Source organism: Miniopterus schreibersii (genome assembly GCF_964146895.1).
Source record: "Miniopterus schreibersii genome assembly, chromosome: 9".
NCBI classification, from domain to species: Eukaryota; Metazoa; Chordata; class Mammalia; order Chiroptera; family Miniopteridae; genus Miniopterus; species Miniopterus schreibersii.
In genome coordinates this window covers 65,632,040-65,692,987 of record NC_138118.1, presented here as the reverse complement: position 1 = coordinate 65,692,987, position 60,948 = coordinate 65,632,040, and the positions used below count along the sequence as shown (strand labels likewise).

Here is a 60,948-nt window from a genome sequence, read left to right as displayed (position 1 = left end):
GTATTATACCACAGATCTACAATATAATAAAGTATCCTAATAGTATTTTTGAAGATAGTTGCTCCTTGAACACAGGTTTGAACTGCAGAGACCAATTTAAACCCAAATTGAACTGCGCAATTTAAACCCGTACTGTTCAAGGGTCAACTCTGTGGTTAGAAATCCCCAGACGCAGATGACTACATTTAATACGATGATTATCGACGGTGTGGGAGGTCTGTATCCCTAACTTCCCCTCATTGTTCAAGGCTGAACTATACTATCAAACATCTCAAAGTTTTATATTAGGTGCAACCACCAATATATTTTTACAAATAAAACTTTCAAAGACTGGAGAGAAAATATGCCAATTGTAAAGAACAATAATGCTTGAGTCACACAGACGTGTTACGAATCTTGAATCTGCCAACTTACCATCTTCACCATATTTTTTTACTTCCCTAAAACTCAGTTTTCTCAGATATAAAATGGGAGGTAACAACAGTATTCACCTTAGAGGGATATTCTGAGGAATAACACAGTGCACACAAAAGATTAATACAGTATGTGACACAGTTAAGTAACCAATAAATATTAGCTATACCGAGCAGTGGCTTAACTTTGGGGTCAAGTACCTAACAAATTACTTTCCTACATAAGATGTAATCATTATATCAAGAATTGCTTAAAACCTTTAAATAAAAAAAGAGTGTGGCAGAGAGCTGGGGAATATGCTCTCCAAAGAAATATCCAGAATTATATTGCAATACAGTAAGGCTAAGAACAAAGGATTCATTAGACTAACATTTGAAGTCTCCTAGGTTACTTTTAGTGTGTTTTGGCAGTCATTTCCTATATATTTTAACACTGCACTGTGTCATTTCCAAACTACAATTCAGAATATCTGAAGTGAATTTTATTTTCTTGTCATGAATTTTTGGAGAAAAGAATTACCTCATTGGCCTAAACACAAAAGAGGCATAGAAAAACTGTACACAAAAACAGTCTTTTACATGTTATGTACTATACAGTAACCATTTTACCAATTTCAAGTAATTTGTCTGGTATCTAATATTTTCATACTGTTCATATTTCAAATCTCAAAAAATATTATAGTCTACTCTGATGACATATCAGTCATATCTTCATTGGAATGATCAAGGAGTACTAAATTTTACAGGAATAGTAAGCTATAGATTATGCTCCAAAATATTTTACTGGTGTTCAGTTCCCATCTAAAATATTCCAGGTACTTAGTTACCCAAATCATGGTCGATCAATATTATTTTGATTGTCACTATTAAGTATGTGAACGGTTTCTCTAATTTTTTATCATGCTAACCTGAGTCAACAGAGCTTTCCAATGGGTATTTTAAGTGATAGAGCACAGATATGGGAGACAGAAAAAGTAGGTCTGACCCAGTCAAACTATTTACTAAATATCTAAACTTCTGCAAGTCCCTCAGCTTCTCCATGCCCCTCCTTCCTGTTCTAAAAGACAAGGATCCTACTGTCCTCTTTTGTCTAACTCACAGGGCTACGGGAAATCACACAAGAAAAACATGAAAGTGCTCTGAAAAGGACAATGCTATATACATGCGGTATCGGCACAGAGGCTTGATGTAGTATTATATTTTGTTAGAATGGCCTATTTATTAAAGGTGTAATTTAAGAGACAGTTATCCTTATAAACATCAGAAAAAAATCTGGAACATCTTTACCATGTCCTTGGATAAAGGTCTGAGAGCAGTTTGTAAAAATGCATTTATATCTATCCTATTGCCATGTAAGAAACTACACTGGAAAATGACCTAAGAAAAGATAAGCCTCATTCATTCTTTCCAGATTTTTTTAAATGGCTACAATTTGGCTTTACCTGAATGTGTTTCTGTAGTTTTATTAATTTACAGCCTGCTCTGTTTTAGGCTTATTCTGATAATTACTTAACCCTCTCTGAAATTAGTCATAGGCACCCTTTCCTCTACTACTGGGTTTTTTTTTACTTATTTTAAATTCTAGTTTTCTTTTGACTTAAGCTCATAGGAAGTAGGTATAATAAGTTTTTAATTTAGAGAATGAAGAAAAAAATATTCAAAACTAAGTCACTAAAAGCAAATGTTCCCTCACTTTCCTGCCTCTTCAGTTGATACCATGAATCCACTCTAAATGAATATTAGAATCACAAATCAACAGAAAAATCTGTTTAATTTACACTGTATAATTTTCCAAGGTTAAGAGATACAACGCAAGAAAACAAGTCAGGACTGATTTTTGTACAAGACATATCTGATGGAGGATTCTGAAGAAATGAATGTGATTTTGAAGGAAATAGGACACGAAGACAAGGTGAGAACAAAAAATGGTAAGATTTTGTAAAACATTTTTTTAGTTTTACACATAGTCACTGAAACACTATTATCACTAGGTAACTACCTACATGAGAAACTAGTTGGGGGATGGTCAGGTATGTAGAAACAGATTTGGAAGCCTTAATATAGATGATTGTTGAAGTCACAGGAATAGAAATTATGGGGCAAAAGAGGGTCTAGATAATACTTGTTAAAAGATGTCAAAAGAACCTGGCCAGTGTGGTTCAATGGTCGAGCACCAACCTAAGAACCAACAGGTCAGGGTTTGATTCCCAGTCAGGGCACATTCCCAGGTTGTAGGCTTGATCCCCAGTCGGGGGCGTGCAGGAGGCAGCCGATCGATGATGATTCTAATCAATGTTTCTATCTCTCTACCCCTCCTCTTATTCTCTCTCTAAAAATCAATAAAAACATTTTTTAAAAGATGTCAAAAGATAGATAATGAGGGAAAATGAAATGACAATGATTTGAAAAACACAAATAGAATCAATACAGTAGAGAAGTGTGCGGTTTTAAGAATGGGAGTAGTCAAAAAAAGAAGGAAAAAAATTAAAAGATTGGGTTTGACCAGAAGTCCATAATAAATGTCAAGGGCTGATTTTAGTTTAGCAGTAACAATGGATAAGTTAGCAATAAATTAAAGGAAGACAAGTCAGTGCATTCCACTTATATAAAATGTTCACTCAGGAAAACTTGGAGAAAATGATATGGAAACAGAGCGGAGACCTGAGTGTGTTTAAAGGCAGAAAGGAGGGCTTCATAATTATTAAATAATTACTAATAATTAATTAATATAAATAATTATTCATCTAAATCATTAAATACAGGATATGTTTTAGAGTTGAGTGTCAGGCTGATAATTAGGTATGTTCAGACCTAAGTTAGGCACTTGGGGGAGGGGGCGGGGGAACCTGATTCTTGTTACTAGGGAACAGAAAGAAACTAATCTCAAGACGCCCCACTTTTTTGGTATCATATCAGCCTCTACTCAGTGGTATGTATTTAAAAGGTACTTAGACCTTGGTGAGGAGGCAAAAAGCCCAACGCTGGTAAATGGTATTGAAAGTATAAAACAACAAAGTCAATAATTTACACTAGAAAACAATTTGAAATAAAATTCAAACCAAAAGTAGAAAACTTTAAAAATGTAACTGCTAGAGGCATGACATCCATGTGATATGCAAAGTGATTACATTTTTAATAGCATAATATAGATTTTATTTTTATACAGCCACCATCATTTAATGACAGGATTTCTTCGATAATTTCAACCAGGGAAATAATTTTCACCCCTAAAGCATTCATAAAATTGAGAAGTTTGGTAGCTAAGAGTTGTGAAGTGTCATCACATCTGGTATGAAAAGCAGTATTAAAAAGAAGTGGAGCATGAAACATCTTATTTCAAATCTACTTTATGCCTGATCTAGTACGTAAATGAAACATATTCACATTCTATAGGTTTCTGAATTTCACTTCCTGTTTTATTTTTATAAGCAACTTACTTTATTTTGACTCTGTATCATTTTATTTGACATTTATTAAAGCTGTATAAAAGCCATGCACAGTTTATTTACAATAATGTACATTATTATGTTTGAAGATTACACGGAAATTTCACAAAACTGTAACTAAAATGGAAAGACATGTGAAACACATTTAGAGACTTTAAAAATTTTAGGTACAGAATTTTGCAAAATATTATTTTGGTTTATTTATAAGTGTTATTCAAGCACTGGCTTGAAATAAGATGGATAAAAAATGCAAATGAGTAGAATTTCAACAAATGGAAAACTAAAATTGTTTAGCTAAAATACCATATAGTTGAAATACTTCCTTGTAGCAATGGGAATTTATAAAACAGGAAAAAAAGGTTATTCCTTAAAAGTCTTTCATAAAGAATAGGCTATTGGTAGTAAGTCTATAAAAACTTCCAGAAATAAAGTTTCTTGAATTACGTTCATCATCAAACTTATGTTTTTAGCAGTGACTGGAGCTTTGAATTTTAAATATTTATTGTCCTGTAGGGAAAGTCTCAGTTTAGGGGTTGGGGGAAGAAGAAAACCAATCAGTAAATTTAGATTCAAGTAAAGATCCTGGTACAAATATCATGAACTCAGAGTGGAGAGCTGCAGAAACTTGCAAGTCCACATACTTTTAGCTGTATTCTTAAAATAGGTGTGTAAACGTTAGGTTTGTTCAATTTAAGATCTCCTATCAGAAAGCAAGTACCTCATCCTTCAGAGTTTAAAAAATACCAACAGGTGTTTCTTCTCCTCCAGATGCATCTCTGTTTTTACTGTTGTGGCTGAAGCACATTCAGATATTCAGACTGCCCCAGCTGGTAAGTTGTGTTCCTCCCACAGTCGACGTACTGGTACCTCTCCTGGGATATCTGTTCAGGGTGTCCAAAGTATGTTGTTGTCACAGTGACTCTAAAAATAAAATAAATGAGGAGAAACACTGAGTAGTTACATGTAAAATCATACAATTCTCTCATCACAGAAAAGGTGTTAATCAAATGTTAGCTCATGGCCCAAATTCCAAACCTATAACCTACAATGTGTTAACAGCTTAGGATAACACACTATCTACAAACCAATAACATTACTTCTCCTCACTAATGCTACTGATCATTTACCACAGGCAGCGAGGAACTGGACGCTGAGTTCAGTCCTCTCTATCCCAATCCCTGAAATTTTCCCACGTTCTTGCAAGGTCCAGATTCACTATTCAGCAGCATGTGATCTTCTACTACTTCTTGATCTCCTATTTCCTCATTTGTGAAGTGGGATAATATTTATTCAACATCAGAACACTCTTTAAGCCTTAAAACCCAAGCAGATGGCATTGTAAAAATGTTGTGTATGCTCTAAGCCAGCGATTTTCAACCTTTTCATCTCATTGGCACACATAACCTAATCACTGAAATTCTTCAGCACACCAAAAATATAGTTTTTGCTGATCAGACAAAAAACAGGTATAATTTTGATTGATTTACAAATAATAATTACCTAGCCTTTCTGCTTTAAAGCACTTTTTAAAAAGTCAGGAGCTTATATTTGTATACAAATGTTTCTGGTACGAAGAATTAACCAATCAGACACAAACTTATTATGCAACATGACCAATAAGATGCAATTTATGTGACCTATATATTTATGATTCAAGACAGGGCATTCACACTGGACGGCTATTACCTTGTTGGCTGTTGTCATTTTTGTATCTGACAACCTAAGGGAAAAGAGGTCAGTGTCCCTGACTAAAAAGTCAAGTATTGCATGTTTTAAAAATTCTTGGGGCACACCAGTTGAAAATCACTGCTCTAAGCCAATGTTATAAATCTGAAATTTAAACAAAGAAATATCTTTTTCAAAAAACTCATACTCACTGCATCATGAGTACTATGTTATGCACTTTGATGGATACCAGTGTACAGAAATCACTGTTAAAGAGAAAACAATGTGAATAAATGACACCTGTGACATTATAAATTTAAAGTTTAATTACAATTCTTCTTCCTGTGTTAAAGCTAATACAAACTACTGAGATATAATAAGCAGTATTGGTTGAACATTTTCTAGATCTCAAATAATGATTAATATATTCATGATTTCTTATTCTAAAAACAAATATGCTTTCCTACTATAGCAGTTGTAGAGTTGTGTTAACATGGGCCATGATTTACTTTTACTTTTCTCATAAATGTTTCAATTGATTTTAGAGGGAGGAAGAGAGAGGGAGAGAGAAAGAGAAAGAGTAGATGTGAGAGAGAAACAGCAATTGACAGCATGCCTCCCATAAGCACCCCGATGAGGGGCGGAGTGGTGGGGTGGGATCAAACCGGTGACCTTTTGGCACTTGGGACAACGTTCAACCAACAAAGCCACACTGGTGAAGGCAATTTACTTTTAGTTTTTTTCACCTTTTGAAATTTCACTAACTAGTTTGTTACTCACAATTCTGTATCAGGCTGATGTCAAAAGATGATGAAAATTTATCACTATTTTACTTAAGAGAGTTAATCATTTAGAACGAATTTAAAAGCTTTAGAACTTCAAACCAATACATTATTCATTTTCCTACAATAAAACATCAACAAATAAGACAATATATGAGAATATGGCTTTCTTAACATAATAAACAGAAAGTGACATGGTATATATGATTCTAATGCTGAAAAATAAAAGAATTCTTTTATGTGTATAGACGTACATAAATGTCATGCATGTTGCAAAGGGAGAAAAACAGAGATGAGAAGCCAGAAGGAAGATTCCAAAATGCGGTCTTGTGACTGCTATGATTACGGGAGATTAAACATACACATATTCAATCCTTCATTCTTTATAATTTAATGAGAGAAAATTAATAAAAATGAGAACTTACTACATATAACTCATTTCCTCTGCTATGATAGTAGGTACTGTGTAATCAATCTGAAAGGCAAAAAATAAAATAAATAGACAGGATCACAAGTATTTCAGATATATTTCGTAACTTCAAAGAGTTCAGAAATCTCTCTAAGAGTCCGACAGATGCTAAGACTTTCTCTTATACATTCATGGAATACATCTCAAGGTCAAGTTTTTGAGGAAACCCCCACCTCCCTCAAGTTAGTACGATAAATAATCGAGACTCATTTAACCTCTCCAAAGTATTTCATGGCTGAAGCGTACCTGTTTCATATCCAGGGGACCAATATTTGTTATGTTGTTTAAGCGTGACTTTCCAATAACTGTTTTTGAAAACTGAACTTGTGCAGTGATGTTTTCAACTTCAACAGAATAATAGTTATTGTTCGTTATATTTAGTGTGTTCTGCAAAAGAAAGGAGGCAGAAAATGTACAAGTTATCTGAAAATAAGCAGAACAAACATGTGTTCAAACTAATTAAAAAAATGACATCAGTTGTGGCCATGTTTCATTATTAGAAGAAAAAAAAGTTTTAACAAAAATGTCAAAGAATAGTAAATGAACCATTATTTGGTTTTATGCATGAGCGCTATGTATACAATATGCTACAATAAGCAGAAAATTAAAAAAAAAAAAAGGCCCAGAAATGGTATAGGAATATAGAAAAATAAATGTTAGAAAATGTATTTGTGACCTTAGCAAGAATTCAATAAAAATAATTTTTAAATTTCATCTAAATTTTTACTAAATATTAATATAGTAAGTGAATTCTTATTCTAATAAATACAAAGGTGAGCATATAAAATGTTAAAGAGTACTTTACTTAGGTAACAGCTAGTCCCAACCTCTCCCATTCTAATTCACAACCGTCTCAAATTTGGAAACAAATGTTGAAAAGTAAAGAGATTGCAAATAGATTTTTTGCTAGTAATTGTTTAATTCATTTACCCTCCTAAAGGCATCTTCAAATGCTAAATGATTCTATATCACGACTGCCACTATTTCTTATTCGCCACTTTCAGCAGAACCAGAAATGATGGAGAAAGTCAATACAGCAGACATACAGAAAGCAAACCAACCAGTGTCGCATTTAATATTCTCTCAGCAGGGACAAAGGTGCTGCTTAACACCATAAAGAAAAGAAGGTAAGTACTTTTAATATAAATTTTTACTTACTGTGATATTTAAATATATTGTACGCTTTTCAAAGTCATAACTGACGTATGCTGACTTCACTCCAATGTATTTCACGTCGATAGAGCGAGGGAAAAGGAAAAACACAGCCAACCCGGAAATCAGCAGGCACACAAACACAGAAGCCATCACATACAGTTTTCTGCAAAGGAAAATGGAGTAGTTAAGTATATGTGCATCAAATACCGCATAAAGAAACATTTAGAGAGGATATTTTCAACTTGAAATTTCCCGCTATTATACTACCAGTATAAGATGTATTTTATCAACTTTTTACATTATAAAAGTATTGAGAGTAGGGTTGGGTTTAAAGTAGCCAAAAAAAAATGCCACTTTCTTATAATCACGTTCTTCTTGGCGTTAAAATGTTGTCCTTAGAAGATGTATTTACCTTGTTGGAGACTGGGATTTCAGGCTTATTACAGATGTAACATTACTGCAGTGATCCCCAAACTGGGCTGCACATTAAAATCACAAGGGAGGACACCCTCCTGAATTCACCAAAGCAGAATTTCCACCTGTGAATTCTGCCACTGTGATTCCCTGGAGCGACTCCTCATCAGAACCACCTCTGAAAAGCTCTTTAAAAAATGTTGACGTATCTACATGCTCATCAATTTCACCCCATTCGGAGCTATCCTGCTGCTATATGAGGTATCAAAAAGGATGGCCACGATGTGCAGCACATCCACTTCTACAGTTCTGAGGTGGTTTCTCTAGTTTCTGAGCCTTTTCTTCTCTCTGTCCATATCCTTGCCCTATGCAAACTGGATTCTACCCCAGCAGGTTCTTCCTGAGGATGTGCCTGTCCTTTTCTAAGAATTTTTACCGAGTTCCCCTCAGGTCTTTGAGGGCATAGGATGGACTGGTTCCTTCTGCTCTCACGGACCCTTTGTGGATCTCTCCGGCCGCTTCTGCACTCTCTCCAGGCTTGAGCATGAGTTCTCCCATTTTACCAGGTTATTCTCAGAGGTATTTGCTGGAAGTTCCCTGAGTGGGTTCCTCTTCTTTAGAGGTAAGGTGTTTGCTTTGGGAATCAGGGGTCTTCGGACTCTTAGGAACTCTTTATTTGCTTCCCTTCACAATTTCCACACAACTGCTCAGCATGTTAGGTCCTTGCTGTCATCATGGTTTTACTCTGTGGCTAGTAGGAATACCTAACATCCTTTTTTTGTTTGTCTAATAAACACATTTTTCTCCATGCGTGTTTCCTACTACTATTCTAGGTTTGTGTTTTAATAAATGGATTTGTGAAGGTTCAGATACTATGTTGCTTTCAAGACCTTACTTACCCTAACCAGGACTTTTTTATTTTTATGAAACAAAGCATATGAGAGCATTACTTAATAACCTGATAGTATTTTTTCCTTTTAATAGTGTTAACCAGAGTAATTATTATACATAATTTGAAAAGAAAAAAAAATACAAAAATAAAACACCCACCAAAAAAATTGCCACTTTCTTATAATCACTTACGTTCTTCTTGGCCTTAATCTCTGATCACTATATGGAATCAATGCCACCAGCTGGTTTTCTTGCCCTAAAAGTTAAAGTTTAAAATTTTATGAACATGATTAATTAAAAATATAACGGCTGCTCAACAAAGTCTGCTTTGGAGAGACCAAAATACCATGTAGCTCCCATCACATTCTTTTAGTAAACTGCTCTCAAAATCTTTAGAGAGCCCAGCGAGCGTGGCTCAGCAGTTGAGCATTGACCTATGAACCAGGAGATCACAGTTCGATTCCCGGTCGGGGCACACAGCCTGGTTGCCAGCTCAACCCCCAGCAGGGGGCATGCAGGAGGCAGCAGATCAATGACTCTCTCTCGTCACTGATGTTTCTCTCTCCTCCTCTCTCTGAAATCAATAAAGATATATTTTTTTAAAAACCTTCAGAGATTACCCAGTAGAAGTTGAGTGACAGAGCCAATAATTGTTTTTTTCATACTTAGATGTTTTGCTAATTGGAATAGTACAAAGAATGAGAAACAGTAATTCTTCACTAGGAAAAAAAAATCTGGAAAGTTCCAGCTTTTTAAAGACCTGAATTTACCAGGCTTTCCTTCAACCTCATAGTTTTCCATTAAGACTGATTTGGTTACCTGGATGAAAACAAAAGAAACATATTGCTTCCTCTGTATCCTGAAACCCCTGCAACAACAAGGATGCCTACACCATCTCCGCTGAAAACCAAAATTCACCCACACCACATCTCATGCTCCAGGAGCCCCCATGGAATGAGCCTTCCAGGACTCTTTAAGGCCACATCATTCTGTATTAAGTTACTTCAAAGTCCATCATTTATTTCTTGGGTTGAGCTAAATCTATATACTTCAATGGCTAAATGGATCATTAAATGCCAATTTTCCAATCTATCAGAATTGGCTCTTCCTATTAACTATTAAAGCACCATAGTCAAATTCTCTTTAAAAGGCTTCCATAATACTTCCAATATTCCTCAGACCCCTCCATAACTCTCCCCTCATTTATACTACCCCAACACACCCACATATAAATAAATATATATATTATGTATATATGTTTCTTTGTGTATATATACATATCACATCTTGTTAGAATTCATTTGGCTAAACTACAATCCTGGTTAAAACCAACCCATTAGCTACTATGCCTATCCACACAGTTAAATGCAGATAGCAAAAAAACATTTAATTATGCTCACTGGTCTCATTTTAGATCACTAATCAAGGGGCCCTTAATGATGCCCACAATCACACTATATTTCCTTAGTTCACACTCTCAACCTGACACTCTGAGACACAATTTCATAACTTCAGCTCTCTTTTGAAACGTCCAATACCTTCTTCCCCAGAATCTCAGAGCTCATGTGACAAACTGAAGAGAACTTCCACAAGTTCCTACCACCATATTGACCACCTATCTACTTCTGCGTCCACACACTCTACCTTCTCTCCTGTTACTTGTGCACTAGATCTAATAATTCTCCTGTCTCCTGCAACATAAATGCTTTCTCTGTGGATCATTCTCATTAGCGTACAAACAGTTTTCACTCCATCTTAAAAATCTCTCTGATCTCTCACAGCTATACTACTACTCTCCTTTTCTACATAGTAACCCCCACCCAAAACTCTCTTCCCACTATGTAACTTCGCTCCTATGCGCTCTTGATCCCACTCTATACACACTTACACAGGCTACCAAAACTGCTCTTTAAAGGTATGCAGTGGTCTCTACATCACTAAATCCAATGGTCAACTCTCAGTCCTCACGTTAATTGATCTATCAGTAATATCTAACATAGTCAACCACTCTTTGCCCCTTGGTATATGCTCTACATTTACCTTCTAGGACACTGCAATGCAGATTTCCTCCTCCTACTCTAGCCGCTCTTTTCCAGTGTCTTTGCAAATTCTTTCTCATGTAACTGACCTCAAAATGTAACGCCCCAGGGTTCAGTGTTAGGGGTTCTTCCATTTTCTATTCACACCATTGAACTTGGTGTTCAAGTCACCTGTGAGAGGACGATACCTCGGTCCTTGTCTTCTTGAGGAAAGATTGCAATCGAGAGACAAAGTGTAGAAAAGCAAGCAAGAATTTATTAACCTTAGCAAAAACACTTAGGAAAAGGAAGGGCCTAGCATAAAAGTAACAGGAGAGGCTAGGCTGGGCTGCTTGGCTCACTGGGAATTCAGAGAAAACGGGGCCTTGGAGACAGGTTCAGGGGGTTAGATCAGGACAAGCTGCTACTGCACATTGCTCCCTGGTTGCAAATCTCGAGAGGGTCCCTTAGGGTTTAGGAGATGCACACTTGTGGGGTGAGGGACGGAGAGGGGAAAGGGAATGGCATGAGTATGCTCCCTGGAGGGAGAGCACACTGGGACCTTCGTTTTCAGGGGTTTTAAAGGCTGGGCGTTTAGGGGAGGTCTTACAGGAGAATCAATAGAACATTCATCAGCTTTATGCTGGTGTACCAAAATGAGATCTCTCTTAATTTGTCTGTCCTTGGGTGTGGCTGGCAAATGGAACTAATTGGATTTCAGTTATCTGTCTCCCTGAATAGGGTGATTTAAGCCATCGAATCTCAGGCTGGGGAGAAGTGCAAACTATTTACTTTTAAGTTTCCTTCGTTTAGGGAAGACAGTATTTAATCGAAGGCTGCAAACTGCTGTTTAACTATCCGTCTTAGTTTCTCTAATTCCACTTGTCCTGAAATTTTCCTAGCTTCTTACTATCCTATACCACTCTACTCTTATTCATCTCAGCTACATACATAACTAAAATTGAGCTCCTGAGCTCTCCCCTGACATACACACTCAAACCTTTCCTCTATCCTAAAACTACTTCATCCTTCCAGTTGTTCAGATGAAAAAATACTTTTGGAGTCATCCTTGATTTCCTACTATCCACTTCCAGGCTGCTAAAAAAGCCCACTGACCATACCTCAAAAATATATCCAGGTAATTCCCCCCCCCCCCCCCACATTAATCCCTTCAACTAAAAGAATCCTTTTATCCTCAAACAGTTACTATCACTGCAAAGACAAAATCATCACAATCAAAGGCCAACTCAAATATAAACTTCCCCTACCCTAGGCATTTATCAGAGACTCTGTGAGAACTTGCATTGCCCCTGTGTCCCTCCCTTGGGGCTTCTCCAGAGTCACATTGTCAACTTTGACTAAGCAGAAAACAAAAGAGCAGAAAGATACTTTTACTATTTCCACTGTTGCCACTGCTCCCAAGGTAGCCTGCAAACAGCACTTGGGGATTATTCCCTTCTGACTTCCCCTACGATATGCCACAAACTGATTTTCCCCCCTATTTGACTTCATCATCATGTACCACCCCTCTTCGTGTAGTTCCTCTTGAGCAAATGCCTGGAATCTTTCTTTAAAGGGAAAACAATGCACATACCCCTAGGAATTCTTCCTGTTCCTTGACAAGTGGGGCAAGTGACACTGTCTCTTCCTGTAAATTCCACATATGGAAACTGAGAGACATCTCCACTTCTTCCATCTTCATTATGGACTTCACTATGAACCAATCCATTCCTCATGTTGTCAGTTGATGCAACTCCACCATAAGCATCTTCTTTATTTGAATGCAAAGGCAAATGGGAAAAAGACTTCCCCATGTCTAAAGAAAAAGAGTAATTTTACAGTAAACGTCACACACAAAAATGCAGACTCAAGAACATTATGGGGGGGGGGGGGAAGGACATTATGGGATACTTTTACCAATCTAATTAATTTAGAAAACTTCAGGGAATGTTCAAACAGACTACTTCGGGGATTCGAATTACATTCAATCAAAGTAATGTCTGAAACAAGGGAGCCATTTACTAGAGTCCAAAAGTTGTTTTCTAAGGAAATTAGTATCATATCAGACTTGTAATGAGAATGGGCTTTCAAACATTACAATTTAACAAGTCTACACTTTGGGTTCTCTGAAAAGTAACATGTGGGCTTCACAGTTTCTTAGAATAAAACACACATTCTACCTTTAAACCAATTAGCACTGAAGGTAAAAGTTGCTTTGGGCAGATAGCTAGGTGTTATATGTACTGCTAAGTAAATTCAAAGTGGTATTTTTCATCCTTTTAAAATTCATGCTCCTGCCCCAGCCAGTTTGGCTCGGTTTGGTTAGAGCATTCACCCGAGGACTGAAAGGTCCTGGGTTTGATTCCAGCCAAGGGCATGTACCTCGGTTGCAGGTTTGTCCCCAGCCCTGGTCTGGGTGCGTGCAAGAGGCAATAGATCGATGTGTGTCTCTCACACCGGTATTTCTCTCTCTCTTCCACTCTCTCTGAAAAGCAACGGAAAAAAAATCCTCAGGTGAAGATTAAAAACAAAAAAAATAAAATTCATGCTCCTTTGTGATAAATAAAATTTACAATCCCTCTCACCCACACATTTCTTGCTTTAAATATTTAAACAATTTCAGCAAAAACAACTAAAAAAATGAATTGTACAGGTTTTTCTCTCAGTAGTTAGCAGAATTAAAATTATGAAATTAACATTCCAAAATATTGAATATAGCTTACCCACATAAAAGAGCAAATTAGAATATTAATTTCAAAATTTCAGGATGACTATCAAAAATAACATGGGGAAAATTAAATATAAATTTAAAGCCACTTCTATATGTAATTAGCAGGAGTAACTATACAAAAGTAACCTCTGCACGTAGGTAATGCAATAACATTGCAGAAAGGTCACTTTTAATGAAAAGAACTTAAGTGATATAATTCGATCTGCTGATACTGAAGGAAAACTAATAAAGAGAAAAAGCAAAATTTTAAAATAAAATTATTTCTTTCTAAATTTTATCATATGCCTTTTATCAGTTCCAAAAAACAGATTACAGACATTCATACAAAGAGATAAATGATATTTTTAAAAAAAATTCTCATTGATTTGAATAAGGAAAATTGACCCTCAAAATAAGTCAATCACTTTTTGAAACTGACATGCCACCCTGGCCGGTATTGCTCAGTGGTTAGAGCCTCAGCCAGCAGACCCAAGGGTCACGGGTTCAGTTCTGGTCAGGGGCACCACCTTGGCTGCTGGCTCCATCCCTGGCCCGGGTGAGGGTGAGTGCGGGAGGCAACCAATCGATGCCTCTCTCACATCAAAGTTTCTCTCTCTCTCCCTTCCACTCTTTCTGAAAAGCAATGGAAAAAATATCCTCAGATCAGGATTAAAAAACAACAAAGAACTTGGCATGCCATCCATGGGCTGGGCTCACTCAACACAGTGTAAACCGCAGGGTAAAAAAAAAAACCCAACAAGCAGACAAACTTAAAATTATCAAAGGATGAATAAAAATGCTTATTTTCGCTATTTAACTATTTTAAAAAAATCTATGTGTACATCGTCCACGTAAGTTCAAACACATAAAACTACTTATGACTTCTGCAAATGCATTATCTTCTCTTGATTTGTTTCAATGACAGCAAATCCCAGCCAGGCCAATGCTCGCCAGGTTCGGGGGTGAATTAACACCGCTGTCCCCACACTGGAACGTCTTAGGGGTAGAGACACAGACAGCAAAGCCAGGGGCTCTCTGCCTGGCCCTCATCTCACAGGTGCCTTGAGAGAGCCTGCCTCTGACAGGTGCCTGTTTCAAGGCTATGGAAAGCGCCAGACCTTGTCAGGTACTGGGCATCCCTGCCCTTTTCTACTAAATTGTACTCAGGGCACTTACGAATTTAACCATTTTTAATTCCTGGAGGCTGGTTTGTGTAGAGAGAGATTCTAGGCCCTTGCTCTTCCTGTGCTCAATGTCTGTGTTTTGTTTTGTTTTTTAATCGCAGTCTTTCAATTTACTGAAAACCAACATGGATCTCAGACTCAGAATGTAGAGAGAGGGGAAAAAAAAGTACAGCGCTACATCAGTTTCCAGGGGTCCTGACTTCGGCGATCACGAAGGGAAGGAAGCCAGTCCCTTGCATAAGCTGCGCAAACAAAACAAAACGCGGCGTGCAGCCTCCTCGGGAAAGGTTGCCATGAGACCCCAGCAGCCGCGCGCGGAGGCGCAGCGGCGGCCACCCGGGGGCCACCGGCCCGCGCGGGGTGTGGGGCGTGTAGCCCACCCCGTGCCCCGCGCGAGGGCCGAAGCCTGAGCCCCTCGCGCCTCTGCACGGGGCCGGGGAGGCGGCGGCGGCGCAACACCTTCCACAACACGGCGCTGGGCTCCTCCCCCGCGCCCAGCCGCCCGGCCCTCCCGCGGCCTCCCTTCCCCGCCTCCGGAGGGGGACCTGGCGCGCGTCGGGGGTCGCTCACCGGCACGCGGGGCGCTGCGTCGTCCGGAGCTGCTCCGGCGGCGCGGACAGGCCGGAGGACAGGGCCGCGCAGTCCGCTGTCAGCGACGGGAGCGACCGGCCTGCAGAGGGGTGGCCGCGGAGCCAGGGGGAGGGGCAGCGGGAGGATGAAATCAGCTGATGCCCGACCCGGGGGCAACCTGCGGCCGCGCCTGCGCAGAGCGCGCTCGTCCGCGGCGAGTCGTCCGGCGCGTGCCCGTGACGCATGCGTCCTTCCCCCGCAGCCCCAACACCCGGAAGCGCAGCGACCGTGAGTGTGCGCGGCGTGGGTGGTTGCCCCGGTCCCCCAAGACCTACAGGTAGAACTTGGCCGCCCTGGCCGCGGAAAATGTAAAGATAATAGCGTGCCCCGCCCCCAGTTAGGCCATTTCCTTCCGCAAAGGGAGGAAACGTGCGCTGTCTGCCTCAGCCCTCCGCTGAGCCGGCTTCTGGCCCCGGCGCCGCGGGTCTCCCTGACAGTCGCGGCGCCGGGAGGGGGATGCGCGGGCGGATAGGCTCCTGTCTAGTTTAATATCATTAAGTCGCATTTATTTTCGCTTAGAGCCTCCTGTTCAGTAGAAGGGGGAAATGTAAGCAGGAAGGGGTCCTGTTTGGGCTCACTTCGGCTGTGGTCTGTGTGGCTCCGGCTGGTGTGGGTTTGCTCTGCGCTGTTGCGCGGTGCCCGCCCCCGCTGCCCCCGGACGCGGGCTGGGTAACGGGCGTGTGGGCCCCAGCTGGGCCCCCGCGCTTCGGCCCGGCGGGCGACCTGGGTCCTCTCCCCAGCGTCGCAGAGGGTGGCGTCTCCTGGAGAAAATGAGAAGCGCGGTGCCCAGTGGCTCTGAGGGTTCAGTGAAATACGGGGAATAACCGTCCGGCGCAGACCGGACTCATGGCTTGCAGAAAGTTTAACATTTAATGAATTTAAATAATATATTCTCCTAGTATTTATACCTTAATTAGTATCTCCTGTATTTGTATGGTAAGGTTGTGTATTAATGTAAGCAGACCAGCAGCCGCAGGTGAGACAGTAAGTGAGCTGGGAGGCAGTTGGAGTTGGAGTTCTAGTCATTGGAGGGAGGGGGAAGTGACATTTTTCTCTTCAGAGACCATAACGATATCTGAAGTTGGAGAATTATAAGCAAGTTTTATGTGTTCAGCTGGGCAGTGTGTCAAATCCAAAAGGTCAGCCCCGCCGGGAGGTAGTGCATTCAGATGCCAAGGTTAGACAGGATGGTTAGAATTAAACAGGTTTCAGGAGGAGCCTGTCCTTAGCCCAGTAGGGAAAACCCTGAACAAACAGCCAGCGTAATGCGAGTGAAACTTCTAGGCAAAATGTTTGAGCAAAACATCTACGATGGGTACTGATTCAAGAATGGAGCTTAATAATAAACCAAGGGCCTTCAAGGTTAGTTCTGCTGCTATATATCCTACCAAAGGTCAGAATTGTTCTCAAGGTACAGGGAGACCCAGCTGTGCAAGGCAGCGAGAAAGGAAAGCATGACTGGGGTGAGGGGCTCAGGGAATGAGACGGCCAGAGGGAAAAGTCACCAGGGGATCAGGTGGCTTTTTACTACACTGATGGAAGAACAGTAAGTAAAGTGGAGAGGGGAGAAAAGGAGGAGTATTTTCAGTCTTTGAGTAAATGATTGTGACAACTGCCGAATAGCGGAGGATTGGGCCCAGAAACCCTGGAGGAGGTATTCTGAAACTTTTGTAAGATAAGAAAAAGTCCTATCAGGGTTTATAAAGTTACAAGAGACTTGCTCCACTTCACAACAAGCACAAGCCAGAGAAGATTGTTAAAAATCAGTTAAAAAGCTTATCAGAGAGCTCAGGGCACAAAGAAACTTTAATAAACTTAAATCCAGAAGGTAATGAGAGCTTCCTAAGAGAGAAGAGAATGACAGTTTCTTTCATTTCCTACAGAACAGTGTATGGTACATCAAGTAACTTTTACTAAGTGAATGCACCATAAACCGGTAACCGGAAACCAGCCAAGTGTTGAATGGCCGTGTGTGGGTTGGAATGATAGATTACAAACTCATGGAGCTCCAGTCAAAGAATGGGTCTTCTGCACCCACTCTCTAACTCTGTCCCAAAGGCCGTAAGTGCTCAAAGGTAGGATGTGAGAGGCAGGGTTCCTGGGAGCAATCCCTTTGAGGATTCCAGGTTTTTGTCAAGTGTCTTGCAGTAACACTGAAGGTTGGGGCAGGGCAACAGGATGGGGAGAATTCTGCTGAGGCACAGGAAGGCAGATAAGACTGAAAAAAAAACCCACAACAAATATCCATCAACATAGTAAAACAAATGATTCACAATTCATATGGAATACTAGGCAGCAATAAACAGGAACAAACTACTGATAAAAGCAACATGGATGAATCTCAAGAACATTTTGTACAAAACAATCTAGATACAAAAAAAAAAAGTATACAGTCACAAGGTGATCCCATTTATGTGAATTCCAAGAAAAGGCAAAACTAATATATGGTTAAAGAAATTAGAAAGTGGTTGCCTCCAGTAGAACTAGAAATGGACAGGAAAGGGGACATAAAAGAACTTTCTGTGGTTCTATAAATGTTCTTTGTTTTTTGGCAATAGTTAAAAGGTTTCATGCAACCGCCCAAACTCATTGAACTGAACACTTAGAAATTTCAATTTGTTATATGTAATAATACTTCAATAAAAAACTAAAAATTCATACTTAATAAAAGAAAAAAATGTTAGATGAACTTATTCTTTCTTATCACATTACTTCATCTTCCAGCCTGGAGGTTCCTATTTGTCTTGGCTTTTCATTAACTACTGACACTCAATACTTCATACTTTTTCCCCTGCGACAATAGGTCATAAATTCAGTTTGTTAGTTTGGGGCCCTATTTGATGATGATATTCTATACTTCCCATTAATATTCAGAGTTGGCCTCCAAATTCCTGTTATACAGAAGGTTTATTTTTGTCTGGCCTGTGTTGCCTAGTCTCTGCTTCATTTTCTTACCTTGTTGCCCAAACTGTTCTCCTGGATTTTGAACCTATTGTCACTTCTGATCTTTAGTGCCTGCATGAACTTTAAAGCCTCCTCTGTGCCTCTGCATCTTTATCATTCACTGCACTATCTTTGCAGTGCTGCTCCATGAAATAGAGGAGCATGTTGGTTTTGAAATAAATGTTAACATTGCTTACTATAAATTTGAAAGAAATTACTTTCATGAAAAGTAAATTAAAATAATGAGGGTGAATAATAAATAGGAGTTGACACTTTGACTCTGTCTTTGAATAGAAGCATTTTCTCTTGTACACCTGGCCTGATCTGATCATAAATAATTTGAATGAAACTTTTAAATTTAATATAAAATCATTGTATATTACATATCTTAAACTCTCATATTTACTATTAGTTATTTTCTGATTTATGTTTAGGATCTTATTGGACAGAGGCTAAGAAGAGTAAGAAAACAGGCATATGTGATATCCAGAATTTTGAAACAGACTATAGATATTGAATCCTATAAACCAAGAGTTGACAGTGGCTTTAAAGAGCTGATATGAGATGATGGTAGCACCATGCCATTTGCATTTCATTCTATAGAAGGAGTTAGAGAATGTTGTCAGATACTAGAAAAAAGAAATAACGCCCCAACTGTTTTGGCTGAGTGGTTAGAGCATCGGCCTGCGGACAGAAGGGTCCCAGGTTCAATTTTGGCCAAGGTCACATGCCTCAGTTGCAGGCAGGATCCCTGGCCCCATTCTGAGCGAGTGTGGGAGGCAACCAATTGGTGTGTTTCTCTCACATCAATGTTTCTTTCTCTCTCCCTTCCACTCTCTCTGAAAAGCAATGGAAAAAATATCCTTGGGTGAGGATAAATAATAAAATAAATAAAATAAAATATAAAATAATATAAAATAAATAAAATAAAATAATTAAATTAAATAAATTAAATAAAGATGTTCCTTAAAAAAAGAGAGAATTGTGTCCTGCAGAGGAGGCTGGTTAATTCCACACCAGTGTGCCCTTTTGTTCACCTGGTCACATTGTTGTTGCTTTTTGCCCCTCAGGGTCTGGCCCTGAGCATGTGGGCTGAGTGTTTGCTAGGATGGCTATTTATCAGTATACTGATGCCTTCAAATGGAATTCAGGTGCCCACACTTTGCCAGGACACTACAGTACTTGCTCTTCTGCATTTCCTGTCTTGTTCTTCCTGCCACTGTGGTTTCATTCCTGCTTGGCTTTTTGCTTGGGATGTGCTCATAACCTTCCAGTCTCAGTTTTACATGTTTTTACTGCTTAATCATTATTTTCCTGCTAATGGTAAATATACAGTATATCATCAGTGCCTTACTTTTTTTTTTTTTAGTTAAAAGGATGTTTATTAAAGCTGGGGATAGCGAAACAAGAAAGGGCTGTGGAAATGAGCCAAGGCCTGTCAGCTTTGGCTCACTAAGTCAGAGAAAGGGGGCCTTGGGGACAGTTTCAGGGGGTTTGTCTGGGGCGAACTGCTGCTGCCCATTGTTGCCCTGGTTGCAGGCTTCTGGGGTCCCTTAGAGTTTAGGAGATGCATGCCTGTGGGAGAAGAACGATGAGGGGGAGGCTAAGGTGTGCTCCTGGAAAGGAGAGCACTGGCTGGGACCTTTCTTTTGAGGGGTTTTAAAGATTGGGAGTTTAGGGGAGATCTTAGGGGAGGTTCTCAATAGAATATTCATCCGCTTTATGCTGAAGTACCAAAATGAGGTTTATTCTTGCTCTTTTTTTTTCCAGTTGATTTCAGTGAGAGAAAGGGAGAGGGGGAGAGAGAAACGTCAATGAGAGTCATTGATCACCTGCCTCCCTCACCCCCCTGCTGAGGCTCTAGCAGGCAACCCAGGCATGTGCCCTGACCAGGAATCAAATCCTGACCTCCTGGATCATAGGTCGATGCTCAACCACTGAGTCATGCCTGTTGGGTGAGGTTTATTCTCTTTTAACTTCATCTGTCCTTGGGTGTGGTTGGCAAATGGCACTAATTGGATTTCTGCTGTGTCTCCCAGAGTAGAGTGATTCAAGGTATTTACCCTCTGGTTGGAGAGGAGAAGTGCAAACCATTTACTTATAAGTGTCCCTAGTTTAGGGAAGGTAGGATTTACTAGATGTCTTCAAACTGCTTGGCATCTAGATTTTCTGGATGACTACAAACTGCTGTTTAACTCTCTCTCTCAGTTTTCCCTCTTCTGCTTGTACTGGCTTACTGGCTGTCTCGTTCCCTCCTCAGAGACTTCCATCCCTGAAATCCTTTAGGGGTGATGAGGGGGGACTGTCTGTAACTGCTTGCTGCTGATAAGGCCTGTGATCCCTGCCTATATAGAGAATGGAGGTCTCTATCTGTACCTTACTTTTATTATACTTATTGTTAAGAGTTAACCATCTGCTTGGGAGTGCTTCCCCTCCCCACTTGCTTGTAGATTTACTTGAACTTTTTTTTAAATATAATCATTTTTATGACATTTACCAACCTATCTTCATTGAAATATTTTGGAAAGCTCATAGAATACTTGGAAGCAATACTTTGAGTCTCAAATACAAAACTAAACAACACGGGGAACATTTGAACAGACTTTGGCACCAGCCAAGTAAATGAATTGAAAGGCAATCTGATGCTTGAATCTAGTATCTGATGATGAATGGAAAATTACAGAACCTCACTTCTAACCTTGACATTCCTAAAAGGTTTTAGTTTCACAAGAGATCAGGCATGCATAAATAATAAGTAGAACACCCAAACAAAAATAAGCCTTGCCCAACCAACATGGCTCAGTGGTTGAGCATCGACCCATGAACCAGGTGATCACTGTTCAGTTCAATTCCCGGTCAGGGCACATGCCTGGGTTGTGGGCTTGATCCCCAATGGGGGGTGTGCAGGAAGCAACTGATCAATGATTCTCATCATTGATGTTTCTATCTCCCTTTCTCTTCCTCTCTCTGAAATCAATAACATTAAAACACACACACACACAAAATCATCTGTGAGAAGGTTCTACATATTTTGTTTTTCCTACTCCTGGCACTAGAACTTGACTAGAGTAATAATGTAGAGGTCATTGTTGCAGATGTGCCTGGGAGAATTGTTTTATTAGAACGTTAAGAAGACTTTATGTTTAGAATCACTGAACTCTATGGAATGAGAACTATATAAATTGTACCATGCAGTCAACTGTTCCCAGTTTTATGTGCAATGGACAGTGGGTTTACATACAGCTTTTTTCCTAAGAAATTGCCATAAAATTTATCTGCGTCTGTAAAGATATCACTTTTTATTTTTTTATTTTTTAAAATCAAATCAGAGTTCATTTCTTGTAATTTCCAAATGTGGTAAGTTGTGTTGTGTCTCAATGCTTATGTCCCTGTTGGTTTTGTAAATTTTTGTAATTCTTAACTCCAAGTCTTCACAGTTTGTTTCAAGTATTGTGTTTATTAGTTATATTTTTTAAAAGGTAGACATCATTCTTATATCTCATAAAATGCATAGTGTCAGTTTCATAGTTCTACATACAATGTATTTTTATTTTTAGAGAAAATGTGTTGCAACTACCTTTTCTTCTTTTATGGATGTCTGTGTTCTCTGGGTAGCTAAGTGGTTTACTCATAAGAGGGGAACAGAATTCTACTGATTCTGAAGTAAAGAATCCGACTTGAAAAGAGCAGAAATATACTCACCATACCTTTTCTTGTAATACCACAAAATAGACCCTGGAATGTAATTGTAAACTATTTTATGCTGATATCATGTATATTATATACAAGTAACTTTGAACATTGTTATACAGATTATTGAACATCAAGATTTAAGTCCACAGTATCAGAAAACAGGTGGCTTAAATTAGTCTTAAATAACAACAAAAAATACTGAAGGATTTATTCATAAATATTAAGACCCAGGTGCCAATAGATGATATGGTTTATAATAATTGTCTGCATACTTAATTATATAATTTTTTCTTTTTAATTAATTACATACTTTTTACAGTGAAGAAGAGTTTCATTTCCTCTTGGCACCATCATTCTGAAGTTCCACTGATCTGTTTTCTGTATTGAAACCTCACATAGAACCTAGCTAAAAAATGACAATACAGTATTTTCAACTATTCCTCCAACTGATATTTTTTCATATAATAAATAGTAAAAGTTAATTTCATTTTGACAAATTACCTTTGGAAAATTTTTGATCACCATAGTGGCTGTAGACCTATAAAATTGTTAATAAGATATATAAGTAACCTAGACATCTCTCAGGTATGGCAAAGGGGCAGATCATGCGTTCTTCCAACGTAAAAATATAGCCTTATAAGAATAGTTCTCTGTTTTCCAAATTAACATGTTTGAATTAAAGAATTCTTCACATTTTAAGTTATGTGGGTGTTCTTTTGTTACAATGTTTCATTTACCTTTTAAGTTTTTCACTGGTTGAAGTTGGAAGGTGTAATTGCAAAAGGTAAGGGACCTAAAGTTCATGTTTATCAGAAAGTTTAAAAAGTAACTTTATCATCCAGACCACATTTCCAGAAATATCATAGGTCAACAATAAATATTTGTTGAATAAATGTCAAAGAAGGAAAAATATTTTACTATAATTTGAACCATATATATTTTTACTCAGTTAAATGGTACTAAGGGCCTGAGAAGTGCAAAACTAACCACCTAGCTCCACTAAACATCATTATTTAGTCTTTCATTATTACTAATTATCCCCATTTGTGTTTGCTCATTTATTGTCTACACCCTCTTCACCAGTATCAATACTTTGCCCCCCACAATTTTTTTTTTTACTGCACCGAGCTCTTATGAGCATTTGAATTCTCTGTCTCTCTCTCTTTTTGTTAATCTTCACCCGAGGATATTTCTTCCATTGATTTATTTTTTTAGAGAGAATGGAAGGGAGATGGGGAGGGGAGAGAGAGAGAGAGAAACATCAATGTGAAAGAGACACACTGATTAGCCGCCTCCCACACCCACCCCAACCCAGGATCCTGCAACCCAGGTACATGCCCTTGACTGGGAATCGAACCCGCGACCGTTCTGTGCACGGGAAGACACTCTAACCACTGAACTTGCTGGCCAGGGCACATTTGAATTCTTTATAAGACTCATGAAGGATACTCTAAATAAATGAAGGAGCCCTGGCCAGCGTGCTCAGTGGTTACAGTGTCTTCCCGAGCACAGAAGGGTCTCGGGTTTGATTTCCGATCAAGGGCATGTACCTGGCTTGCAGGTTCGATTCCCAGGTTAGGGCAGGTGTGGGAGGCAACCAATCGGTGTGTCTCTTTCACATTGATGCCCCCCCATCCCCCCGCCCCTTCCACTCTCTCTAAAAAGCAATGGGGGGAAAAATCCTCAGGTGAGAATTAAGAACAACAACAAAAAATGAAGGCAGTAAGGAACCAATTACAAAATGCGGAATGATAATAAAACATTATGTAATAAATAAGTTGTCCATTTAGGAAGTGTTAAAGTAGCCCAGACACGAGGTGATAGCTTGTATTAGAGAAGTAGTGGCAAATGGACAGGTTTCAGCTATATTGAGAATCAGTAGGGTTTGCTGATAATTCACACATGGAAAAGAGAGAAAGAAGGCTGACTCCATTGTGTCTTTTTCTGTTCTCTCTTAATTCTCCTTTCTTTAGTCATCCACCCTCCTCAATTTCCCCCCATACGGTCATTCTTCTGTCTCTCTCTTTCCCTCTCACCTACATCCGACTCTCCTGAACTTTCTCATCTCTCTTCCACTTCCCCCTCTCCTTCTGCCTTTCTGTGTCTTCTCCCTCATCTCTCCTTTTTCGTTTTCTCTCTTGCTGCCTCTTATTATTATTTTAAATGTAATTCTTTTTCTGTATCAAATGCATTATATTGAGCCAGAGCTGGAATACTTGTAGGAAGGCTTTTTATAATCAGGATGGTGAACAGTATATATGATAAGTGGTTAGATTTGGGACTTGAAAGTCGAGCTAACTATACTCACTGATGGATTGACTATAGTAGGCGGGGTAGGGAGGTAAATCATGGACAATTCTTAAGATTTTGCCTTGAGGAAAGTGTACATTGTATCATCAACTGAAATTTCAGAAGTAGGTTTGGTTGGGGGTCATGAACAGGGATCAGACTTTTTTTTTTAATTTTTACATGTTCACTTTTACATACCTATTCGGTGTCAAGTGGAAATGCATGGTAGTCTAGAGCCTAGCAGAGAGATCAAAGCTGGCTACATTTATTGGGTCACTGTGGCAGACATACCCTAGGGGGCCCCTGTGGAGTCATGCCCTTGTAAAATCACTTCCCCACTTCCTCCTGACAAACAGACCACCTGACACAGGTTATGGAATGCCACTCTCATGATTACGTTTTGTTACGTAAGATTGTCTTAGCAAGCTGAAGAGAGAGACTCTCTTGCTGGCCTTGAATAAGCAGAGTCAGGGTGTGAACTGCTTAGGCATCAGGGCCACCTGGCAGGCAACCGAAGGTGGCTTCTAGGTCCTAAAAGAATCCACCATCCAACAGGCAGTGAGAAGGTGGGTCCTAAGTCATACAGGTGCAAGGAAACCAATTCTGCCAAAAACCTGGAGGAGTTTTAGAAGCAGATACTTTCCGAGTCGAGTTACAGCTCAAGAACATAGCTGAGAACACAGCAGGCTTGGCAGACTTGTGAGACTCTAAGCAGAAGACCCAGCAAAGCTGCTCCTGACCAACTTACAGACAGAAACTGCTAAGTGTGTTGTAATTTGTTATGCAGCAATAGATAACTAATACAGTTGTCATCAACCATAGAAGGTATTTAGTACATAGAACTGCGTGAAATCACTTAGAATATAATGTTCAACAACTACCACACCAATACCCATTATAGGTCACATTTTACTCATTTTTTTTTAAAAAAAGACTCTAACTGTTGTATCTAAGCCAAAAACCAAGTTCTCAGGAAAGAAAATCTTATTTTATAAGCTTAGAGGAAATGTCTACCCATGAACTAAATAAACATTACCAGAAAGAATTCAGGGTGTCTAGAATAAGCACTGTCTAGGCCTACATCTATGTGGGTAGGGAAGTAGAGAAGAGAGCGATAGCCTTGGCAGACACCCTCACATTTGTCTGTTCTGTCTATCTGAATGAATGTAGAAAGATACTTTTTATTTTTATTTTTTGTATTTTATTTCTTGGCTCATTTACTAAGGGACTGTACCAATTAGAATACTAGGTAGCAGTTTTTCTCCTATGTGACATTTTTGAGGAAGTCAAATTGGTTAAAAACACACCTATTTCTCATAGCACTACATATCTGGAGAAACTTTGTATTTATGTTTTGAAAACTGTATGAGAGAACTGACATTCTCTGACATGTAGTATTTTTTATTTTGCTTAAGTGTAGGGATAAAGTGCATGGGCCAGATAGGGAGCTGGCCATGTTTCTTCCTCCTTGAACCATAAACAAAATGATCAGGCTCTCTTAATAAAATACACTTGAGCCTGGCCAGTGTGGCTCGGTTGTTTGGAGCATCATCCTGTGCACTGAAGGGTCCTGGGTTTGATTCCCAGTCAGGGCACATACCTAGGTTGTGGATTCCATCCCAGGTGAGGGCACGTAGGGGAGGCAACCCATCAATGTTTCTCTCTCACATCGATGTTTCTCTTTCTCTCTCCCTACCCCTTCCTCTCTCTCTAAAATCAATAAAAACATATTGATGAGTAAGGATTAAAAAATAAATTAATTGGCCCAGCCAAGTGTGGCTCAGTGGTTGAGCGTTGACCCAGGAACCAAGCAGTCATGGTTTGATTCCCATCAGGGCACATGCCTAGGTTGGGGGCTCGATCCCCAGTGGGGGCGTGCAGGAGGCAGCTGATCCATGATATTTCTCTCTCATCGATGTTTCTATCTATCCCTCTCCCTTCCTCTCTCTCTAAATATCAATAAAAACATATTTTTTAAAATTTAATTAATTAAATTACACTTAATCTTCTAAAATGGTGGACACGAATAAAATACAGTAACACTCTGAACTTCTAAAGAGATCAAAGAAAAGATAATTATTTACTGGTAGGACTGGCTGATATTACAGCCCCATCTTTTTGAAGATTACCGTGATTCTATTTAAGGTTTTCTAACAATGTCATTGGTTCTCTGCCCAAATCTTCTATGAGAATTTTCCCCTTGCCCACAACCCAGGGAGGGGCAGGGGCACGTAACCAGGAAATTCTTGCCTCCTGGCCTCTATGATATGGTCCTGAAGTATGTTTGTAACTCTGTCTGGGTCATTCCAATTTCCTCTTGGGCCAGTGAATGGTGGAAGGTTTTGGACTTGGAATAAGCAGTGACAGTTGATTTAGTTAGTTGTTGGTGCCAAGGAGGGATGCTATAAGGACTTGGTGCTGAGGTTACCCTTTCCGGATGGCCTCACAGACTCGGATGATGAAAAAGAGGATGCTGGTTCATGGAGAAGGCTGATGCACTAGTGACGTGGAAGTGGTGGTGCTGAAGCAGAGATCAAAGTAACTTGTGTCAGAGAAAGGAAGCAGCTCCTGACCAAGGAGAGCGAGCCGCAGAGGGTGTATGGTTGGTGGTCTAATCATTCTTCATCTTATGAAACAGATCTAAAAAAAAGAGATTTTACTTACTATATACTGTCATATTGTTCAAAAAAAATTTGTTTCTTTGCAATAAGATGTTATATGTGCCTGGCCGGGCGTGGCTCAGCGGTTGAGCATCAACCTAGGATCCAGGAGATTGGGGTTTGATTCCCTGTCAGGGCACATGCCCAGGTTGTGGGCTAGGCAGCCGATCAATGACTCTCCCATCACTGATGTTTCTGTCTCTCTCTCTCCCCCTCCTTTCCTCTCTCTGAAATCAATAAAGATGTATTAAAAAAAAGATGTTGTACGTAATGAAGTAGGAGGATTGTCTTAGAATTTAGGCCACCTGGAAATTATTGAACGTGAAAGCAGTACAGGAGAGCACGCCCCAGGGAACCAAGAGCACCGGGAGCCAAGAGAACATGGCAGGAGAGCAAACTTCTTAGTTTAGGGGATTAAATATATCAAATCTGCTTGCAGTGGCCACACCTATTCTCGCCAATGACCTGTTCCCAAGTGTGATTGACAGGCAAGTACCTTCCCTGTTTCACCCAGATTTTACTGGGCTTGAGTCTGTTCTCCGCCTGCCCAGTCCCCTTCTCCAGCGATCTGTGGGGAATAGACTGGAGGCTTCCTGGGGCGTATTAAACTGCACCTTCCTGGCAAAGCTGCACACATGGCATGCCTGTACTATTTGGCCTTCCCTTTGCTCCTCCCTTGTTATTAATAACTAGGTTAGTTACAACGGCATCACTTCTACCAAATGAGATATAGGCATGCTCTCACTGCCTGCCCACTTACCTTTCTTCCTTATTAAAAGCAAATACTTTCTGGTTTTGTTTCTCAGAACGAGACAGCTATTTGGAGAATGTGTTCTACCAGCAGTGTCAGGGATGTACAGCTGGGGGCGTCCTTTCTCCACATTTTCCTGCCTTCCATTTGACATGGGCTACTTTCAGCCGGCCTTTACTCTGTTCTGTTATTTTGTTGACAATGAGTTTCACATCTCTGTTCTCTCCTAGCATCTTTCGAGGGCGATTGTGATTTCTGAGAGAAGAATAGGCAAACACTGGAGTTATTTATTTAAATAATAAACTTTATTAAAACTTTTTAAAAAAAGCTTTTAAAAACTTCAGTTCCTATGCATTATATGTAATCTGGCCTTGATATTGGGATAGGGTTTGGGGAATGGAGAGGACGGTGAAAGGAGTGCGCTCAGGCCTCAGAGCCCTCTGTGTTTCCACTTTCACTCTGGGGCAAGTCAGCATGCCTCAGCCAACTTAAGGTTTTTTTCATTTTAATGGGATATTTGACTTACAGAATTCTAAGTATTCTCTATATATTCTCCAAAATATTCATTTATCAGATATATATTTTTCTAGTAGTGTCCTTTTTCTATTCCTGGAGCCAGTCCAGGCTACTGTAATGTGTTTAGGCCTCACGTCTCTCAGTTTCCTCTGGTTTATGGCATTTTCTCAGTATTTCCTGTTTTTCAAGACCTTAAGACTTTTGAAGATGACTGGTTAGATGTAGCATAATTTGGGCATAAATGATGTTTTCCCATAATTACATTGAGGTGCGGGGAGTTGGGGAAGAATACTACGTAGATGAAATGCCCTTCTTATAGCATCCTACCGGAGGCACATGATACCAATGCCCTTTATCACTGGTGAGTGTAAACTTGAGCGCTTGATTGAGATTATATCTGCCAGGTTTCTCTGCTGTAAAGTCACTGTTTCCCTTTGCATATTGTGTTCTTTACAAGTGAGTCATTAAACCCAGCCCTCACTAAAGAGGAAGAGAATTGAGCTTAGTTTTCTGAAGGGAAGTGTATCAAAAAGTCTGCGTACATGTTAAAATGACCGTAATAATTAATATATATCTGGGAGGAATACTTTGAAGCTATGCAACTATCAGGTTTCTCAAAGTTTTGTCCACTATTTTTTATTTTTATTTTTAAATCCTCACCCTAGGATATTTTTTCCTTTGCTTTTCAGAGAGAGTGGAAGGGGGAGAGAGAGGAGAGATAGAGAGAAACATCAGTGTGAGAGAGACACATCAATTGGTTGCTTCCTGCACGCACCCTGACCAGGGCTGGGGATTGAGCCTGCAAACTGAGGTATGTGCCCTTGGCCGGAATTGAACCTGGGACCCTTCAGTCTGCAGGCTGATGCTCTAACCACTGAGCCAAACCGGCTGGGGCTTGTCCACTAATTTGACCATTCATCTGTGAATCTTATCTGCAGCAATTATTGGTGTTCTGTTCTAATGGTGGTTTTCTATTTCTCACACTTCTTCTATATTTAATTTTTGGAGTTCTTCGGTAAGAAAGATGTGTCCTTTCTCCCCTACTTTTAAATTTAATTCCAGGAGTTGGAAAACTTTTTCTGATAAGGACTACATTGTAAGTATTTTAGACTCTGAAGCTGGATCCGGGAGGAAAAATCAAAACTATCTTTTACTCTACCAACTTGCTCTAAAACCGTGTTCCAAACTTTGTAGCCTTTAATGATTTGAGCATGTTGGTCTAATGGTAATTGTGTATGTGTAAAAGGACATTTCACCATAAGGCATCTTTTAAAAAAACAGACATTTGTACCTTACTTTCTGGATACATGTTAATGAATGGAAAGTAAAATGTACTCTTGGATGAACTGGTTGGCGTTTAAAGAGTTGACAATTGGGAGATATTTTTTTCTTACTGGAAACTCAATCTCTTAAAACTTCAGCCACTTCAGAGGTTGGTTTCTGTCTTTTACAGATGACAAAACCGAGGCTTGGAGGGCTAAGTAAATTGTGCGAGGTCATATGCAGAGCTGGGGCCGAATACTCTCAATACTAGTGAGTTGTTTTTTCTGTTACCCTCTGCTGCCACATGCAGGAGGAAATAAGTACATCAGGTTAAAAAAAAAAAAAAGTAGGGTTAAACTATTCTTTACAAAGTTTTGCAACTAAAATGATTTAAAACTGGCCATTATATATAATATTGGAAAAAGAAATCCTGGTTTATTTGGTCTTTATAACTGCTCACTGCTGTGGAAGGTGGTAAGCAATAAAATAAGTTCACGGAAATAAAACAAGTGCTCTGGCTACCATTTATTTGGCAATTGTCAGGAAAGATGAATTAGTCAGCACAAATCCCCCAGAGGGAGCATGATGTGTAAGACTAATAAAATGATACCTGATGATTCCCTGGGAGAGTGAAAGAATAACCTCGAAGAAGAATCAGAATTAAGAAGAAATGAGACCAATCTTTCACAGCACCATGAAGGTTAGAAAGATAAAACTGTAGTACTCCAAAAGCCATGAAATTACTTCTAAAGGCAATAATCGATTTAGTGGGAAACATTAGGAAACTACAAGTTGAAAACAACGTCAACAAGAATGGTAAGCCCGGAGGTCACCGCCATCGGAAAAGTGCCCGGTCAATCCTGATTCTCTCCCCCTGCTCCTCAGCTAAGATTGATTCTGGGCTGAATCCTGAGCCTGAAACAACTGTTTCTTGAGGAGAAACCTTTTTACTTACTGAGAATTACCTTCCCTTCACTTTTTTACAGAAAAGGAAGGGAGGAGGGAAGAAGGAAGGAAGGGAGGGAGAGAGGGGAAGAAAGAAGAGGCAAAAGTCTGCTATTGTCTGTTTTCCTTCTTTATTATTTTCTTTACTTGATTGATCCAAAATCCTTCCGTGAAATAGATTCGTTGAGTGTTCTCGTGGTCCTCACAATAATATAATTGTGTAATACATCACAGTTAATGATTTTCTTGATTATTTCAAGTCTTTTCTGAACAGTACGCGTTGCCTTGTGCTCTGATAATCGGCATCGACCCTCTTCTCACATTCAATTGTCAATTGGAAAATTTCAATCCATATTATTTATTAAGCTGACATTTTATGTCCTGTGAATACTGAGGTGGAAGATGGTCTCAGTATTCCAGCAAAACACTGATATCTGGTTGAGCGGTTTCTTATTTCCTCTGAGATCCTCATTTCCTGTGTGAGACAGAACAACTCTGGACATTGGCGAAGGAAGCGTAATCAAGGTAGAAGGATACTTTTCTGTATTTTCTAGTTTTGTAAAATGAACACTTTTTTTTTCATATTCACAATAATATTAAACTTTTTTTTTATTAAAGACATCAAAACAGAAATTTAGATGATTGAGAAGGAGAGGGTATGAATACATTTTGTTTAATTTTACTTTTATATTATTTTATGTCAAATAATCAATACAATATACCTCACTCCCAGCTTCTGTTACCCAGAGAGAAGTGCCTTCAACTCATTAAATGGTTTCTTCTAGTGCTTTAGTCCATGTTTCTAAATAACAGGCATGCTGATATTTCCTGATCGTCAGTTACAGGTATCTACTTGAATTCCTTGGATGACGTTTTATTTCTCCCCTTTGGCTCCTCTCCCAACACACACACTTTCCCTCTTCTAATATTTCCAGTACACATATTCACAATTGTTGGTTGAATCAACATTTAGCATTTGCAGTATTTATGAAGACCTAAATATTAATCACAAAAGGCTAGTTTTTCTAGCCACATATACCTTTGGTTTATCTTCTGGGAAAATTGTGTTGATTGCCCCTCATTGGCAGCTTCAGGTTTCTTCCTGTTGTAACTTTGAAACTTCTTTTTTTCCAGAACCCCAAAGAAAATACACTCTGCAGAGGAGTAGTATGCAAAAAAGATTTTACCAAAGACCCGGTAGGGGAGAAGGCTTTAAAGGGGCATGTCATATACTATATACCACATTCTGATTTCTCTGAAAATCTCCCTGAGGAATCAGTTTCCATGTCTTTTTTTTTTTTTTTTTTTTATCAGTTGCCTAACAGTGAAACTGTCTCTACTTACCCTCCTAATAATCTATGCAATTCCTTGTGCATAGATCTCCCTCAAATTGTTCATGGTACATGCTCAGTGTGAGTTGGTAGGAGCAGTTGGTTTATGCTTTCATGATCACAGCAACAGCAGAAAAAGTTACATATGCCATTTGCACTCACATTTTATTAGAAAAAGCAAATCACGTGCGCACACCTAACTTCAATAGAGGCAGGGAGGTGTAATACTTACCTTACTGTGTGCCAGGAAGGACAACTGGAATGTATTTTGTGTGTGTGTGTGTGTGTGTGTGTGTGTGTGTGTGTGTGTAGATCTTTATTGATTTCAGAGAGAGGAAAGGAGAAGGGGAGAGAGTGAGATAGAAACATCAGTGATGAGAGAGTCATTGATTGGCTGCCTCCTGCACATCACAGCCCCTACTGGGGATCAAGCCCGAAACCCGGGCAGGCATGTGTCCTGACCGAGAATCAAATCTCGATCTCCTGGATCATAGGTCGATGCTCAACCGCTGAGTCACATGGGCCGGGCTGGAACATTTTTAAATAGCTCTAATGACATCCTTACTGAGTACAGGGACTCTATATGCCAAACAAAGGAGACTCTTACAAATAATTATATATATTTTAATTACCTGTAAAAATAACTTTTTCTTCCATTACATATATTTTGATAGCTTCTTGGAGACAGGAGGGCCCAAGAAACCTGACTTACTTATGATTAACTCACCCATTGGATCACATGTCAGTCTAATAGAGGTAAGTGGAATTTCTTTTATCCTGAAGTGTCCTCAAAAAACATCTTTCTATGTGTTTACTTATAAATTTATTAATTATTAAATTAACGAAGTATTATAAAGACTATTTAAATTTACCAAAAGGTAGCATTCCAACTTCTGAGAAATGAGAATAAATCTAAGGCAAAACCTTAATTATTACATGCATATTTGGTTTGATACTATACTACATTTAAGTTTTAATTATTAAAAATCTAAAATAATAATTATCTCAAGTTGAGAACATTGAAAACACTGACTATAAATTGCCTCAGAGAATAAAAATGCTAGTCAGACAGCTAAATACCAACCAATATCATATGTTTACTTTAGGATTTTGAAGAAGAATATTAGTATCATGATAATTTAGGCCTTTACTACAGCAGAATTTATTTCTCACTGCAAAATAACTGTCATTTCAGGTCCAGTAAGCAAATAGACACCACCCATTCATTTCATGCAAGCCTCTGACGAGCTGCCTGTGGAAACAAATGTCTCTCCTTGCTCAACTAGCTAGAGTTCAAACTGGTGACTTGGAGGTGAAAGGTTGTGGATTCTGTTATCAATCATCTAGGCTACCCATTGCTCCATCAACAAAGTGCTGCCTCAGACAAGAGAAGGGAGAATTATTTTATTTCACTTATTGACACATTGCACAACTCTGTTAGCAAGTATCATCTTGTATACGTTATGAAAAGCAGCTTAAAAAGCAGCTTTCTTTTATTTAACATATGGAACATATGTGAAGGAAATGTGCAAAACACAATGTTCTGCAAATTGCTATGAATTGTTGGTGAGAAAATTCATTTACGGTTCCTGGATTTTTCTTCTTGTCTGTAACTGTCAACCAATGGCAGTGGGATGGATTGAGTCGCCCCATGCAGATGTCTGTGAACACAGTCTCTGGCCTCTGTCAGATAACATTACAGACCTGCCTGTAACACTCATTGCTCACATACTTGGGGGAATAAGTTATTTTACTTTTCTGCTACACTATTTTTTTTTCTTTGCCATAAATACATAGTAGAGAGTATAAAATGATTGTTGAGAGGTAGCTGACAGAGAAGTCAAGAGCTGCCCATTGGGATATTCATTACTTCATGAAGATAATTCATCTAAATAATTTATCAAAACAATACAAAAAGATGAAGACAGAATTTAGTCTCATGATTAGTTAACATTACTCAATAAAAGTTTGAAATACACTCTTGTGCTTTTCTCTGAGGCAACTTGGACTTCTAAAAGCACTGAGACAGAGTATCTTTTCTGGAAGGATTCCAAATGGTCCCAACTGCAGTTTATGCCAGATTGATCAGCGTCTTACTTTGTGCCATTAGTGCTCTGGAATATAGAAGTGAACAAAAGCAACACATTACTTAGCTTTATGTAATTTATTTTCTACTGAGAAGGCAGAAAATAAATGGATAAACAAATTATAATAAGGATAGTTTTAATAAGTGCTATAAAAAATGAAACCTAAGGCAAGGTAAGTGAAATGGGAGTATTGCAAATTTCTACTCTCAGTAGGTCATTTACAGAAGGCCTGTATGCAGAGCTAGCATGTGGGCATAAGTTTGAATGAAAAAGAAAGTTGTGAAAATATTTAATAGAAAATATTTCTGACAGAAAGAACAACAAATTAAAGGCTCATAGTAGGGAATATGCTTGGAGGGTTCAGGGACTGTCAAGAATATCCAGGTTGGAGAAAAATGGATGAGGGGAGGAGACGATGTGAGATAAGCGAGTTTTTGGTAAACCAGATTATTTGGAGCCCCAAGTAATATAATTGCTTTGGATTTTGTTCCAAGTGTCATGGGAGGGTATTTGGAAGGCTTGAGAGCAGGAAATTGATAAACAATTTACCTTGTTAAATGGTATCTCTGGCCACTGTGAGGAAATAGATTCTAGAGAGTCAAGAATTGAAGCAAAGAGGCTATTACAGTAGCCCAGGTAAGAACTGATGGTGTATGGAACCGAATGACTATAAGGAGTATTCTTATTTTGGACATAATGTGTAAGAATGATAGGATTTTTTAATCTAAGAAGAACAAAGCCATCAGGATGTTTTACCTGATCAGCTGGATGAATGGCCAAACCGCTAACTCAGGGAACACTAAAAGAAATACAGATTTGAGTGGCAGGAGGACCAATACTCTCTTTTGGACAGGATTAATTTGTGAGAAGATGCCTATTAGATTCTTGTATTTGTTTTCTATGCTGTGTAACAAATTACAACAAGCTTAGTGACTTAAAACAGCACAAATTTATTATCTCATAGTTTCTGTGGGGTCGGATTCCGAGCATAGCTTAGCTGAGTTTTCTGCAAGCCAGCAAACAAGCTATCAGCCAGCTGGGTTCTCATCTGGTGGCTTGATTGGAAAGGATCTGAATCCAAGCTCCCTCAGGTTGTATACAGACTTTCTTTCCTAGAAGTTTTAGAATTTATGGAAGCTTGCTTCTTTAAAATCAGCAAGGAGAGCAAGACTAGAGCAAGCCAGCTAGCAAGTTGGAGTCATATAATGTAGCATAATCACCAGAGTGACACCCCATCATCTTTATCATATTAAAGTCCCATGTCCTGTCCACATTCAAGGGGAGGGAATTCTACAAGGGCATGGAAGCCAGGATGTGAGGACGATGAGGGGCCATCTAACAGTCTATAGACACCCAAGTGGATAAACGGAGCAGGCAATTGAAGATGCATTTCATAGGGCACACCAGGGGTGGAGATCGAAATTTTAGAGTTATCAAGGTATCGCGTCTGAAAATACAATCAATAAACACGGTATATAGTTTGTTGTGATGCACATATATATAGAAAATCCTAGTAAGCTAGATTTTAAAAAAGATTGCAGAAAGTAATGCAAGGGTCAGGTTGGCTATCCAGTGGGTCAGCTCTTGCCTTCCTTAACATGGCTCCCACTCCTTACTAACTGCTGGCTCTTATCAGATGCAAACAGTATGCCACACAAATACCACGCTAAGAGCTTTAGATAGGTCACCTCACTTTATCCCTGTAATAAACTAATGATGCAGGTAATATTATTGGGATTTTTAAAGGTGAGAAAGCTGATGCTCAAGATCACACAGCTACTAAGAGATACAGCCAGTGGGCGCAGTGTGACTCAGAAAGCTGCACACTTAACTGCGTCTTCCGCAGGACCTCCCTCTGTGGCCGCCTCCCTGGGTCTCTAATTCCAGGTTTCCATTTTGGTAATTGATTGGTGGGTTTTTCATCCATCTTTTTTTCTTTTTGTTTTACAACTTATTTTAAAATAATTTTAGACTTACAGAAGAGTTGAAAAAAATAGTAGAGTTTCATTCTTCTCCGTTTGTTTTCTTTCGTCTCCGTTCAGATCACATCAGCTTACTTCCCCCTCCCCTGGGGAGCTCTCAACATACACCTTTGTGGGCCCCAGTTGCTTTCACGTTGTGTAACAGACAATTTTTTTACTAACATTAGTCTTTTCACTAAAGACTAAAATATCCGCAGAATTAAAAAACGAATTAAATTAGTGCACAGGATGGAATCAGGGAAAAATCTATTCGTCTGAACCTAAAGAGAGAGAAGTCCAAGAGGAAAGAAGGAAAGTACTTTTGAGTAGGAGAAAAAGAAGTAAACACATTCATCACTTTTACAATTACTATACCGTAGGTTCTCTGAATTATATATAAGAACAACCTAGAAATTATGGCTCGAGGAGTGAAGCCGTAACTTATGTTTACTTTCTCAAATATTAAAAAAGTGTGATACAAAATATGTGTCTCATTATAATGTAATGGTTTATAGTAGAAATTTTAGCTGATTTCTTTTTGTTATTTTGTGCTCAGCGTATGATGGATGGTTATAATTAATGCGTATTGTACGGTGCATGCGTTTACTATGGTTCAGAATACAGAGAGGGTGGGGTTGATCTCCCACGCTAAGGGCTGCTGTCCTGGACCCAGTGTTAGCATTATGGTATGATTCTGTTGCATATTCAAGTCAAGGTGTACAAGAACACAGAAAATCCTATTTCTAACTGAAAACCAGTTCAAAAAAATCATTCTAATTTTTAAAAAAACACTAAAATTTACATGATTTTTCATTTTTTTTAAATCCTCACCCAAGGATATTTTTCCATCCTATCTCTCTCTCTCCTTCTCCCTTCCTCTCTCTGAAACCAATAAAGACATTGTTTTTTGTGGTTTTTTGTTTTTTTTTTAATGGGCCATCCAAATTACCTACCCAGTTCTCTTATAATTCCTGATAAAGGCAATTAAAAAAAATTTTTTTTTAATATACCTTTATTGATCTCAGAGAGAGGAAAGGAGAGGGAGAGAGACAGACAGAAACATCAATGATGAGAGAGTCATTGATCGGCTAGCCCACAACCCGGGCATGTGCCCTGACCGGGAATCGAACCCTGATCGCCTGGATCTTAGGTCGATGCTCAACCACTGAGCCACGCCCGGCTGGGCAAAAAATTTTTTACAATTAAATATTTAATATTCAGCTGGCAGTTTAGTTTTAGGTCACCTTTGTGATCCCAAGAGATACTTTTTTCTATCTAAGGAATTTGCCTTCTAGTTTTCCCAAGTTCAGTAAAACTCTCTACTATATAGAGTATATTTAATACAAAAGTAAGTATAATTCTAGACTCTTCTATCATCCTACTCCCCAATTCAAAACAATGATATTCCACCCCCCAAAAAACTCACTCTTGAATCCATTCACTGCTCTGTTCATTGTCAGTATCGTCAACTAGGCTGCAGTCATCAAGTCATACTCCCCTGCCTGCCTTCTCCATTCTTCATGCAGCAGCCAATATATATTCTCTTTTAAACACAGATTTGCATTCGTCATTTCTCTCTTTTTTATTTATCTTTATGGTTGAGAGTATTACAGGTGTCCCATTTTTCCCCCAATTGACCCCCTCCACCTTGCTCCCACCCCTCCCCAGGCCTTCACCCTGTCATTGTCTGTGTCCATGGGTTATGCATATATGCATATAACTTCTTTGGTTAATATCTTCCCACCCTCCACGCCCCTTCCCTCTTTCCTCTGAAATATGATCGTCTGTTGCATGCGTCAGTGTCTCTGGATCTATTTAGTTCATCAGATTCTTTTGTTCATTAGCTTCTTCTTAAAGAAGACCTTTCAGCTTTCCTGTAGTGCTGGTTTGGTGGTGATGAACTCCTTTAGCTTTTTCTTATCTGTGAAGCTCTTTATCTCACCTTCAGTTCTAAATGATAGCTTTGCTGGGTAGAGTAATCTTGGTTGTAGTTCCATGTTTTTCATCACTTTGAATATTTCTTGCCACTCCCTTCTGGCCTGCAAAGTTTCTGTAGAGAAATCAGCTGACAGTCGTATGGGTGCTCCCTTGTAGGTAACTAATTGTTTTTCTCTTGCTGCTTTTAAGATTCTCTCTTTGTCTTTAACCTTTGGCATTTTAATGATGATGTGTCTTGGTGAGGGCCTCTTTGGGTTCCTCTTGTTTGGGACCCTCTGTGCTTCCTGGACTTGAAAGTCTATTTCTTTCCCCAGGTAGGGGAAGTTTTCTGTCATTATTTTTTCAAATAGGTTTTCAATTTCTTGCTCTCTTTCTTCCCTTTCTGGCACCCCAAAAATATGAATGTAGGGCCTCTTGAAGTTGTCCCAGAGGCTCCTTAAACTATCTTCATATTTCTGGATTCTTTTTTCTTTGTGCTCTTCTGGTTGGGTGTTTTTTGTTTGCTCATGTTCCAAATTGCTGATTTGATTCTCAGCATCCTCTACTCTACTGTTGATTCCCTGTAAATTATTCTTCATTTCAGTTCTTGTAGCCTTCATTTCAAATTGGTACTTTATTATGTCATCGATTTTCTCAGTTATTTTTGTAAAACTCTTACTAATATGGTTGAGCATCCTTATAAGCAAAATTCTGAACTCTGTATCTGTTAACTTGCTTGGATCTATTTCATTTAGTTCCTCTTCTAGAGATTTCTTCTGTTCTTTCCTTTGTGACATGTTTCTTTGCCTCCGCATTTTGGCTGCTTCCTGGTGTTTGTTTCTATGTATTAGGTAGAGCTGCTGTGTCTCCTGGAATTTGTAGAGTGGCTTTGTGTAGTAGGTGTCCTGTAGGGTCCAGTAGCTCAGCCTCCCCAGTCACCTGAGCTGGGCCTTCTAGGTGCTCCCCTGTGTGGGCTGTGTGCTCTGACCTGCTGTGGTTGAGCCTTGGTTGCTGCTGGCAACACTGGGAGGAATTGACCCCCCAGACAATCAGCTGTGAGGACCAGCTGCAACTACAGCCAGAGAGCTGCTTTGCTGGAGACACCCCTATGGAGCAGGATTTACTTCAGTGGGGCTTTGGTGTTCACTAAGTGCACCCCTTGAGTGTCACTTGTGGATGTGGTAGGGTTGTAATCCAGCATGGTTGAGCCTGACCACCAGGTGCACTGTCTCTGGGGCCTCCCGGGAGGTGCACAGTCAGCCTGTGCCAGTGCCTTGCCCAGGGCCACCCAGCATGAGCTACTCAGCAAACCGTAGTTGGCTGCTACTTGAGCTGGGCTTGGAGGTGCCCAGGAGAGGCCAAGCTATGAGCCAGTGCAGCTGCCGCTAGTGCCAGGCCTGGGGCCGCTTATCAAGCCCCATGGGGCAGCTGCTGCTTGTTTGAGAGATTTTAGGAAAGTCCTAAGCATGAGGCTCCAGAGGCCCCTTGCACAGAAAAGCCCCTGGAAATGGCCTGGATGAGCTGCAGGTGGGGGGGGGCGGGGCCTCCGGGAATCACGGGGCGGGGCCAAAGGTGAGAGTCAGGTGCTGGCGATTCAAACATGGCGCCTGCCTGCCGGCTGTGTGCGGGGAGGACTCGCCACAGGAGCCATGGCCTCCGCCAGCCCTTCTGCCTGGGAGGAAGCCGCCCTCCGCCTCTCGCCCGGATCTCAGGCAGGTTAGTTCCTCCCCGAGTGTCCCGGGTCCTTTCAGGCTGCTGCCCGGCGCTGGGCTCGGAGGGAGCGTCCGAGTGAGTCCGTGCCGGGCCCTTTAGAGGAGCTGCTGGGGCTCCCGCAGCCTTCGCCTGGCCTGGGGGTCTGATGTGGGGCTGGGACCCCTCCCTCCTCCGGGAAACCTCCGCCACTGAGATTCCCTCCCGGGTTTACTCCGCTGCCCTGGGTGTGGGCCCGCGGCCCGGTCTCCGGGATTCAGCCCCGTCCCGCCCGCCCGCGTCCCCGCCCCTCCTCCCGGTCTCGATGCTCCTTCAGCTCCCTGGTTGTGGGGCTTCTGTGCAGCCAGATCTCAGGAGGCTCTGGTGACGGTGGGTCTGTGTTTTAGTTGTGATTTTGATGTGGTTGTGGAGGCGGCGGGCGCAGCTGCTACCTATGGCGCCATCTTGTTTCCTCCCGTCGTTTCTCTTAAAGTCTTCCAGCAGTTTCCAGGGGTCCTTCAAACAATACCTCCTAAATCTCAACCGCCTGCCCCTTCGTTGGCTCTTCAGTCTCATACGCGCAGCCCCACTACTCGCTCACCCCAGGCTGCGCGCTCTGGCTCTGAGTGTCCTGTGCCGCCTTCTGCCCCACGGCTTCTGTGCCGATTGTTCTCCCTGGAATGTTCTGTCTACTTGGTGGTTTTCAAAGCACAGCATAAATGTTGCTATGCGGGTAAACTTCTCTAACGCACTTGAATAAGCTGGATCCCCAAATTGTGCATGTCCTTAGCACTCCAAAAATCTGCTCTCAACAACATAGCTAGTAAATATTGGTACAATATTTTTCTTTCTCTGTCAATTGTTGAGCGTAAACTCTGTGAGGAAAGGAGCTATTTTGTTAACCGATATTATTTGATAGCTAGTAGGCATGCCATGTGTATGTTCTTTAGCCAACTGACAAATACAGAAATTTAGAATTTACTAGGTAGTTTTGTGTACCTAAAAGATTTCCTTCCAAGTTCATTTGTATCCCTTGCCATGCTGAGTTTTGTCAAGGTAACAGATGAGGTAAAAATAAAAGAAAAAAAGAAAGTTGGATAAGAAGATTGGCTTTGGAGATGCAGAGTAGAAAGCAAAGAGAAGGTAAAAGAGACAAAGTGATATTAGAAAATAATGGTCTTCCTCAAAACAATAAAACAAGATCCAGAATCTTTCAACACAAGCTTTGGCATATAGTTTAGCATCACTGTTTAGAGGCTAATTAACCAGACTAGTGTCCCCATATCTTTACTTCTACTCACTTCCAGCATTTGTACTGGCCATTAACACGTACTCTAAGTGTCCATGCGAGGGAGCGGGGGTGAAGTTTAAGCCAGGCAATTTACTTGCTGTTGACAGACTGTAATATGATTGATGGGGGCAGAAGGTGAAACTATCTGGTAAAATGAGTTTTTTTGCATTATCTATGTATTTCATATATCAATGCCAATATTTCTCAAACTTCAGGTCAAGACTCCAGAGGCAAGGGTTACAATATAATTTAAGGGGCTTCATATATGGGAACTATCTGGAGGTGGACACTGTGGGCTGCCTTGAGAGCAGGAGTCTTCGTTTCCCCTCTCAGTTCTCCACACTTCTTTCTTCCTAACCTGTTAAAATTTAACAAAATTCTGCCAGTTAGAGTTTTTTAAATCTCTGTCATATTATTCATAATATAAACACTTTAAAAGTAAGCATTAAAGAATGTTGAAATCACTGGTTTGAACAGTGCTGCCTGCAGTACCCTACACAGTGTCTTAAAATCAATTAAAATCTGTAGCTTGGTTTCCTTTCCATTTACTCACAGAAAGAATGTGATTATGTTATGAGAGAAAATAAAAATGTGGAGTAGACCCTACCTATCATGTTACTTACTGATTGTCTTAGAGAAGAAAAAAATGTTTTAATTTTATAAAGATATATTAAGCTCCTGATAGAGTATTAAATCCAGGATTAAACAGATTTCCCAGGGTCTCTTAAATTTTGTGTTTGACTTCAGGCCTCATTTATTCTACTGTGTTGTATCTTTCCATTTTCTTTTGCATCACCCTTCTCTATTATAACCAAGAAAAATGTCCTCTTATTTATGGACCATAAAGATTTCTATTACTACCTAAAATTTTACTGCCTAATTAGACTCATATTGAATATTAAGCCCATGTAAATGTTTTTAGTACATTAAAATGGAAAATAATTCAAGAAAATGTTAATTATTTTTCTTATCTGAACATTACCAAAAGAAATAAAGATTATGATGATAAAATTTTATATTAGGATTGTTTCTTATAGGTGATATTATTATCTGACAATCCAAATTAGAGTCTCATAAGTAAATAGGCTGACATCTGCAGTCATAGATTCTATTTTCCTATAAGCCATTATTAAAATGAAATAAAGGGAATTCTTTAATATGTACTTAATCCAAATTATCACACACACAGACACACACACCACTAAGCCAGAAGCTCTGAAAAATAATATTGTGCATATTAAAATCTTAGGACAAAAGGATTGTCTAAAATCGTTTAATCATATATTTGATAGCTGTTTTTTTGAATTAAGATATTAATTCTAAAAGAAGTCTACTCCTAGCTTTTACATTTGGGCATTGATTTCTTATAGGCAAGTAAATATATTTGTAAGCTGAGCAAGGGAAGTAGAAGAAAATCTGATTTCTTTATCTTTTTATTGATTTTAGAGAGAGAGAAAGGGAAGGAGGGGGGGAGAGAGAAACATCAATTGGCTTCCTCCCTTACACACTCAACCAGGGATGGAACCTGCAACTCGGCTAGGTGCCCTGACCAGAATCAAACCCGAGACCCTGCCATGTACGGAATGACTCTCAACCAACTGAGCTACACCGACCAGGGCAAAAATATGATTTCTTTTTATAAAATATTTTTAAGGATCCATCTGTAAAACTAACCTTTCAGAAAATTTAAGACTACATCAGTAAATATATTTACTTCTATTAATTAGAAAAAAACAAAATATAGAGAAAAATTATCCACTATAACTTTAAGTAAAGAAACTAAAGAATTTTTAGCAGATGTCAAATTGTTAAATCATACAATAGAGAATTCTCTAGGTTGCATTTTCATCACAGATCTGTCACATTCCTTAGAGAGACCAGTATTGGCTGGTCATCATAATAAACAGACCAAATTAGTTTTCTATATGTTAGCATATATCTGCTTCTTTTTTAGTTATCTCTAAAGTCAGAAAGGACGATTTGTTTTATTTGTAAACTCTCATGTTATTTTATTTAACTGTGTTAGAGTAAAGTACCTCTTCCCTGGATAGCAATTATTGTCGGTATAAGGAAGATGTTGGGAAATAATTATTAATTATTAAATCAAGTAAAGATATTCCCAAAGGGTAAAAAAAAATTAACAGGGTTTTTGTTCATTCAGATATTATGGCATTTAGAACAATCTACTCAGTGCAAAAACTAAAAATTCCTTTTTTTTTTTTAAACTTTTTTTTTTTTTTAATATATCTTTTATTGATTTCAGAGAGAGGAAAGGAGAGGGGGAGAGAGAGATAGAAACATCAATGATGAGAGAATCATTGATCAAGCCCGCAACCGGGCATGTGCCCTGACCGGGAATCGAACCCCGATCGCCTGGATCCCAGGTCGACGCTCAAACACTGAGCCACGCCCGGCCGGGAAAAAACTAAAAATTCTTGAGAAAAAAATAAAAACATCTTGGTGAACTTAAACTGTGGGACAAGGTAGAGTGACAGAGATTGGATTTATCGTCCTTTCTAAAGAAAAACCCCCACAAGATATATGTAGCAACAGTTTTCAAGAAGCCGTATGTCAGGCAATTAAGATAGAGCTCCCTGGAGAGAGTTTTCAGACCACAACACAGGACAGAGGAACCTGGGTGGAGCTCAGTAGACATGGTAAGCTGAGGATATGGAACTGAGAATCCAGTGAGCCAAGGCAGGTGGAGTTCACAGAATAGATTACTGTAGAGAAGGAAGCTACACAGACAGAAAACTCCAGAGATCTTAAAAGGATCCTCCGTTGAGTATTCAGGTGATTACTGATCAGCACATGTGTGAGGCTGAAGGGCTGGGAAAATAACCTTCCAAAATGTAACAGCGGTCACACAGGCCAGGATTAGTGCCCACCAAACACACTGGAAAATATTGTCATGGGACATTGGGAAGGTTACTAACAGATTGGTGGACCTTGGAGCGAGTGCTACATTGTTTCCATATAACAAACATTGTAAACAAGACAAAGAAAGATAGCTATATTTCCAAGGAATTTAACTGGATCCCAATAATGGATAGAATAGGAGAAAGAAAAATGAGTAAGGAAATAAAAGATCTGAGTAACACTATCAATTTACTTGACCTTGTTGACATTTATAAAATACTCCACCAAAAACATTCTTTTCAAGTACACACGAAATATATACTAAGATAGATTATACTGGAACATAAAACAAATCTAAATAAATTTAAAGGCATTCAGGTTATTCAGTATAAGTTTTGAGCACAAGGGAATTAGGTTAGTAATCACTAACAGGATGCTCTCTGGAAAAGTCCTCCAAAATTTAGAAATTAAATAATATACTTCTAAATAACATATGGGTCAAAGAAAAAAATCAAAGGAGAGATTAGACAGTGTTTTGAATTCAATGGAAATGAAAACACAGTGTATCAGAATTTGCGTGATGCTACTAAAGTCGTACTATGAGGAAAATTTATAGCACTAAAATGCCTATATTAGGAAAGTAGAAAGGTCTCAAATGATGTCAATTTCCACCACAATAAACAAAAAAAAAGGGTAAAATAAAATCAAACTAAACGGGAAAAGGAAATAATTAAGATCAGAGCAAGGTGGCAGAATAGGAAGATCCAGCCCCCGTTCCTCTCCAGAGACACTGACTTAACAACAATATATGGAACAAAATATATGAGAACGCTGGAAACCAATCAAGAAATATGCAGTACCCCAGGAGGGTGAAAAGTTGAGAGCAGCCACATTGAAATGAATGAGAACTATTTTACTTTACCCCCCATTGTCCCAAACCCAAACGAGCACAGCTCAGTGCCTTTGACTTCAGCTCATAACTCCTCCCTGGGGCGAAAGAGAAGCGTGGAACGTCTTCAATGTGCAAGATTTTCTGAGGGCTGCCTGGAGGACTTGTTTCTCTCTCATCTGACTTGGAGCACTGGCATAGTTGGAATCAGCATAGTCTGGATGCAGGGGGACCACTGCAAGTAACAGAGAATGGGGGATAGCTTGTTCTCCCACCAGGAGACCCGCAGTGCTACATACCCATGGGTGGTGCTATCAGGAGAATGTACCAACTCATGGCTTATGGGGAGGGAGGGAGAAGAGTGGAGCATTGACCCAGCTTTATGGAGGGCTGCCTGGGGAACTGGCTTCTGCCTGGCCTTACTTGGAGCCCTGACAGGGAACCAGGATACTTGGAATGCCAGGCACCCAATGTGAGTAAAGTGGAGCAGGTCAACTTGCTGCTGCAATTACTGCAGAACCTGCAGCATTGCAAACAGACACCAGAGGGAGCAAGAGATTTGAGCTCCTGAAAAAGAATCCAGAAAACCCCTCCTCCTGGGAAATGACATCTGTAAACTCAGAGAAGTTGCATCCCCTGAAAAAGGCTTTTGACACCCCCAGAATCTCTAGTTGGGTTAAGTGATGAAAGTTTTCCCCTCTACAAAGCCAACCCTTAAATACTGGGAGAAGAGCTGTTTTTTTCAAATGCAAAAACTCAACCAAAAAATTAAATCACAGGAGCACAAAGAAATATGGCCAATCAAATTAAACTAAAGGAACAAAGATCTATGAATTATCTGACTAAAAAATCAAAATAGTTGTCTTAAAAGAGGTCAGTGATCGGCCAGAGAACAGACAACTAAACAAAACCAGGAAGGTGCGTGCATGAAGTGAGAATATCAACAAAAGACAGAATGCATAAAAAAGAGCCAAACAGAAATGCTAGAGCTGAAGAATACAGTAACTGAATTGAAGAGTTTAGTAGAGGGGTTTAACAGCAGATTCGATCAAGCAGGAAAAAAATAATCGATGAACTCAATAACAGGTTTATTTGAAATTATTGAGTCAGAGGAGCAAAAAATAAAGGAGGGATATAGAAAACGAAGAAAGCCTAAAGGACATACGGGACACTGTTAAGCAGCCAATATGTACATTATAGGAGCTCTAGAAGGAAGAGAGAGAGAAAGACTATTTGAAGAAATAATGGCTGGAGACTTCCCAAAGCTCAGGAAGAAAATGAACAACAAAATTCAGGAAGCAATAATGAAGTTCAAGTGGAATGAACCCAAAGAGGCCGACACACCAAGAGACACATTGTAATTAAACCATCGAAAGCCAAAGACAATGACAAACTCTTGAAATCAGGAAGAGGAAATACATTTTTTATGTGCTAGAGAGCTCCCCCAAGATTGTGACAAGATTTCAGTGTTGTTGTTTTTTAATAAACATGACAATTTGTCCTATTACTGTACAATGAGGCTTGATATGTTTCCTATTTGGGGGATATTTTGAATAATGCTGTATCTACCTGTCTTGTGCGTGTGAACGTCACTTTGGGTTGATGCCCAAGGGCAGGATTGCTGACAGGTCATGAGGATGTGTATACATCCAGCGATGTTCGGCTTTCAGAGATGCTGCCAAATGGTTTTCCAGAGTGGTTTTCCATGTGTATGAGCTGCGTAAGGGAATCCCAGCTCTGCGCTTGCTCACCACACTGTGTGTGGTGAAACCGTGTGTTGGGTGCTGTTATGTAGCACTCTCGTACTATAGTTTGCAGTGTGTCTGTAATTTATCGTTGGTCACTTAGATAAGTGTGCTCTCAGGAGTGAAATGCCTGCTCAAGTATTTTGCACGTTACATTTTTTTCTTGATTTTTTTCCTTACCATTGTCTTGCTGATTTGCAGGAGTTTTTAATATATTATGGATATGAGTACTTTGCCAGATAAATATAAGTATCTTCTTCCAGTTTTGTGGGTTTTTAAAATCTTCACCTGAGGATATTTTTTCCATTGCTTTTCAGAGAGAGTGGAAGGAGGAGAGAGAAAGAAAGAGAGAGAGAGAGAGAGAGAGAGAAACATCTATGTGAGAGAGGCAGATCGATTGGTTGCCTCCCTAACGCGCCCTGACCAGGGCCGGGATTAAGCCTGCAACTGAGGTAACTGCCTTTGGCTGGAATCGAACCCAGGACCCCTCAGTCTTGGGGCCGGCGCTCTAACCACTGAGCAAAACTGGCCAGGGCAGTTTTGTGTGTTTTGATGAACATAAATTCCTCATTTGAATAAAATCTAACTGAACAATCTTTTCCTTTATTGTTGATGCCTTTTGCATTCATTGAAGACAGCATTGGCTTTCCTGTGGTTATAAAATATTTTCCTAATGTCTTCTGAGTTGGGACTGAATGTAAAGATTATTAAAATGGAGAACAAACTGAGGGATGAGGGTGTTAAGAGTATCTCACGGGCGGTTTTCAAACTTTACTACACATTAGAGACACCCGGGAGGTTTTTAAACCCCTGGTGTTTGTCCTGTACGCTAGGCTGACTACTTCAGAATCTCTCTGTTTGGAACCTAGGCATCGGCATATTTTAATTGGTGTAGGGAGCGTTTAAGCAGAGGATATCAGCAAAGGAAGGACAGCTTGAAGTAAATTTTATGAATATCGGTTTGGGCCAGACTCTAGGCTGCACAGAGTGAGGTCATGGTGAGTCTCATCAGGATCAAAGCCGTGGTTTACAGAATTTTGAGTTTGGACTAAAGATTTGGAATAAATTCAGCAAATAATGGGAGATGAACGTGGCTTTTGAGAAAATTAATGTGACTCATGAATACATTAGGACGATTAAACTGTCAGCGTGGGAGGGGTGGATTGGAAGTGGGGGGAAATAAGAGCAAGTGTTCAAACAAATCCCTGTGGCCTGGCTTCTGTAACCCTGCTGATCATCGGAATCTTATGGTGAATTTTGTGTGTATAGGATAAATCTGGCAAGAGGATCTAACGCTGTCATTAGGTTTCCAAAGGAATCTGAACTTTTCCAAAGGCTGGAAACTAGGCTAGAGAAGGAAACCCGTTAATGGCTTTTATACTTTGCCACCTAACTGTTTATTGAGCACCCCAACCGTGTTTGTGGAAGTTGACTTGGAAAGGAGACGACTGATGGTAGAGATGTTTGTGGGTGAAATGAGAGGTGTTAACAGCTGGCTGAATGTGTGTGGGGGAGAGGAGGCAAACATAAGAAACTTAACTTGAATTAAAAGACAAGAGAACAGGGGGAATGAAATGTGACTAAGGAAAATGATAGACAGGAATGAGCCGTGGAAGAGATGTTAAGCTATGTTTTTAAACCTTGACTTTGACAATTAAATAGCTGGAACTGAATTTCCAAATAATCTGTGTTGAAGTTGATCAGGAAGAAAAGTCAATAATCAATCCCAGCTCTTTGTGCTTTTTTCCCTTAGGTATTCAGCGGTTATGACAGGTAGGAGACTAATTGTCATCCTAGTCCGTTGTTCTCCGCTCCTAAAAATATATCCTTTCATTTTCTGCTTGGTGGTTTACACATTAAATAATATTTAAAATATGTATTGAAAACAGTGAGATCTTTTAGCCGTAGATTTCAAGGAAATAATTACTTTCAATGATAAAAATACGTACTTAAAAGTTTATATTTAGATGCAACTGTTGAAAGAGCTTAGGAATTCATTATAATTATGAAGGGATACATTTTTAAAACTCCAGTTTTTTCACATAGGGGTAGGAAAAATTGCACAAGGAGCTGACAGATCAGCTAAACGTTATCGCTGCTTCACAGATAAGGCTGCGGTGAACATAACAATATGTGGTTAGTGAGAAAAAATCGGTAGGTTCATACCTTCCACCATATTATGTATGTGTAGGGCCAGAATAATGACATTAGATGGCCTTGGGTTAAATAACAAAGCAGGAAGAGGAATCTCAGATTGGGGTTTTTGTCAGATTGGATTCATAAAGAAAAACCGCATTCAATTTATACTACTAAAATAAATCGAATGTTACTCAAGAGCAGTCTTTGCAAATGCTTACCACTTCAAACAGAGAGTGAGTCATCATGAAGCCTATCCGTGCCTATCCTGCCACTTGTTAGACTGACTTGTACAGCACATCAGTTTTTCATGATAAAATTAAATTTAAGTTTCTAAGATTTGACAACCCGATAACTTCATAGCGGCTTAGTTTTTTTTCTTTTCCTAGACACTCCCCCCCACCCTCACCCTGGCCCATTTATTTTTTTAACTTGTGATGTATTCAGAGATTTGTTAGGCATTATTGGAATCGGTGAAACTGGAAAATTTTAATCTGCATCACTATTGTTGGTTATTTTTTTTAGCATACCTTAGCAACCTAGAATCAAGCTCGCAGATGGTGGGTACTTTGGATTTTGGGAGGTGGGTGGGAGGAAAAGCCGAAAAAAGACGTCATGGACAGATACTGATGAGAGTGTTTGAAGTAACAGGCAATGGGATCTGAGCTAGATTGGAAGGACAGTAAAAGGAAGTCGATGCCACCAAGTGGGAAAGATGCGGAAGATGGGCCCATTTTAAATATGTTTTAGAACATTGAGAGTGGGAGTGATTAAAGCAAGACAATGAAAATCTGGTATTTATACCCAGAGTGTGCAGTCTAAAGTCTTTTGTAGACTAGGTGCTCAATGAACATTCATTCTCGCGCCACCTTTTCCTTCTCGCTAAGAATAAAGACAATTCGATGTGTGATTTTATCTAACTCCTTTGATTTATAAAAATGTAAAATATATTATGCTTTTAAATAATTCCGAACGCTAAATGACAATAGACATACAATGGCTACGACATGTTAGAAAAGGAATACAGTAAAAGAAAGTGACTTTTAAATGACTGAGGCATTATGTTTAACATTCCTTTTTAGAGTCTCTTTCATGGTGATAATTATAGTGTTCATTTTTTTGCAATGCACTGATTAAGCACAGTTGGCTTTAGAGCATATGAAGTTCTAAGCTACTGTAAAAGAAAATATCACACTATTAGCCAGTTTTGCATTTCATGTATATTAAGTAACTTGAGGTATTAGATTATAGATATTCAAATTACTTTTATTATCTTTTTATGGAAAACTTACTTAAAGAAAGTATAAAAATCGACCTAGTATAAATGTGAATAAAAACACGTGTTGCAGTAAACCCTTTTGGGGGGATTTTATTATAAAAATAATATAATAACAAGAGGCTAACATACAATTAGAACTGCTTCTAGATGACAGGATAAAAACATTAAAAATGCAAAATATTAACTTATGGTGAATTGTAATGCCTGATATGATCCAATTAAACCTTGATCAAACCCATGTTTAGCTTTGCTAAAAATGACTTAAAGTTAGTTGTTTTTATCTTTAGCTCTCCTGACCAACCTATGATGCGGTCGCTCTCATTTTAGTGAAGCCGAGGGAGGGACCAATATTAAGCAAACAGATGTGAAGAGAGGTTTGCTTTACCATTTATTTCTTTTGTTGACAACTATGTCAGAATTTATACATGAAGTTTGGTCATTAGAAATAAATTGAAGTCTTTGGCAAAGCAAAATGTCCTCAAACTCAGATGGGAGTCTGAATGAAATTTATGCATATGCGAATGTAGGACTCAGAGTAATTACCATGCTTTTTAAGCTCACTGTTACTCATAAAATAAAGAAATAGCTCCTGCCCGCAAGGAGCTTACCATCTAGAATAGACCAATAAGGAGATAAGGTGTCTATGAAGCTATCAAGATGTATGAAGCTTAGGACCATTTTCATCGCTGTGGGGAACCAGGGGGAGCTGTACAAGGAAGAAAATACTTCAGTAGAATCTGAGTGGTCGAATTGGATTGAGTCTGTTTGGGGAGGGTTTGTGGGCCTGTGTAAATAGGGATAAGAATTGTGGGTGGAGCCAGGATATTCCAGACAGAGAGGTTGGCTTGTGCAAAGGTCTGGTGGTGTGAAAAAATGTTTCACATGCTAAATATTAAAAATAGCGATGTATGGCAGGATATAAGAGAATTATGAGGGATGAAGCTAGAATGTTGGGCAGGGGCATATTGTGGAGGGACTTACATGCTAAGGCAAAGGGTTAGAAGTTCATTGTTCAGCCTACAGAAGGCAATTGAAGGAGAAAGAGCAGTGGAAATGTTTTAGACAGGCTCCTCTGGTTGCAGCATGGGAAGTGGATTGGAGAGTGTATCTGGAGGAAAAAGAAAGATTTAGAGACTTAATAAGCATGTGAAAATGGAAACGGCAAATATAGCAGAGAAATGATATTCTCAAATATAGTACCTTATCACAGTAAACTGAAAAATTTCTTTCCTCTCATTTTGCAAACTATGTCCCCATGATCTTTCTAAAATATTAATTTACATATGTGACTCTCCTATTTTAGATCTTTCAATGATTACCTGACTAATTTTTAAGACCTCCAATCTTAGGTCAGGCAAAGTCCACATAAAACTGAATTTTTATTTTTTTTTTAATGTTTTATTGATTTCAGAGAGAGGAAGGGAGAGAGAAAGAGAGATAGAAACATCAGTGATGAGAAAGAATCATTGATCGACTGCCTCCTGCGCACCCCCTACTGGGGATTGAGCCTGAAACCTGCCTGGGAATCGAACCTCCTGGTTCATGCGTCAGCGCTCAACCACTGAGCCACGCCGGCCGGGCAAACACTGAATTTCTTATCCCCCCTGCTCCAGCATCAAATTTGGTTCAGGGAATGGTCATGTTAACCATGTGGGACCTGGGACTAGATCCACTGAATATTTTTAGAACTGGGTTTAACGCAAAAACTCTACACTCTGGTGATGAGGTTATGAAGACCAGCTTAGGGTGTGGCCATGGCTCCCCAGCTAGGTGGAAGAAACTGCCCTTCATTAAAAGCTATTTAAACCAATATACAGAGGGAAGTTGAGGAGAGGAGCAGAACAGGAGGAGGAGTTCTTGATTTCACTTGCTGGGGTCACTGAAACTATATTACTTTGTGTATTCCCAAGGTCTGGTTATTTAATTCTTTCTTCACTTCCGGAAGGTCTTCCAGCCCATTGTTTCTTGTTGCTTAAGTTAGTGTGAGTTGGGTTTGGTCACCTGCAACCTGCTAAAATATCCTCCTTGTAGCCAACCCTGCCTCCTTATAAACGTGACACACGTATTCATTTCTCTGCCCTTTTTATGATGTACCCTACTTAATATTAATGTTCCACTCCCTCCACGTATTGATTCAGCCTCAGAAGTACAAGTGATGTTTTGTGCAGTGATGTATGTTGTAAAAAAATCTTAATAAGTACTGTGACTTGTGAGTCTTCAGTAATCACCACAAAACCTCAAGCTCCGAGAACATCATTCCTGATGTTGAATATGTGTTGTTTCCTTGTCAGGACGTAACACCTCTTTTCATTGAGATGTGATCAGATATTTTTATAAGTCATATTGTTATTAACTAAATGTATTTTGGACAGTGTAAACATTATATATCCCAAGAAAAAATAATGAAGAAACCTATTGTGGTTGCAATCTATCTTCTTAAAGAAACCCATGCACCACAACATGTTTTAGGATTAAGACTGTTAATATGTGGTTTAATACAAATATCTCTGGAATTTTAGTGATTTTAGGAGTATATAACTGTCTTTGAAGGGGACAGAATAGCTTCCTTAAAAAAGAGAGTCTTGGTTAAGTAAACATTCTGGGACTGCTTCCGGCTTGTGCAGTGTTGCCAGGTGATGAGTTTGAAAAAGAGGTCAGTTGGTGTTTGGAGTACAATCTTACTACTGGCGATGAAGACTAGGAAAAATAGAGACCTGGAGAGGAACTGAATGAATGGCGGGTTGCACAGAGCTTGCATTTTTTTTTCTATGTGAGACTTATTCAACATTGGAAAAAATAAATATAGTTTAAAACAGTTTTTTAAACCAAGAGATTAATTTCAATCAGTTCTCTAAGATTAAGAATAAAATCAAGCATGTTATCAGGGCACAAGACTAAAACTTGAACTTACAGAAGCACGTTTAAATATGCAAGGATTCATAGAAGCATCCATTTAATACCTTGTATCTCAATAGTTTGAAGAGAAGTATGAAAAAAAATTATATATAATTAAGATCAACGTTTAAAAAATGCTGACAGTGGAATCACCAGCAAATATCTGTTACAGGAAACTCAAAGGGGCAGAGCTAGAAGAAGGTAATTAATCTTCAAGAGTGAAAGTGTTATAATAGCAATTGTCCTATTTGACATTATAATTGAATTTTCAAGAACCACAGAATCATCTGTTTTAAAGGTGAAAACAATTAACATGTGTGAATTTAGGACATTTCCTTCCTCACACTTTTTAAAATATATATATATCTTTATTGATTTCAGAGAGAGAAAGGGAGAGGGAGAGAGAGAGATAGAAACATCAATGATGAGAGTCATTGATCGGCTGCCTCCTGCCTGCCCCCGACTGGGGACCAAGCCCACAACCCGGGCATGTGCCCTGACCGGAATCGAACCGCAATCTCCTGGATCATAGGTCGATGCTCAACCGCTGAGCCATGCCTGGCCGGGCCTCACACTTCACACATTTTTTAATGAAGAATCTCAAACTGTTAATCTAGGTGAGATGACTATAATTCCTGATCAGAATCTCTCCTGGGCATGTTGACTAACTCATGATCATAGCCAGTGACAGAGTGTTAATAAGTTTCATCAACAAGGACTTCATGAGTGCAAGAAGGGATAACTTCCTACAGGAGAAGCATTCTTTTCTTTTTGATGCTACCGCCTTAAAATATTTTTTCATGAATTATACAAAGCTTACAGCATTATCTTGAGTCCAACAGTACTTGTATGCCCTTCACTGATAAAATTTCAATGAGTCTTTCTTTGCCATGAGAAATAAGGGGAAGGAAAGTTTTATTGACTTTTCAGCACAGTACACAGGGCCAGGCATTGTGATGTATAAGAGGTTTACATTGCTAAATAAAATAGGAAAGTTTCTTGCACTTTGAGGTGTTCTACCTATTAAATAGTTTTTGTTGTTTTTAAAAGAACAACTTTTGCTAAGTCTCTGAATGAAGCGTTCAGGACATAAAACAGTGGGAAACTTGTTTAGAGACGATGCTTTAGGAGACCCTCTTTGAGGGGAGGTGGCTTTTAAGCTGAGATCTGAAAGGTAAATGAGCAATCACTGGGTGAAAACAAGTGACTATGGCCTTATACAAACCAAGGGAAGAAAAGAAAGTTGTCAACAGTGTCACCTCCTGCAGATCAGTTAGTGCAGAACAGTGACCCATAGTCGTTATATCTTGTAACAGGAAAGTTGTAAGTGGCTTTGGCAAGAGCAGTTTCAGTTGAGTGATCACATTGTAAGATATTAAAACGATCACTGTGTTGTGCACCTGAAACTAATATAATGTTGTATGTCGACCATTCTTTAATAATAATTTAAAAATTGCTCAGAATGGAGGAATGAATGAGTGTGGGGCTGGTGGTAGTGAAAGGAAAGTCCTGAATGTAGCTAACTTCAAATACAATTTATTTGACCAATTTCATGTTGTTGGACAATCTAAATGCTTGACAACGTTGTAAATTGTAAGTTAACATTATTACATTGTAAATTATTATAAGGCAGTACTACACAACCATTAAAAGTGATGTGAGAGAAGGATATTTCATGGTATATTTGTGGATAATATTAGATTTGCAAAAATCTTTAAAAATGTTACTATAACACATCTGCATATGTATGAATATATAAAAATAGAAAAATATGGCAGTGTTAGGAATTACAATTATATATTATGTTCAGTATATGTGTATATGTATAAATATAACTGGAAGAGTTTATATTCATTGAATATAAATAAGTTATATAAATATAAACAGGAATATTTCTGTGTGATAGTTTTATTGACAATTGTTTTGCAATGCATGTGAATTACTTTTACAATCACAATTTAAAAGTTAAGCATTATAAATAAAATATAATAAGCTCTAAAATCACATGGACTTGGTTTAAATCTGTGCTCTGGTATTCACTAACTTAATTTCTCTGAGTCATGCTTTTATCCTTTGTGAAAGTGGGATTATTATAGGTTCCTTGTAAGACTTGTAAGATCATCATATTGACAATGTATTAAAACTCCAAACACTTTGAAAGATAATTATACTTGCAATAACTTACTGCTATAGACTGTCACTCCCAAATTCATATGTTAAATCCTAATCCCTTATGTGATAGTATTTAGAGGTGGAACCAAGTCGTAAGGATGGAGCCCTCACGAGTGGAATTAGTGTCCTCCAGAGAGTTCTCTGCCCATTCTTTGAACTAGGGAGAGGGCTCTCACTAGACACCAAATCTTCTGGCATCTTGATCTTGGACTTCCCAGCCTCTAGAACTGTGAAATATAAATGTTTGTTGTATAAATCACCTGGTCTGTGGTGTTTCATTATAGCAGCCCAAATGGATGACAGTTGTCATAGATTAAATATATGTACATTTAAAATATATATCTAAATACATATATATCTTCAGTTAGATATATTAAAAGAACAATGTTGCAGTAGACTAGGGTTAGGCAGTAGAATTTTAAGTAAGCTATTAGAATTCTTGGATATGCTAGTAAGTACAATACATTAGTGAGTCTGTATTGCCTTATTTTTTAAGAATGAAAATAGTAATTTTTGTTAGGAAAAAAATCTGTATCCTCCATAATATATATCCTTGAAAATTTTCTGTATTTGTAAGTCTCTCCGTAAAGTATCCTGTCGTCTTTGACTATGTGCTTATGTGCTCTGCAGGAACCAAGTGTGAGCCAGTGAGATGTAGATAACTGTGCTTCGGCACTTTGGAGGGCAAGAGACCACTAAAAGGTTAACATAATAAAATGCAAAGGCCAGTTATAAATTGGCCCACAAAAATGAAAAGTGGAGATTTTCCTATACGATTTTATAATTGTTTTTCTTTAATTTTAAGGTTAGGTAAGAAGATAAACTCCTTTTCTTCTCATGATTGAGTTTGTGTAGGTTTTGTAGTAAAATTTATCCCTTCTTTAAAAATAATAGCAAAAGGGAACACAGTTTTCTACACCTAAGGCTAATACAAAGCTGCAACTCAGATGAAATTTCTCTTTCATGCACCCTCTAACGTAAATCCAGGTTCATAAACTTTAGCTTTTTATTTGGGTGTTCTATAAAAATGGTAATCTAAGTTGAATTTAGTAGATATTATTTATGTAGAAAAGCTTTGCATACCACATATGTTCATTAATGATGTCTTATAATATTTATCACTGTTAACTATGATACCTGAGCACACAAAGGAAGATATTGGCAGATACAGTCCCTACCTTTAAGGTTGTTGTAGTTTATGACATGAATGAGAACAGTCACATAAAGAATAGTCAGACAAGTAAATAATACCAACATTAAACAAGATTTTGAAATTACAGGTGCTCCACAACTTATGATGGGGTTTAGTTGAAAATATTGTAGGTTGAAAATGCATTTAATATACCTAACTTACCAACATTATAGCTTAGCCAACCTAGCCTGCCTTAACCGTGCTTGGAACACTTACATTGTCTACGGTTGGGCAAAATGATCTAACATAAAGCCTATTTTATAATAAAGTGTTAACTACTTCATGTTATAAAAATAAGAAAGTTAAAAATAATAAGATGGAGTGTTGCTGCATTTTGGAAGAATCAGCAAAATAGTTATAGATGAAAATGTAAATAAATTCAGAAAAAAAGTTGTTCTTCTCTCCTATGTTCTTGGGGAGAAATTCAAAGAAAATATGGGATTTCACTGATAGTTTGAATGGTAGAAGGAAGTAAATCAGAGAGAGCTGAGGGGTAAATGTTCTTGATATCAGATTTCCCACAGTGCAGTGATAACTTTCATCCATTGAGAATACAATTAGATTACATATCAACTATCAAATGCAGTTATGTGATGAAGTCATTAGTAACCAACAATTGAGAGTCCCATAGCAGGACTTGGTAAGGTGGCAGGAAGCAATATGGACAAAACATCTGGTATTATTGAAAAGCACATTCTGGGATATCAGAAAATTCTAGTACGGGCTTGGCCTCTTAACTCTCTAAAACTACATTTTCTTATCTGCAACACAGAGATAATAGATAGTCCCTACACACCCTCTCTGCCATATTAGCAGTAATGGTTTATGGTTTGGATTGGTCATCAAGCTCATGAGACACCATATCTTTTGACCAGCACCAAATTTTTCAGTTTTAAGGAAGGAGAGGAAAGAAACAGCACAGCACGCATTGCAACATCATAGCAGAGTCTATGCATACTCCATGCTTTTTATGCACCGCTTTCCAGGTCCCAGTCATTCCATACTTGGGACAATGTGATCATGAGATGAGATGCTGGACAACCCAGGCTTAGAGGAGTATTCAGCTCTGCGATATCTTTAGCTGTTTATTTAGGTACACTGTCACCTCAGGTGCTCATAATTATTCCCTGTCTTCAGAAAAGTTGCTACTTATCAATATATATTATCCATTCCTTCTCTAGAGTCTAGACAATAAATCAATAAATAGCTCTTGGTTGGATTTTCACTTATCTTCTATCTAGTAACCTATTTCACTATAAATTTTGTGAAATATATTGCTAGGAGAGTTGACCAAGGGTTAACTCAGGCATTCCTAAAACTAGAGAAAAAAAGCAGATACAGCTATTAATTTTTCCCTTTCACTGTCTACATCATAGGAATTTATGAGGATTGAGTGAAATACTATAATGGCAGTGAATGTTAAGCACAGTGAATGGTACATGATGCTTAATAAATATCAGTAAACAATTATCTTTATTATTTATTTATTTTTAAATACAAACAGAAACTTGTATTTATTAAGACATATCAACTCCACATAAATACAAAGGCTAAGAAAAGAAAAAAAGACCTCCCCCAAAAAAACCCTAATAATAAAAATTAAAAAATTAAAAACTGAATCATGCAATGGAGTAAAGAAGGACATCATAATTAAAAGAGATAAAAGAAAAATGCCAAATTCTTCGGGTGGGAGAGGGCGAGCCCCAACAAGAAGTGGCTCTGGAGCTGGTTCATCTCCCAGAGGCAGCTCCTCCTCTCCGGCAGCAACCAGAGCAGGGTGGGGAGAGGGTTCCTCAGGCAGAGGTGCTGGGGCCTCAGGTGCGTCAGGAGAGGCCACACAGGCCGGCCCCTGCTCCAGGGCTGCAGCTGGAGCGGCTGCTGGAGGTGGGATGACCACTGGAGGTGGACACCCCTCCAGGTTCTGGAGCAGCTCCCAGGCCTTCCCCTCCATGGGGCCCCTCAGCATATATGATGGGTGTTGTGGCAGGACCTGGCTCTGCCTCCTCAGCTGGTGCCTTGGGCTCTGCCTCCTTGAGCTCCAGGGCCTCCAGCTGGGTTTTTTTTAGCATGGGCACAGCACTCCAGGATGGAGCTGGACATCATGAGCTCCCTGTGGAGCCTGGGTGACTGTCGGGGAGGCCTTCTCTGGCCATCCTCAGGCCCGGGTTCCCCAGACCCCCAGGTGGCCACACTCACTTCGGTCCTGCTCTGGCCCTCGATGGCGTGGCTCACCGGCCCCTCACTGGTGGACTTGGGGCTGGGGTCTTTGTCAACCAGCTGCTGCTCCTCCAGGTCCTTGGTTGAGTTCTGCAATGAGAGTGACTGGTAGCCGGTCAGGGAGGCCTCAAGCCGTACTAGGCCCCAGTTGCTGCTGCTTTTACCCACTGGACCTTTTGCTCCCGGATCAGTCCCTGCCCTATGTCTGTACAGACCTCCACCCAGGGGAAATGAGATTCACTTCCAGGGTTCGGGATAAACCTTGAGCAGAGGATGCCACCCACGCTCCACATCCACCCAGTCAGTCTTGACCTGGGGTGTGAATATGACAGGCCCACTAGGCTTCTGACCCCCTTCAACCTATTCCTGCTCAGGGTAGGCCCTCCCCATGTGACCCCCTTACACACACACATACACGGAGAAGGGACATAAGGCTGCTCAAGTGGGATCAGAGTGGTGGCCTGGCCCTAACAAAACCACCCTGGGCCTCCCTGTGTTACCTCCCTGTGTCCCGCCTTGAAAAAGGCCACAGGCATGTGGACTGAGACCGGAACCAGCGGCGGCCACGGCAGGACACACTGTCACAGCTGGCTCTTTTGAGGCCTTGGCCCCGGGACACTGGCAGACAGCACCGGAACATCCCTTCAGTGCGAATGTCTCTGTTCAAATGAGCTGGGGAGGGGCGGTTTCAGAATGTGGCTGCCTGGATACCAGGGTTCCAAGTTCTGCTGGGCTCCATCGTCAGGAAGTGAGGTCACTGCCTGGCTCCCCTACCCTGAGCATCTCCTCAGACTAGAGCAGTGACCTCACTACATCGAGCAATGACTTCACGACTTTGCTTGTTAGTTCAGCTTGTTCATTAGATTCGACAAAGGAGTGAAATCATATGGCATTTGTCTTCCTCTGACTGGCTTATTTCATTTAGCACGTTCTCCAGTCATTCGATGCTGTTGCAAAGGGTGAAATTTCCTTGTTTTCTTTATGGCTGAATGGTATTCCATGGTGTAAATGTACCAGAGCTTTTTTACCTACTCATCAACCGACAGACACTTGAGCTGCTTCCAAATATTGGCTCTCGTAAATAACGTTGCCATGAACATACGGGGGGCGGTGGGGTGTTGCATATCTTCGAATTAGTGTTCTGGTTTCTTTGGATAAATTCCCAGAAGTGGAATTGCTGGGTCATAAGGCAGTTTCATTTTTAATTTTTTGAGGAAACTCTATGCTGCTTTCCACAGGGGCTGCACCAGGCTGCATTCCCACCAACAGTGCACGAGGTCCCCCTTTCTCCACATCTTCAGCAGCACTTGTTTGTTGATTTACTGATGATAACCATTCTGACAGGTGTGAAGCAATATCTCATTGTGGGTTTGTTTGTTTTTTACCTCTTTTTATTTTATTTTAATTTTTATTATTATTTTTAAGTTTCTTTATCTTTATTGTTGAGAATATTACAGATGCCCCCTTTTTGTCCCCATTGATCCCCTCCACCCCGTGCCCATCCCACCCCCAGGCTTCCCCCATACCAATGTCTGTGTCCATGGGTTATGCTTATAAGCATATAAGTTATTTGATTAATGTCTCCCCACCCACTCCCCTTCCCCACCTTCCCTCTGAGACCCCTCAGTCTGTTCCATGCTTCTATGTCTCTGGATCCACTTTGTTCATAGTTTATTTTGTTTATTATATCCTACATATAAGTGAGATCATGTAGTATTTGTCTTTCTCTTACTGGCTTATTTCACTTAGCATAATACTCTCTAGTTCCCTCCATGCTGTGCCAAAGGATAAAAGATCCTTCTTTTTTACAGCTGCATAGTATTCCATGGTGTGAATGTGCCATAGCTTTTTATCCACTCACCTACTGATGGGCACTTGGGCTCCTTATTATTAATAAGATTCAACTTAAAAGACTGACATTGGGTTTTGAGGGGTTTTTTTTTTCCTGGCCAGATTCTATTTAGAACATGAGATCTATAGCTGTAGTCACTGTTTTACTACCATTACCACAACTGCTACTGAATATACACACCTCAGTATTTCCCCTTTGTATTACATTTGGAAGCAATGTTTATATTGCTTTTTAATCAAGAACTGAAGATACTTAATTTTTCTTTTTTTAAAAAAAAATAATTTCATCACTAAATGAACACTCAGATAGATATTGATGTCGCTATTATGGAGAAATAATTGGTTATGATGTTAAAACTGTTTATTTTGTAGCATTGGTTTTAATTCTTAGCCTTCACTCGAGCAAAGTTGCTAAGGACCTTCTTCCTGTCTTCAGCAAATAACTGGAATGATTGTCAACTTCTAGTGAAGGTTACAAATAGAAATTGATGTTCCATTGGATTAATTTACATGCACACGTACAGCTCTAGACACAAAGCAGACGGGAAGTCACGCCATTTTGCATTATTAGCTTTCAGAGGACCATCAGGGTAAGGAAAG

The 60,948-nt window shown here is 39.4% G+C and overlaps 2 protein-coding genes across 2 annotated transcripts; one reads left to right on the top strand and one right to left on the bottom strand.

The window, feature by feature from the left end:
• Positions 1-3,522: 3,522 nt before the first annotated feature.
• TMEM106B (transmembrane protein 106B) lies at positions 3,523-15,809 on the bottom strand. The gene is made up of 8 exons (XM_081147051.1): positions 15,718-15,809; positions 12,848-13,069; positions 9,428-9,491; positions 7,934-8,093; positions 7,022-7,162; positions 6,732-6,781; positions 5,737-5,790; positions 3,523-4,780 (listed from the first exon to the last, which is right to left on the bottom strand). The coding sequence occupies exons 2-8, from the start codon at positions 13,065-13,067 to the stop codon at positions 4,642-4,644; spliced, it is 828 nt and encodes a 275-aa protein (XP_081003177.1). The 5' UTR covers positions 13,068-13,069; positions 15,718-15,809; the 3' UTR covers positions 3,523-4,641.
• Positions 15,273-36,695, top strand: LOC308561623 (uncharacterized protein; the record flags this gene model as incomplete). Its single annotated transcript, XM_081146977.1, has 4 exons — positions 15,273-15,292; positions 15,421-16,005; positions 32,843-32,924; positions 33,364-36,695. The coding sequence occupies 4 exons, from the start codon at positions 15,273-15,275 to the stop codon at positions 33,370-33,372; spliced, it is 696 nt and encodes a 231-aa protein (XP_081003103.1). The 3' UTR covers positions 33,373-36,695.
• Positions 36,696-60,948: the final 24,253 nt, after the last annotated feature.

Bases quoted from the DNA above. Each gene is read 5' to 3' on its own strand.
- TMEM106B (XM_081147051.1), bottom strand. From the start codon at position 13,067: ATGGGGAAGTCTTTTTCCCATTTGCCTTTGCATTCAAATAAAGAAGAT. The intron at 9,492-12,847 runs GTATGTGCATTG...TTTAACTTTTAG, and splicing joins AACAGGAAGAATTCCTAGGG to GGCAAGAAAACCAGCTGGTG. The intron at 8,094-9,427 runs GTAAGTGATTAT...TTTCCTTTGCAG, and splicing joins AGATTAAGGCCAAGAAGAAC to AAAACTGTATGTGATGGCTT.